The sequence below is a fragment of the Miscanthus floridulus genome, chromosome 9 (assembly GCF_019320115.1).
Source record: "Miscanthus floridulus cultivar M001 chromosome 9, ASM1932011v1, whole genome shotgun sequence".
Taxonomy (NCBI): Eukaryota; Viridiplantae; Streptophyta; class Magnoliopsida; order Poales; family Poaceae; genus Miscanthus; species Miscanthus floridulus.
Window position 1 is genome coordinate 87,862,761 of NC_089588.1, and position 72,089 is coordinate 87,934,849.

Genomic DNA, 72,089 nt, shown 5'->3' on the forward strand with positions numbered 1-72,089 from the left:
TAGGGTGTGTGTACCGTGCCGCGACCATGCGTGCCACTCCTAGAGGAGGGCCACATACGGCTAGACGGCTGAAACCTTAGCAGCTACGACTTGTTAGTGCGACTAGCTAAGGGTAATGTAGTGAAACCCTACCACACTTCCTAGGCTAGAGGTGTTGTGGGCTTTGCAAACCCCGACATTGGGAATCACGGCTTGGTGGGTAAAGATGTACAATTTCTGTAGAAATATTTGACATGTTATAACAGCCATGCTCATGGATATGAGCGGTCTGGATCCTTCATGATTAGTGGTTACTGTGGATGGCTGGGAATTGATATAAACTTGATTATACATTAATATAACTTGGGATTTGGGATTGTTCACTAAAGTAGTGATTCATGATGCTAAAACTTGATCAATTAAAATTGTGAACCGCAATCCAACCGTGTCTAGCCTTTGAGCCTCATAGATCCCTTTGATATACTTGCTAAGCATGGTGAGCTTACCCTTGCTTTACATTCAATGAAAATCCCGGATGGGTAACAGATAATGGGTATGAAGAGTTTTTGGAGGATGTCTAGGACTACTAGGGAGATGTTCACTAGTTGGAGTCCCTATGGCAGATTGGGTTTAGTTTTCCGCTGTGTGTAATAATGTTGCCAATGAGGAAACCATGTATTAACATTATGATGAGGTATGCGATGTAATAAGTACTTTACTTTGATATTTTTACAATTTGTGTTATATGTGTGTGTTTGGACATCCTGGGCGCACATATATGAGTACTTGGTTTTGCTATGCAAAATTGGGTGCGACACAGCGTCCAGTCACATGCCACCGGACACGTCCGGTCGCAATTTCACCGCTCTAGAACCTCTCTGTACTCGATCGGACGCTACAGTCCTACGTCCGGTCAATTTGCTACCAGCATCCGGTCAATACTAAATGTGTTGCCGGTGATGATGAACAGTACCATCGGTGCATCCAGTCACTTTATTGTTCAGCGTCCGGTCGCTGCTGCTGATGCTTCTGTTGCCGAGCCTCTTGATTGGAGCGTCCGGTCGCTATACACCAGCGTCCGATCCAGCGTTTGGTCACCTCTGTGAGCTCGTTTCTTCACAATCTTGTGTATGGCTTAGTTCTAATCTTTGTGCTTGGACTTTGCTTGATATGTTGTGTCTACTCTTGTGCTTCTTAGGGTCTTGCTTACGGTGTTGATCATCAGATCATCATGTCGCCTTCGTCCAAGTCATGTCTTGCACCCTATTGAACTACAAAACAATCACTTGCAAATTCATTAGTCCAATTTGATTGTGTTGGTCATCAAACACCAAAATCCAAAGTAAATGGGCCTAGAGTCCATTTTCCTTACACTTGCTTAAGATTGAAAGGTTACATAGCCCCTCTATTTATATAACTGGGGGACTAAACCCCTAAGTAATCTAAACTTGTCCTACAAGCTAGCTGATTCTATCCTCCCGGATTTGGATGTTGGCGGCGTGGCGGAAGGCCGCCCCACCACTGGTCGCACCCCCCTCCTGGTGGCGCATTCAACCAAGGCCTAGCCGGCCTGGGCCTCCTCCTAGGCCCTCTCCTGGGCCCTCCATTAGACGTATGACATCTCTTCCTCCTTCTCCTAGTAGTACGTCCTCGCGCTTCGGTTTTGCTTGATCGTTGATGGGGTTTGAGGAAGACGGCTGCTCCATAGGTTGCTGCCTCCATGCTGAAGATGATGCACCCTTCTTTGTTCTCATTGGAATAGAGCTGGAGGTTGTTGATGTAGCCGAAGGTGACTGTAGCCATGGTCGATGTTGGTGTTGTTGGCGACCTTGGTGCGAGTATTGCTGGTGTAGATATGAGAGCGTTGTGGAGATTTCCCCCGAAGGCAGTTTTAGATCTGCTATCGATTGAGGAAGCTACAAGGGGGCGTTGTTGGTGGTGGTGCTCCTCCTCTGTATGTGATCTCTAGAGTGGGGATCTTTTGTTGAGGTGGATCTGCTATTGGTGTAGTGAAGAACTTGTCAACCAGTTTCAACAATTGATCGGTGATGTTGTGGATGTCACAGATTGTGGGGGTATTAACCCCTATACCCTTACGGCTAGGCTTGGGCCGGCCCGGTTCAGTGGGTTCGGTCCACCAAAAGACGACGCGTGGCCCGGCCAACCTGTTCGGAGTCCCGTGTAAGGAGTCAAGACAGATTTGGCGATCAAGCAAGATCCTGGTCGGTTAGAATAGGAATCCTTATCCGGCCACATATGGCAATTGTAACTAGCTAGGATTAGTTTCCAGATCTGTAACCCTGCCCCTCGGACTATATAAGGCGGGAAGGGGACCCCTCTAAAAACATCTCTCATTGACATACAGCAATACAAATCAGACGCAGGACGTAGGTATTACGCCTTCTGGGCGGCCGAACCTGGATAAAACCTCGTGTCTGTCTTGCGTCACCGTCTTGTTTTGTGGCTTGTGCATCTATCTGCTGAGAATCTACTACCTTGGGCATACCCTAGGTAGACTGCCGACCATATTTCGTCGACAGTGGCGCGCCAGGTAGGGGGTGTGCGTGATGGGATCTGAAGATCAACCACGGCGGCAGCAATATGCCATCTCGCGATAGCTACCCAAGTCGACTCTCAAGCGGCATGAGACGATCAGGCGGCCAACGATTCCTGTCGTACAGCAGCACGGCCGAGTGTTGTAGCGGCGGGGGCATTAGATCCAACTCCCTGGACCTTGGTAAGACCAAAACCGACAAAGCCACAAGCAAACAAGGACTACGTGATTAGCATGGCTACGTACGCAAGCTAATTAGGCCTGCATGTATGTGCGTGAGCCGCATACACGCGTATGGCGGCATGCAAGCTAATTAAGTCTTGGCTTGTATACATGTGCACATGCATGGATGCATAACATGCATGCAACGCGTTGTCTCCCCACGCGATGGACTTCGTCAGGCTACGTCTCAGCTACGCATGTCCGTAGGGCCCTGGCCCTCGGTCCGACTACGACTACAACTCCGCGCACCGGTTCGACCATGTCCCGAGCGGCTCTGTCGAGCTCTGACCACGTCGACCACGGACTACGTCGCGATAATGATCGCCGCGAAGAACGGCGCTACGACAATCGCGACCACCGTCATGATGACAGATCCAATATAAGAAGCCTCGCATAGAAGCCAGCGGATCAATCAATCTACAGCTCTGTCATTGTTACAGAGACGCGAGCATGGCATCTTCACGAGAAAACAAGGACGTAGCTCAGACATGCAAGGGGATGGACTTGCATGTACATGCATCACTGCCTTCACGATCGCGCGCATGAGCTACTACTTGATGCCGATCAACATTGACGATGCAGCGGCTGTCAAACCAATTCAAGATCAATTCTTCTACTCGTCAAGTCAAGCCGTCCGACTCCATCTCCGATACAGCACCACATGAATTTCCAAGTCAAGGTTTTCACGTTCAAGGTGTTATTCCCTTATTACGAGCAAACAGGAAGCAAGCACAAGGCATATATGGATATATGCATGCATCGTATATGGGTATATGCATGCAAACGTCATGGCCATGCAAGCAATCAGGAGCTACACGTATTCATGTTCATGCATATACGTTGCATATTCGGCCGCGTCTCTTGCTCACTCGTGGCGATGCTCGGCAACCTCTCGCGCCCGTGAACTACGGCATCAGATCAACACAAGGCAAAGCAGGCAAGGACGTACGACAACATCACCATGAAGCCGACGCAAGCAAGCAAGGCCAAGTATGCATGCATATATGCGTGCCATGTAGCTCTTCGTCAATTTCCAAGAGCCAAGCTTGATCAACACACAAGCCAACGACGATGACGAGTACTCCAGCAGCGGCAAAGGCTACTCCTACTGCTCCTACACCATCGCCGACCACCGAACTGCTCGAGTAGCCACGTCGACCATGGACCACGTCGACCACGTCCAGAGCAGCTCCGCCGAGCTCCGACCACGTCGACCATGGACCACGTCGACCACGTCCAGAGCGACTCCGCCGAGCTCCGTCCATGTCGACCACGTCCCGAGCAGCTCCGCCGAGCTCCGACCACGTCGACCATGGACCACGTCGACCATGTCCCGAGCGGCTCCACCGAGCTCCGACCACATCGATCACCAGACCATGTCGCAATGATGATCGCCGCGAAGAACGGTGCTACGACAACCGCCACCACCGTCATGACGATAGGTCGGAAAGCTCGAGGACCGGATGACTTCATCACCGCCGACCAGATTTCTATCAAAGATAAGTACACTTCTAATATTTATATTTAACACAATTTTTATTACGACGTTTCTCCACAACGTCCTCGTCATGGTTATTCTTCAAATAACGTTTGTCCATGTATACAATCTTAAATATAACATCAACTATACTTAATGCAAATCCTTGACCAGTCATGTTGACGCTCGATGTCTCCAGAAAAGGCCCTGTCTCTGGCTCCTCCCTACACGTGCACGAGCGTCTGCCCTCTGCGTTATGGGTGGTCAGCAGCGGCTCCTTAGCGATGCTTTGTTCTTCCTACACGTGCACGGGCTCCGCACCCCGTGTTATGGTTAACGGGCTAACTAGGGCTGGAGACTCAGCTACATACTAACTGGTCGAGCGGTTTATACTAAGTATAAACACAAACTTCATGTTAACACTGATGTTTGCAAAGCACCAACTGCTTTATCACATCATGCTCATTTGCAAATGACTGCTGAGCGTTGTTTCTTCATCGCTGATTTTTCTCCATAATTTATTATTTTGTACATCATGTACTACCATTCTACATATTTATATTGCAGGAATTTTGAGCTATGCTCGGGGACTTCGTCGCTCGCTTCTTGACCTACGCTCGGGGACTCACCGCGAAATCTCCTTCAGCAGAAAGGACCAATGGGCCGCAATACCTGAGCCAGGACGTTTTCCCCTGGTCCTCGATCCTTGTATCAACAAGGTCCAGTTCGACAGAGTACTGATCGACGGTGGCAGCTCCATTGATATACTGTTCAAGAACAGTCTGCCCACCCTAAAGATAGCTCAGGCAGATCTCAAGCCGTACGAGGCATAGTTCTAGGGTGTTCTCCCCGGACAGAGCTCTACACCTCTCGGGCAGATCATGCTACCTGTGCAGTTTGGGACCCCAGACCACTTCCGCACCAACTACGTCAACTTTGTGGTCGCTGACTTCGACGGCACCTACCATGCTATTCTTGGTCGACCATCGCTCACCAAGTTCATGGCCATACCTCATTATAGGTATCTGGTGCTCAAGATGCCTACCAAGAAAGGAGTTCTAACCCTCCGAGGCAACGTGTACGCAGCTTATACCTGCGAGGACGACAGTTTCAAAATAGCAAAGGCTCACGACCTCTCTATTCGCATGGCCGAAACCATGCTCGACGCCAAGAAGACCTTGGCCGACCACCTGGAGATCCCAGAGCTCGAGGCTCCATGCAAGAACATCAAGTCCAAGGAGCACAAGGTGATCCAGCTGGTTGACGGTGATCCTAGCAGAACGGCCCTTATTGGGGCCAACCTGGATCCCAAATAGGAAGACGCGCTCATCAGGTTCCTGAGGAGCAATGTGGATGTGTTCGCATGGAAACCTGCTGACATGCCTGGTGTACCTCGGAACTTGATCGAGCACTACTTGAATGTCAATGGCAAGGCCAAACCTATCAAGCAGAAGCTACGACGTTTCGCTCGCGACAAAAAGGAGGCGATTAGGGTAGAAGTTACACGGCTTTTGGCAGCTGGATTTATCAAAGAAGTGTATCATCCGGAGTGGTTAGCCAACCCGGTTCTTGTACGCAAAAAGAATAATGAATGGAGAATGTGCGTTGATTACACTGATCTCAACAAACACTGCCCTAAGGACCCCTTTGGCTTACCTCGCATAGACGAGGTCGTAGATTCAACCGCCGGTTGCGAGCTCCTTTCCTTTCTCGATTGCTACTCTGGTTATCACCAGATCGCTCTCAAAAAGGATGACCAGATCAAGACATCTTTTATCACGCCTTTCGGCGCCTACTGCTACAAGACCATGTCGTTCGGGCTTAAGAACGCTGGGGCTACCTACCAATGCACTATACAAGCTTGCCTCAAAGACGAGATAAAAGACGACCTCGTCGAGGCTTATGTTGATGATATAGTTGTCAAAACCAAGGAAGCACATACCCTTGTTGACAACCTGGAACACACCTTTGCAGCCCTTAACACATTCCAGTGGAAATTAAACCCAAAGAAGTGCATCTTTGGTGTTCCTTCTGGCATACTACTTGGCAATGTCGTCAGTCACGACGGCATACGCCCTAACCCGGAGAAAGTCAAAGCTGTCTTGGACATGAAGCCGCCCAAAAAGGTGAAGGATATTCAGAAGCTTACCGGATGCATGGCCGCCCTCAGCCGTTTCATATCAAGATTAGGCGAAAAAGGATTACCGTTCTTCAAACTACTCAAAGCATCCGAAAAGTTTGAGTGGTCGGAGGAAGCAGACGCTGCCTTCACACAGCTAAAACAATACCTTACGTCACCTCCGGTCCTCACTGCTCCAAGAGAAGATGAAACACTCCTGCTTTACATTGCGGCTACTAATCGAGTAGTCTCCACGGCCATGGTGGTCGAGCGCGACGAGCCCGGCCACGTCTACAAGGTACAATGACCAATCTATTTCATCAGTGAGGTACTCAATGAGTCCAAGACTAGGTATCCACAGATTCAGAAGTTGATCTACGCAATACTGATAACATCCCGAAAGTTGAAACACTACTTCGATGGATATTGTGTGGTGGTCATGACTAAGTACCCTCTGCGAGACATCATTAGCAACAAGGATGCGAACGAGCGCATCGTCAAATGGGCAATGGAGCTATGCCCCTTCTCCTTGGAATTTGCAAGCCGCACTACAATCAAGTCTCAGGCACTCGTCGATTTCATCGTCGAGTGGACAGACTTAAGCACGCCTGCCTCTCCTAGATCCGATGAGTATTGGACGATGTACTTCGACGGCTCTCTCAACATTGATGGTGCGGGAGCAGGAGTCCTTTTTGTGTCACCATCCAAGGAGCAGCTCCGGTACATCCTCAGGATTTATTTCCCAGCATCTAATAATGCCGCCGAGTACGAAGCATGCCTACATGGTTTGCGCATTGCGGTTGAGCTTGGCGTTAAACGTCTCTATGTCTACGGAGACTTGGCTCTGGTCATCAACCAACTCAACAAGGACTAGGACACGACCAGCGAAAAGATGGATGCATACTGTAAATCGATCAGAAAGCTAGAAGGCAGGTTCTATGGCATCGAGTACATACACGTGGTCCGGGACAAAAATCAAGCAGCGGATGCGCTGTCAAAGCTAGGATCATCTCGAGCCAAAATCCCACATGGTGTATTCGTCCAAGACCTGCTCATGCCTTCCATCTAAGAGGAAGATTCCATGGCAGACAAGCCTCCAGACCAGCAATTGGTGGCTACAGTTCTGGCGTCAAGCACCGCCGAGCCGCCTCCGACCACTCATGAGCCCGACTAGAGAATACCTTTCATCAAGTACCTAACAGATGGCAGCGGTTACACTAATCGGACAGAAAACAAGCGCCTGATGCGTCACAGTAAGCAGTACCTGCTCGTCGATGGCAAGCTATGGCGCAAGAATGCAAAGGGGAAATCTTGATGAAGTGTATAACCCAGGAGGATGGCAAACATCTCCTGGACCAAATCCACTCTGGCTCCTACGGCAACCACGCGGCCTCAAGAACGCTGGTCGGTAAGGCTTTCCGAGCAAGGTTCAATTGGCCGTCAGCAGTAGCCGACGCAGAGAAGCTAGTCCACCACTGTGAGGGTTGTCAGTTCTTTGCCAAGAGAATCTACATACCAGCACATGAGATCCAAACAATACCAGCCTCTTTGGCCCTTCGCATGCTGGGGACTGGATATGATCGGGCCCTTCAAACCGGCTCTAGGGAAATTTACATGCATCTTTGTGCTGATCGACAAATTTTCTAAGTGGATAGAATACATGCCTTTGGTACAGGCATCCTCAGAAAAGGCTGTCACATTCCTCGACCAGGTCATCCACCGTTTCGGCATACGCAATAGCATCATCACTGATCTGGGTACTCAGTTCACCGGGAACGCTTTTTGGGACTTCTACGATGAAAGGAGCATAGTAGTAAAATACATCTCGGTGGCGCACCCTAGAGCTAATGGACAAGTCGAGCGAGCAAATGGCATGATCCTAGACACATTGAAGAAGAGGATGTATAGAGAAAATGACAAAGCTCCCAGAAAATGGCTCAAAGAGTTACCAGCAGTGGTCTGGGGCCTCAGGACTCAGCCTAGTCGTAATACCGGCGTCTCACCATACTTTATGGTTTACGGCACTGAGGCAGTCCTCCCAGTAGATATAGCTTTCAGATCAGCACGGGTAGAGAATTTTGATGAAGGCAAGGTCAATGAAGTATGGGAGCTAGAAGTGAATAGCGCAGAAGAGAAGCGGCTCATTCTTGTGTGCGTACGGCCAAATACCTTGCTGTTTTGCGCAGGAACTACAACAAGAACGTTAAAGAGCGGTTCTTTGTGGTCGGGGACCTGGTCCTGAAGTGGAAGACGAACCAGGCTGGTGTCCATAAACTCGCAACCCCTTGGGAGGGGCCCTTCATGATCAAGGAAGTCACGTGACCAACGTCTTACAGGTTAGCTCACCTGGATGGTACGGATGTACCAAACTCGTGGCACATCGACAAGCTTAGACGTTTCTATGCTTAACTACCGAGATATGTACTCCTCTTGTACTTTCGATTTACTTCAACAAAGCTATTATGATTTCTCCGACCACTCTAATGTGTCACTTCGAATTTTATGGTTATTCTAACCTAGCCAGTAAAAGCCGACCACCACTCCTTCTACGGTTTTTGGAGCAGGCCCTGTCTCTGGTTCCTCCCAACACATGCATGGGATCCGCTCTCTACGTTACGGGTGATCGGCAGGTCCCCCTTGGTTTGACTTGTCCGCGTCTACGTGTGCACAGGTCACGCACCTCACACTCCGACCACATGGCAAACTAGGGCCGCACAAACTTTTCAGGATGATGTGTCGAGCAGAATGGTACAACTAAACAGAACGTTAACATGTTCTCACTTAGTTACACCAACTTGAGTTTCAAGTTTAAATATGTTTTATACAAAGCAAACAAGCTTATGATGATATACAGTTATGTTATTACAAGCTTGCCTGAAGAGGCCCAAGTTTACAATAACACAACTATGTCCTCCTTCTATAGCTCTAAGCCTATTACATTGGCTGGTCGGGGCGCGCGGCACCTACTGCTCGCTGCTTCCGATATCCTACTCAAGTCTCGGGGACTCTTGTGCTGGTCAAGCTGAAGGGGATGGCCCCACGGATGCCTGGCTGGTCGAGACCGCAGGCTTCGTCGGTTGGCTTGCAACTGATGGCGTTCCCAGCTGACTTGTCGATGGCGTACCCTGTACAGGCGTTGTCCCGCCTCCACACAGGTTAATGTCGCCAATTATCTTTGATGACAGGTCCAGCTGGGCCATCCGAAGTTCCTCAGCCTTGTCTGGGTCTACCTCCTTCGGGTATCCACCCTCCAGGCGCTTGAGATCGATCAGGGGGTAGTGGGCACGCACCATGCTTAGCACATGTGCACCCGTGTACTCACCCGCCTCCTTCATGAACTCTTGGAACCATCCCCATGCTTTTTTGCATCTCTCGACCAGTCCGAGCTGGGGTGTCCTTGGCTCTTCCTCTGTGAGCGCCGGGTCGATAAGGTCGAGGACGGGCAAAATGCCAGTTGCCACTTCCTGGCACTGGTTCTTCCATGTGTCCCGATCCTCGGTGGCCTCTAGGCATCGTGCCTTCCAGCCGTCACGCTCTTTCATCACGGCTTCTAGATGTTTCTTGGCATTGACTTTTACAACTGCAAACTGTACCAGACATCAAATGTAATGGCACGACAAGATAAGGCGGGCAACAGAATGAGAAAGGTGGTCTGGAATACTTTCTTCTCAGTTCGTCCTTCATCTTGGTTGTGCGGTCCTAGAGTTGAGACTGGTTGCACGCCAGTTTCTCGTTGTCCTTCTTCAGGCGACCACACTCGGCGGTCACACGGCTATTCTCCTCTTGGAGGTGGGTTACTTCGGTTTCTAAGCCTACACTACAGCTGTTACTACCAACAATGCAACAACATGTGTCATGCACTTGCTATGATAAAATGAAAACTTACTTGTTTTTTCCTGCTCTTTGTTATTGAGCTGGCCGACCAGGTTCTGGTTCTGTGCCTCTTGCTCTGTCCTCTCCTAGTCGACGGCTTCAAGTTGGCGGCGCAAGCGTTCCACCTCGGCCGCCAGTTCTCTATTGTTGGCCGTGATTCCCTCAATCTGGTCGAAGCACCTCTTGCGGTACTTTGTGGTCTTCATCAAGTCCTGCATATAAACAAGCTAAGTCAGACAATTTGACTACATAGCAGGGTCAAGTGGTCAAGCCAAACATACCTGGACTTCTGTCACCAGACATTTTGCCGCTCATTCAACTTTTAGGGTCTCTTCGACCTCTGGGATTTCCTCATGCATAACCCACTCGTCGTTCCACCAGCGTGACACATATACATATTGTCGCTTGTCTTGGAGACGGCCCAGGACCTCTTCTACTTCGTCCTCTTCGGCCTCTTGTTCAGGGGGCGGCACTGGTCTAGAGTCTGTAGTCTCTGCGACCACTATGGCTTTCCCACGAGCCGTAGCATCGGCAAGCGTGCTCTGTGCCACCCTCGGCTGCCGCTCCTTGGCTTGGTCTGTTTCCCTTGGCGCCAAGGTATCCACCTCAGCAGGGTTAGTGCTCGGAGCACTTGTACTTGGCTTGGCTCTCTTCTCGACCAGCTGCTCGGGGACTATCGTCTGGCCACTCATCTGCTACGGTTCCGGCGGAATTTCTTCTATAGGTTCCTCCACAGCCGGCTGCTGAGCAGTTCTTTCCGCCAGTACTGGCGAAGCCATGCCACACCCGGCTAGCTGGTCGGGATTTTCGGTGGACGCCGACCTAATATACCAGAGAAAAGTTCAGAAGACAATAGTATTCAATACAAATTACATCAAGGTTATAGATACTTACAACTTGGAAGCACGGAATGACATGGCAAAGGAGCGTCTTTTCAACCGCGCCTGCTCCACATGCTCGGCGGGTTCCACCGGGTCTTTTTCCACGACCAGTACTGGTGCCGGGGTTTGGTGCTCGACCCTTTCTCCGCTTGTCCTCTATGTTGCAGTGGTCGGTGATGCGATCCCTGCCGGCACAGAGGAGCCACCCTACTCCATCGACTCCATTTGTCTTCTCTTTCGGGGACGAGTCAGAAGATGTCCGCATCCTCTGTTTCATCGTCTGAAAGAGGGAAGATGGCCTGACGACGTTTGTTGGCCGCCGGCCACTTGCCAGCAGCCCTAGCCGTTGCCTCCTCCCCAACCTCAAATGCCGCCCAGTGGACGTCTTTGGTCCTGGCACTGGTCTGGGCGGTTGGGCTAGCAACTTGCGGCCAATCCACACCAAGGGGTGGAGACACGAACACTACTGCCCGGTCACGACCATTACTCTAGGAAACATATAGGCGACAACACAGTCAAATTTTGTTACAACATAACTCTACAGGTACAAGGAAGTATCATTTACCTTTGGGGGAGGTCGGGCCAGCTTGAAAGCGTGCTCGATGTCGCTTAACCTGACATAGTTGGGATCAGCTAAGTTGAATAGCTCCCCAATCCTAGCCTTGACTTCGATCTTGTCAAGCGCCTCTTTCCTGGTCCTCATTGGATCTGCGCTCCCCTGGTATTCGTACCCAGGATGTACCCTCTTCTGGCAGGGCTGGATCCTTTAGCTGATGAAGTTCCCGACCATGCTTGGACCGTCCAGCTTTCCCCATGGGATCATCCCGAGCAGTTCTGCGATCTGCTCCAAGTGCTCGGGCTTCTCCGACCAGCTGTTCTTCTTCTCCGGAATCAACCCCACGTCGCACAGGGTGATCGTGTTCGGCTCTTCGAGGATGTAGAACCACTTCTTGTACCATTCGTCCAGTGAGGTGTTCCAGGGGCAGTGCAAGTACTAGGCCTTCGTACCGTCACGCAGATTGAGGTATACGCCTCCGGCTATCTTCGAGCCACCGCTCCCTTTCTTTCGCAGACAGAACAGATGACGAAAGAGGTCGAAATGGGGCTGGAAGCCACCATAGGCTTCGCAAAGATGGATGAAGGTGGAGACAAGAAGAATCGAGTTGGGATGCAGATTGCAAATCCCAATCTCGTAATACAAGCAGAGCCCCTGAAGGAAAGGGTGCAATGGAACCCCAAAACCCCGCTTGAAGAAATCCTCGAAAACCATAATCTCACCTGGTTGTGGATCGGGGAAGCTTTCTCCTTCCGGCGCACGCCATCCCGCGAGTGCCTTGTTGTGGAGCACTCCCATAGTGACGAGGTCTTCGATGGTCTGCTCATTGCTCCTTGACTTCCACCACTCCTTCGCCATGATTCCGCCTTTCTTCTGGGCGTCTCTCTTCGCCATTAATCTGCCCTTGCTAAAGGGGGGGGGGATGCGGTGGAGGGGCGATTGGTGATGATTTTCGGAGGAATAGGGTTCAACAAGAGGAAGAAGAAGGTTGTGGCGGCGACTGACAATGGGGATCGGTAAAAAGTAACTTCCCAGTTCTATATTATAAATAACCAAGAGCTCCGTCGTTTCATCTGCCCGAGATTCTTGGGAGACGTGCGCACGTGCCGCAGACGGTTGTTTTCACAATCTCGAGATCTATGCCAATAAATGCGCCCCTTCATTACCAGTGTATGTGCCTCTTCGTTTATAATGTGAGAGGGCCCACACTGACGCACCTCCATATAGGTGCCAAGCAACTGTTTGCCAGAAAGACCAAGAAGACAGAGTGACGTGCTATACCCGTCTGCTTTTTTGACCAGACGTGTCAGATTGGACTTGACAGAGTAAGGAGATAAATAAATACACCAAATAATAATACAAGCGGCGTTCATTTTTTCACTGCATTTCTTGTGCTCGGGGACTGCCCAGACCACTGCCGTGCTCGGGGACTGCCCAGACCACTGTCGTGCTCGGAAAATGCTCCGACCACTGCCGTTCTCGGGGACTGCTCCGACTACTAATGTGCTCGGGGACTGTCCCGACCACTGCTCAGAGAATCGTTCTACTTGGCTACATGTGATTTGTACTCACATACAGTTGAGAGACATTTATTTAGACCTTGCTACAAGGCTCATACTTCGCCTTCCAGCAAGCTCGGGGACTACATCGGTACGATGCACCTGCCGGTGCATCTCGTTTTGCCTGTACGGCAATTGGGTTCTCAACTTAACTGGGAATTCTTTTTAGACCCTGGCACCACGTGCCTACGTCACCTACTACCAGGCTCGAGGACTAAGTGGGCACACTTCACCTTGCGGTGAATGTGTTTGTTTTTCGACCCCTACGCCTCTGACGTTCAAGGACGCTATGCTTCAAGACCACTTACATTTCTTTTCAGAAATACAAGTGGGCACACTTCCCAGGACGGAAATCTTTTTCTTTTTTCTTAAGAGCACCATACATTCTTTGGACAACCCATTTCTCCGGCGACAACGGTGGTCAGAGATGTCAAGGACTCGAGCCTTACTTGTCGGAGAAGGTTAAAATGGCGTGTCGCAGCATAATACATGGTGCTCGGGGACTAGCTGTGGGGGTATTAACCCCTATACCCTTACGGCTAGGCTTGGGCCGGCCCGGATCAGTGGGTTCGGTCCACCAAAAGATGACGTGCGGCCCGGCCAACCTGTTCGGAGTCCCGCGTAAGGAGTCAAGACAGATTTGGCGATCAAGCAAGATCCTGGTCGGTTAGAATAGGAATCCTTATCCGGCCACATATGGCAATTGTAACTGGCTAGGATTAGTTTTCAGATCTGTAACCCTGCCCCCCGGACTATATAAGGCGGGCAGGGGACCCCTCTAAAAAACATCTCTCATTGACATACAGCAATACAAATCAGACGCAGGACGTAGGTATTACGCCTTCTGGGCGGCCGGACCTGGATAAAACCTCGTGTCTGTCTTGCGTCACCGTCTTGTTTTGTGGCTTGCGCATCTGTCTGCCGACAATCTACTACCTTGGGCATACCCCTAGGTAGACTGCCGATCATATTTCGTCGACACAGATTTTCTCCATGTCAACGATCTTGGTGGCGCGGCCGCTGCCTGGAAAGCTGGCGGTGGCACTGCTAGCTATATGGCCGCTGCAGGGTGCAGTAGACAGCGAGGGTACGGCGGCGTCGGGCAACAGCGGGCTGCTGCTGCTGTTCGTGGCGACGGAAGCTCTGAAGTTGTTGATCGAAGCATACCCGTTGTTGATGAGTTGGTAGAAGTCGTTCCCATGGGGAACGAACATGCTGTTGTGGACGTTGCTGCTGAATTTCTCCATGGCCGTGGTCGGAACATTGCCCGAAGGATCGATCTGGTCTCCGGATTCTAGTGTCAGGGACCTTTCCCGCGGGGCCCTAGGGATGGCTATGGCAAGGCATGGGGGAGAGGGTGGCACCTAGGGCAGGAGGGAAGATTGGTCGGTTGGTGTAGATGGCGCGGAGGGAGGGAGAGGCGGTGCTAGGGAGAGACACGGGAGAAGACCGAGGCTTAGAAGGGAGAGGAGGGGATAGAAGGCCCTTGGCCTGTTCTATTCTTGCTTAAGATTGAAAGATTACATAGCCCCTCTATTTATAGTCCTGGGAGGGTTAGCCCCTAAGTAATCTTAACTTGTCCTCCAAGCCAGCTGATCCTATCCTCCGGGATCTAGATGTCGGCAGCGTGGCGGGAGGCCGCCCCACCGCTGGTCGCCTCCCCCTCCTGGTGGCGCGGTCAGCCAAGGCCTAGCCGGCCTAGGCTCCCTCCTGGACCCTCCATTAGACGTATGATAATTCATCTCTGTGTGTTTGGTATCTTGGAGTTATAGACATGTATTTGAGTATTTGTGTTCATTTTGAATTGTCTGCCACGGAACCCTTTACCTAAATTTCAGGGCAATTGTTTTGGTTTTGCTCGTCCATGGAGTTACCTGAATTCCAGGGCGTATTGTGAACACAGAAGGGAGTTTGGAGTTCTCTGAATATTATGCACTGTGATCCTTTGAGCTAACGGAACTGATAAACTGATTGGGAGATCTAAAGCACCGGAACAAAAACATCCTAAACTTTTCGGTGAGTGAGTTGAGTAAGAGTATGTTTGGAAGCTCGGTATTTGCCCCAAAACCATTATAAATTATACGAACTAGATCTCTTTTTCTGACATAGGCCAGAAGTCACTCTTTAGATGTCCGGTGAGCCCATTAAATTTACATTCCAGTTTGGCCCAAAACAGTTAGAAAAAAAACTCGACCTGCAGCAGGTAAGACCACCCTTGACATTCTTGGACAAGAAGCTCCGTTGAAATCAGGCCGCTGCCCAACTCGTCCCCACTGGTCCACCGCTCTCCCCCAACCGACTGTGACCTCGAGACAGGGACTGATGGTGAGCCGCGAGCCCAACCGGCAAACCCTCGACCTGCCATACAACGATGGTCCAATTGGTGGGAGGTGGCGAGATAGAGATGCGGCTCAATTTGGCTTGGCTGGTGCAAAGGATACTGGCCTAGCTGAGGCCGGGACAATGGAGGAGAGCGACAAGGGTGTTGGGCTCACTGAGGCTGCTATCTGTGCAGCAGCTGAAGAGATGTGCTGTTAGCCCCTTGATCTCCGGCACAGGTGAGCCGATCACTCATCAGCGTTGCCGACCACAACTATCGTTGTCCGATCACACACTATGGTTAGAGGTAGAAGAAAGGAGGGAGAACTGAGCACACACACAGCAGAAGTACTAGCGTTGGCCGGAGCTCTGCAGAGGGGATGGCAAAACTGAACTTGCTCTCTTTACTGAGTTGCAGTGGCAAACTATATATACAACTCTACCCATCTAATCTAGTATACAGACATGTTAGGCCGCTATGCTACTACAGTGACTAGATGTGACAGTAGGGCTGACTTTGACGCCTGCCCCTACTGTGGCTACAGTGCGGTAGCAGAGCCGTTCGATGCCTGCCCCTACTGTGTCTACAGTACCACAACAGGGAACCTTTTTTGCACCGTCTTCCCCTGCTGTGTGTTCACATAAGAGAACAGCAGATTACTCAACATGCGCCACGGTAATGTCGCAGAGCCGAACCACTATGGGTCTGAGTAGGGGCTCAGGGCTAGAGCCTATACAGAAGAGTCTAAGCGACGTGCATACGCGAGGAATTTGATCGATGGGTGCTCATATTACTTGAATTTGCTCCAGATAGCTTGGTTGGGCGGCAATGGTGGCTACAGCTTGGTTTCTTTTTCCATGGCACGCCCTACCTTTGATGAAGTCCAGCAAGAAACTTTTCTGGAAGCTAGCAGGTGAGGCGGCGAAGCATCAGGAACTAGCAATAGCGTGACTGCGGCTCGATCGGATGTCAACGAATTTGGCAGGCGGCGAGCGAAGGTATGTCACTGTGCTTCAAAATGATATTCCACAAGCAGATGATTATTCATCAGTGTTCTTGTGCATTTTAGAATACAAGTGTAATCATTTTACAGGTGTATATGTTTTCATGAAAAAGGAGAGGACAATTTCAGAGTTGAGAATTCGTGCCCCGACCCAACCCAAGTTGTTTTTTTAATTATTTGAAAGGATAATAGGTATAGATATATATGCTAATGTCTGTATCTTGTACACGCAGAAATGGTAATTATATATATATATATATATATATATATATATATATATATATATATATATATATATATATATATATATATATTCTGCTTGGACATGATGTATAGCCGGCATGGCAGATCGAGCAACTAACTAGTTCATTATTCATGGCGCCGTCGGGTATGAACCGTATGATCCCGGGGGTAAATTAGTTCCAGGGTAGCCATGCAGCGCCGATGCCACCATAGCTGTTTGCTTCATCTTCCTGCCTGCACCTGCACCACCGATGGAACATGCATGTTTTCAGATCATAAGTACAGATGCAGCACCTTCTCGATTAATATAAAGCTGAGGGACAGTACCGTAGGCTTCTACCTGTTGCAGCTGCAACGAACGATGATGCCAGGAGGAGAGATGCCACAAGAAAGCATAGCAGCAGCGCCGCCGTCCCGAGTTTGCTCGCCGCCGCCGCCATCGCCATGTGATGTGTGCAGCTAGCGGAGGGCCGTCGTCGTCTCGGCCAATTCCTACAGTCGTTGGTGTATTGCACTGCACTCGGCACTCCCAAGTACGGTAAGTATATATAGTGGTCGATCTGTTGTTGTACGCATTGGTCCTGCGGAGGGCAACACTTATTTATATAAGCAAGCTAGCGTTCTTGTTTGTTTTGTTGAAAAGTCATTGCTAAAAGTACTATTTGCTGATTTATTATGAGAGAAAAACAATGTTTATTCGTCGAAATAGTACGACTTATAAGACAAGTGAACAGGGCCTCAACTTAACACCAATGCAAACGACGACCAAGCTATGGTCAAGTTCTGCGTGCTGACCATATTTTATGATGGGTACGTACTACGTAGCAGCCATATGTGCACTGTAAAGCGACTTGTGTAATTTTTCTCAAGTCATCAGTTATTACTATATGAATGTAAATACGATTAATTAGGAGAGCATATGCATGCCTTTCAGAGAGACGTGTACGCTGACTCTATGGCCATATTCACTTGAACTTATCAGACTGGTTTATCAGTTATGGAATAGTGTTTTTCTCATGCAACAAATCAATTTTAGAGGGTTTTTCGGCGGTAGAAACCATTACCCCTATATTAGGTACCAACGGACTACTAGCAGAGTCAGACCCACCTATCATTGGACCTTTTCAATGAGCCGATCGAGGACACGACATTTTCCTCCCCGAGACCCCGACTTCAGTAGCTCCTCACAACTAGGAAAATACGTACTTTATAACGAGAAGCAAAAGAGTATAGATGTAAGTAAACTCATCAGCTCGTATGTGAAATTGAATAGAACAAATCCTACAGGCTATCCTAGTCAACCAAGACGAGTCAGTCAAAATGTGTGCGTGTGCATCATGCTAATTGCTAGCTACAAGTGGTCTCAACTCTCTCAAACTATAGGTTTGTCAACCGTGTATTTTGGAACAAGTCAGTACTCCTCAGTAGTCAATGCCTGCAAGTGCAACATTCTATAATCTACACGCGTCGTCGTCCACAGCTGTATCTATCTTCGCTTCATCCGGTTCAGCCGTTCAGCCGTGCCGGCAAATTGGGAAGCTGAAATCGGCTGTCGACTCGTGAGTATCCAGCTGTATGGACCCAATCAGATCGATGCATCAGGGGACCGTACGTGTACCCGCCATGCCTTCTCTCGTTGCCGACCATCACGAATCACTAACCATTTTTTTAGAGGTGCGTAGAATGCATTTTAGAGACAGTTGCTTAGCCTATATATCTGTAGCCAAATGCCTCTGAAAACTAGTGGTTTCCAATGGCTACCAAGCAAAGTCTCAAGAAACGTTTTATATATAGTGACACTTCATTTTAGTCAACCGTCTTTAAAATAGTTTCTCAATTCAGTCAGATTTGAGTTAACCACTTCACAAACCGATTTCTGTAGGCGATTTCTTAAACCATCATTGGGAAACTGTTTCAAAAAAGTATTAAAAATATAAAAAGATCACAAAAAAACCATGTATTGGCTGGTCGAAAATAAGGGTATGGCCAGATTTAGAGAAGAGCCACATAAGTGCCTGTATCTAAAAATTCTATTTTATGAGGTGGTTGCTTATTGTAGAGACCCACTGGGTTACAGCATGTTCGTTTGGCTGTGGCTTATCGTAAACGATCGTAAATTTTCAGCCGGAACAATATTTTTCTCTCACACAAACCAGCCAGCAGTACTTCTTCACGAACCAGTAACGATACGAACTAGCCAACCGAACAGGCTGTTAATCCACCTAAATCAAGTGTGATCCTCTTGACCAACCCAATTAAGACAATTAACCTCGGTGATCCCAAGAAGATGTCACCCGCATCTCCACTACATCAAGACATAGGATCCCGGTCATTATCATAACAATGCAGTAGCCACAAATCAAGATTGCATAGGAGACATGTATTACAAATCTTGTCAAATTAATAAGTTAATTGTACAACATTAGAGAAGACAAGTACTAACTACTCTCTCCGTCCCAAAATAAATGCACTTCTACTATTCAAAATTTGTCCCAAAATAAATGTACTTTTAGGCCATGGACCACCTAGCACTACTAGCACTATGTCAGAATAGCACTTCACTGCCGATTCAAAATACCCCATCACTGCTGGATTTTGAACCGGCACAACCATACCGGCAATGATGAGGGTAAGCTATCACTGTCAGTTCCTACAAACCGGTAGTGTTCTTCAACTTCACTGCCGGTTCTTTACATAACCATCAGAGTTCAGTTCCACCAACACTGTCAGTTCATAAGACCACCCGGTAGAGTTCAGTTCCACCAATACTGTCGGTTTATGTTTCAACCGACAGTGTTGTCGTAAGAATCACTGCCGATTTGTGACAAGAACCGGCAGTGATGGCTAAGCCAACGCTGTCGGTTTGTGGCTCCAGCCGGCAGTGCCATCACTGCTGGTTTGTTGCTAACCGACAGTGATGTTTACGACAACACTACCGGTTTTCTGCTAAGCGGCAGTGATGTCACGTTCGCATTTTATTGTTTTATAATTTATTTTAATTTATATTTTTTTATGGAATCGGGTTTCGCTTTATATACGCTACGTAGACGACAGGTCCATCAATATTAAACATTACAAATGTTATGGTTACAGTTCAAATGTTCTTATCAAGATCTCGATCCCTCAAAATAAAAAAGAAATGTTCTCGGACTTCACAGATTGTGCAATGCTTCTCGGACTTCTTACAATAATCTAGCGAGCCGCTCTAGACCATACTGGTCCTTGAACTTCACGGATTGTGCAATGGAAAATACTCCATCTTTTTCCAATACCTCGGCTCAGATGAATTTTGCCAGCTCCGATTGCAGCGCGACGATCTCTATGTCTAACAGCCTTTCGTAGTTATATTTCTTGCGCTGTCGTTCAAAAAAGATGATATCCAAAGAGGAATCAGTAAATCATTTTGTTGAATGATTAACAGACATAAATAAAATAGGAATTATACACACCAACTTATCGGCTTCTTCTAATTTCCCACCGATGTAGCGAAGCATTGCCCACATTACATAAAACCCGCATTCATTGTTTCCCGCCGGCTGTTTTAAGTACTTCCCCTCCATTTCGACAACCTTGAATGGGACATGCGTCCTACTGTTATGTCTTCTTCGTACACTGAGCAACATTAAAAGGAGAAACATTAGAAAGCGGTATGTGTGATTAGAAAATAATATGTTATTAGGATCGCTTACTAATTCAGCACTGTCACTAGTGCATCCAAATGATGAAATAGTTTTTTCTTTTAGTCCCACACCTCGATCAGATTTTTGGCAAGATTAACACAAACAAAGATGAAATGGTTGCTGCAATCACAGAATCCTAATTATCGAATAATCTTAATGAAAAAAGCATAAAATTAAAAGCCGAGAACACATACTCACAGTTATAGGCTAGAAGTATGTGGGTTTTGTTCTTCATCTTGAATTTGTCGAAAACAGCAATCAATCACTGTTTCAGGTCTTCTACGTCACATCCATGGAGGCCTAGACATGTCTTCTCATTTACTCACAAGGGGTCCAAGAAGCCTATGTTATCCCATTTGCTTTTTAGAATGCAAAATTTTGCTATACACCTACATAAAATCATGGGAAGTGCTCAAAAGTTAACAATTTATGTCCCGAGAGAGTAGTTAATTGTAATATCGTGCGTGTAGGGTACTTACATAGTCCACAATGTCAACATTTTTGTATCGAGAGAGCGTTTCTGGTATAGCTGGAACAAGCACTCCCACTCGACATTGAACTTCTCTTCTTCAGGATAATAAAAAACATGTGGCTAACGGATAATAACCTCAAAACCAAAGCCCTCCGTTTCTGTTGCTTGAGCCATGTAATATACATGCAACTGGCACATATATGTTGCCAAATTTTTATACTCGTGATCGGGAACCAAAAGATTGCCCCTTTCATGCTTCATTGCTGGTGTTTCCGTCCCTTGTACATCATAATAGATGTTCGCGGCCTCTTCCATGGTTAATTCGGGGTTGCCTTCGACATACTTCTGTATCTTCCTTAAATCTTCATTGTGTATTTCATCGGCTCTTGTTGTAGCGTACTGATTCTGTGTTTGCCTTTTAAATTCGGACTTCAACAAAAACAGAGGTAGTGAGGCACAGAGATTGAAGAAACTAATACAATCTTCCTTCGAGATGTGTGCTATAAATTTTCCTTCCATCAAGTTTGTAACGCTGCCACTGAACGACCTTTTTCTTTTTTGTTGGTCCACTTTGAGAGCATTAAAGACCAAATCCAAGGACCTTTTCTGCGACTGCGAGGATGCCTTTGATCTTGTTTTGGGCTGAGGTGGAGGAGGAGGAGGATGACGACGAGAATTCTGTTCTCCCGGGGTTGATGAAGATGGAGGAGGAGGAGGAGGAGTCTTCTCTTTTCTCGGGGCTGATGAAGATGGAGTCGAATGAGGAGGAATACAAGGAGACCTCTATCTTCTCGGGGGTGATGGCAAGGGATGAGGAGGGGAGTGATCTCTGTTGGGAGATGGTGAGTGATCATCGTGAGTGGGCGAAGACTCGCAATCGTCTTCATCATCAGAGGACAATTGGTGGTCAAGCTTAATGAAGCACTTGAGCCAAGCCACTTGAGAGCCCTTGTTATGACCAAGTTTCGGCCTGTCTTCTGCTACGGGGTACTCAATGTGTATCTTGTTATACTTCTTATCAAGTATTCTGTCAATGGTGACGCGAGCGTACCCCTGTGGAATTGGGCAGCCATTAATGGTCCCGTCTCCCACAGGCCAGGCCTGGCCGAGCGCCACCTTGTCCTTTGTCCATTCCTGATGGATGTACAACTTGACATTGATGGGTTCAGTGATGTCGTCCACCGGATGAGGCACATTTGCATCTTCTTCGTCGAGCGGGGTCGATCCACAACTGCTGCGACCCCTAAACTGTGGGCTAAAGGCAGTAGGAGTAGGGTTTTGTGGTACTCCTGACCCCTTGTATAGCAAAATATGCTAGACTCATGCTTCAATAGTCGTCTCAATCCATACGTCCATTCTTTCTTCCATCTCTTTTAGTCGCCTCAAATACTCTGCCTCCTGATCCGCACTACCCCTCGAGCGGCTCCGGTAAGTGTTAGATTCTTGGGGGAATGCTAGTTTCCAAGGAACAACACCGGTTCCTCTAGTGCGACCAGGGTGCTCCTTGGTTCCGAGTGCTTGGGTGAGCACATCTTTCTCCCTATTAGAAGTGCGAGTCCCTTGCCTCACCTCCTCAGTTACCTGGGAGATCCTCTGGATGAGTTCGCTCATGGGTTGATTTGTGGAGCTAAAGCTCCCATCCTCTGCGTGGCGTACATTCTGCCCCATACAGTATATTACCGATCTTGACTCCCAATCGGCAGTCTCAACTTGAACGCCTTCCTCAGCAAGGCGGTCCATCTTTTCAAGTTCTGCTTCAAATTCTAGCATCTTTTTGGCGTAGCCACGAGAGCCGAGATGATGAGGATTCGTCGCTTTCTATGAGTTCTCCTTATTCTTCCTGCTTAGTTCTAAGTACTCCTCGAATAACCTGTATTCCTTGAAATCCTGCCAGAAGTCCTTCTGCTTGCTAAACTGTCCACCATCGAAATCTGGCTCTTTATTTTGGAGGACAAAATTCTTGTACAATGTCCCTTAAAATTCTTGAAGCATGTCCCCATGATTTCTTTTGCTTTTTTCTTGACTAACTCCTTGTCATACTCCATTGGGAAAGTAAAATACTCTGGGATCTTGATATCCCATATGTAATCCTTCTCACTTTCGGGAACCCTCCACGGGTCATCATCTTTCCCAATCCACTTTCTGTACCTAATCGGGATGAAGTCCCTAACAAGTAACTCGAGGATGGTCTTGTATTTGGTAAAAGCTATAGGCGGTGAGAGTGGATCCCCGAATTTATCAAACTCAGTAATGTGCCAGGGTGCATTCCTACCAACAGGAATCTTTGACACGCCTCGCTTGGATCTAGTCTTCCTGCTACTCGAACCCTCTGGCTCCTCAGGTGGCGGAGTCTCCTGCTAGAGACACCAAGTAAGCTATGACCCTTTCAATTGATTAGCGTGTGTGGCTACATAGTTACATGATACCAAAGTTACCTAGCCATCTTGGTCATTTTAACCCAGATCGAGCAGGCCGGACGGGGTCCATGGCTGCTCGTTCTCACCGTCCTAATTGACACCATCACCGTTTGTCGGATCATGTGGCTCTCCCATCCCAGCGATATTAGCCGCTTCTTGTTGCCGATCTGTTCTTTGGAGATGGGGTAACAGGCGACGATGAGTCATGGCTGTGACACAATCGTGGTTAGTTTTGGCTACGAACAACTACTAATAGCATATGTTCATATTATATATATATATATAATATGTTTAATGCAAAGTCTAATAATAAGTCCACATACAACAAAGTCCACCTATTGTTCTACGAAACTAAGCCTACATCAACTTCCAAATAAGAAAAGCAATGACCATAGCCATAAATAAAAGCATGACATCTTTCCAAGACCAAGGAGCAATTCTCCTAATCTTCACATCTCCAGCGGGTGGCTTCTCTTCAATCTCTAGTGCCAGCGGATGGCCATGATTTGCATTCATTGGACCATAGTAGGCCGGTTGCCCATGGTTTGCAAGGTAGGCCAGATTACTATAGTAGGCCCTCAAAGCTTCAGCTTCTGTGTTGTATTTTTTGTGCAAATTACCAGGATAGCGATTGAATTGAGTATAGCAATTTTCTAGGTTCTATAAATCCCAGGCATGTGACCAACATGCACTACATACCATGCCATGGTTGCCTATACATTTAAGTAAATTAGGCATGTGGTAAGTGGTAATGGTAACTCATTGAACAAGAGTTATTATTCAAGTTATATGGCCAAACTAAATCTATTTAATGTTCTTTATCCTTGACATGATAAAACATTGCCTCAATAATGGGACTGTTTATGATTCGGAGATCAATGTGGTTTAGTAATCATACTTGCTAGCATGCAGCATCATATGTCATTACTTTTTTACTGTGCACAAAGATTAAATAGATTGACTGCAGAGAACACAGGGAAGAGGAAGGAACTGTCTTGAGCACAGCAATTTTGGTGATTATAGCGAACACTAAAACAAAGCTGGAACAACATTATGTATATACTGAATTCTAGAGCCCTGCCATGCATGACCTCGAGAGCGAGACTCAGTCCACCTTTGCTACTGCTGCTGAGCCAATTTTAAATGTTGTTTTTAACTTTTTTCTAGAACAAACATCTATAGATGCCTTTTTAAGCATGCTATACATTCCATCAAATTGCACATCAAATTGGAACAAACATCTATAGAATTTATACTCTGTTCAAATGTTTAGACTACACACACCAAACATGTAGAAGCATATATGACATAATTTGGCCGAGCTGCCTGTACATGTGTGCTTGCAGGTTTGCAAAAGCAAACTATGTCTTATAATTTAGCCAAGCAGCATGTAAATCAATCGAATAGGAATCGACTGCTACTGGGAAGACAACAACCTAATAAATCATAAATCATAAATGTACATGCACCAGAATTAGGCCGGCTGCTTACTTGCTAAAAACTATTGGACAAAAAATAACTTTTCCTCTGACAATAGTCCTTTTGTTCCTAAAAAAACTTTGAACCATGGATTCTGATATATCCACATCTCCATATAAACCATACATACTAATTCAAGTAAGCAGCAACACCTCTACTGATTCAAGTAAGCAGCAACACCATGGGGCATTTCATCAAACACATAGTGGGTAGTGAGCCACGCACTCACTATGGGGGTGGGAAAGCAGCTGTCCGCGTGCTCCTAAAGGCCTCGGCGGGTGGGAGTGCAGGCGTGGAGGAGGTGGGGCATGGTCGGCGTCGTGGACGAGGAACGAGGGCATGGATGGTGCGGTGCTCTGGCTTGGGGAGGTGGACGGCGTGGGGCGGTGCTCCGGCGTGGGGCGGTGCTCCGACGTGGGGTGGCGCATGGGCGTTGGCATCAAAGAAGAGGAGCGCGGGGCTAGGAACGGCGGTGCGAGGGGCGGTGGACGGGTGCGCGAGGAACGGTGGTGCCCGTCGACGCGGGGTGGTGCTCCGGTGGCGCGGGGGGAGGGGTTGGCGTAGGGTTGAAATGAATTTGGATAATTTCAACCCGTGCCTCTTTTATACCAGTAGCTCATCACTATCGGTTCTAATTATAAACCGACAGTGATGGGGGTACATCACTGCCAGGTCATTCCCCAAACTGGCAGTGATGTGGTGTAGCAGTTAGGTGTTAAGTAGGATAACTTTTCATTTTCTTTCGAATTCCTCCGACTGGCTCAACGGTTAAGACCCCTCAACTTAGCCCCCGAGACCCGTGTTCGAGTCCTAGGCGGCCCAAATTTTTTTGTTCAATTTTATAAATTATTAAATGACTTTGGAAAATGGCTCATCACTGTCGGTTGTAAGTCTAAACCGACAGTGATGAAGAAATATCACTGCCGGGCCATTCTTTAAACCGGTAGTGATTGCGGTGTAGCGGTTACAGCGTAAGTAAGTTATCTTTTCCATTTCTTTCGAATATCTCCGACTGGCTCAACGGTTAAGACCCCGTAACTTAGCCCCCGAGCCCTGTGTTCGAATCCCAGACGACCCAATTTTGTTGGTTTAATTTTACAATTTATTAAGCGGCCTAAAGGTCAAAAAAACCTTGGCACACATCCTATACTAGCGTAGCAGTTAAGTCTCTGAACTCCGCAGCCCGAGACCCAAGCTCGAACCCGAGGGCTAGCATAATTTTTTTTAATTTTTTATATATCACTGCCAGTTTTCAAACTAAACCAACAGTGATAACCAGCATCACTATTGGTTTCTTCTTATCAATGCCAGTTTTTTGAAACCGACAGTAATGTTTATATATATTAAATTTTTTTTATATACTGAATAAATAGAAGCATATGTATTCCTACGTCGAAATGACTTAAAATTTTTTTGGCATGCTTGTACACCCAAATTAAGACCCCAAACAGGATCTTAGGTTTTTCTGATCAATTTTTCATTTATTATATTTTTTGTGTGCTGAATGAGACAAAAGAGGGTGAATTTCATCTTGGACCCAATATATTTTTTCATCCACCTCCATAAAATTCTTATCCCTAGGGAACATTAGAGCCTATGTAAAAGTTTGGCACCATTCCGGATCTTTTTGTGGGTAGACTCAGTTCAACCTATAATTAATTTGTGTCGTCGCGCGAAAATTTAATTAAACCTTAGAAAGTATCAAACTGTCTTCGGAAAATCTCAAACTAGGTGTTTCCTTCACACATGGCTCGTGCAAGCCTAAAAAAAAGTTTGAGACCAATACGACACCGGAATGCGTATGAACCATAGAAACCTTGATAACCTATATGTATAATCTTGGTTCGATGAAATGGCACATGTACCTCTATGAAGTATGTATACTCCGCCTATGTCGAAATGGCTTGAATTTTTTTGGGAAGCATGTACACCCAAATTAAGACCCCACACATGATCTGAGTTTTTTCTGATCAGTTTTTTTATTTATTATATTTTTCTCTGTGCTGAATGAGACAAACGAGGGTGAATTTCATCTTGGACCCAATAGATTTTTTCATCCACCTCCATAAATTTCTTATCCCTAGGGCACATTAGAGCCTATGTAAAAGTTTGGCACCATTCTGAATCTTTTCATGGATAGACTCAGTTCAACCTATAATTAATCTGTGTCGTCGCGTGGAAATTCAATTAAACCTTAGAAAGTAGCAAACCATCTCCAGAAAATCCCATACTAGGTGTTTCCTTCACACGTGGCACGTGCAAGCTTAAGAAAAAGTTTGAGACCAATACGACACCGGAATGCGTATGAACCATAGAAACCTTGATAACCTACGTGTATAGTCATAGTTCGATGATAGGGCACATGTACCTCTATGAAGCATGTATACTCCGCCTATGTCGAAATGACTTGAATTTTTTTGGCAACCATATACACCCAAATTAAGACCGCACACAGGATCTGAGGTTTTTCTGATCAATTTTTTTATTTGTTATATTTTTCTCTGTGCCGAATGAGATAAAAGAGGGTGAATTTCATCTTGGACCCAATAGATTTTTTCATCGACCTCCATAAAATTCTTATCCCTAGGGAACATTAGATCTTATGTAAAAGTTTGGCACCATTCCGGATCTTTTCTTGGGTAGACCCAGTTCAACCTATAATTAAACGGTGTCATCGCGCGGAAATTCAATTAAACCTTAGAAAGTAGCAAACCATCTCCGGAAAATCCCAAATTAGGTGTTTCCTTCACACGTGGCACGTGCAAGCCAAAGGAAAAGTTTGAGATGAATACGACACCGGAATGTATATTTTTAGTTGCCCATCAAATGTTACACGAATTACATGCATGATAATAATTAAACACACAAAGCCGTACAAATTAAAATTAGAACCCAATTAAACTACGACCTTGAAAACCTAGCTAAATAAACATTAATTACTATCAGAATCACTGCCGGGTTCGATCGGGCCACGCACACTAACATGCATCTATAGCCATATATGGTAATTGATGTCACAAATTATGTATTCGCTTGTATCGATGAAGTCCAATGCCCGTATGAGTGCACTGTCTCGTGCCTCACAATATCGAAAGAATGGTCGGCCATAGATGTAACCTACTAAACGACCACTGCCCCTGTTAGTAATCATTATACAGTACTGGCGTCCTTCTACAGTGAGCTGGCCGAGGTTACCATTGCAGAAGTCCCAATCGTACCAGAGTTGCTCCGTAGCTTGGTCTAGATCGGTCCATAAGCCACACGCAGCATAGGTAAGGTCATGGAGCGCAATCTACATGCAGAGAAAAAGAAAAAAAAATTGGAGAATGTTATTACAATAATAAACAACAAATAACCACGACTCAGGTATAAGTGACCATTTTACCACATCCACATGGTTGTAGCTCGTAAACCATTCGTTTGCTTGTGGGACGAGGATATCACCAGCATTCAAAGCAAGTGCCTTGAAGTGCGAGAAATCAGGCACATCATAGCAAACACGTTGAAGTGCCTCTAAACAGGTGTGCACAACACTAAATTGGGCGCTTATCATGTCCGGGCTCTGTCTTCCCGTCTCGTGGATATGGTTCCGATGATTTGCACCCCTCAAAGGGATGGAAAAACTGAGTTCACACAACCATAACCGACCACTTACCTTAGATGCCGTGTTCTCGACGATGTCCGAGATAAAGAACCAGCTAAGTGTTGTTCACAGCCAATCTATTAGGAATATAGTCTGTGACATATATGTATGCAACAATGATATTAAACTAATTACACTTATTTGTTAGCATAAAAAACAAAAGATGTTGGAAAATATTTCATACAATAGCTGGAATAGGGAACCGTGGAATGGCCACATTAGGAACGAATGGCTCATCGCCAGGGTGGAAACCTAGTTCTTGTGGTGGGGGAGGTCTGTTGTTCATACCACCTGATCGATAAAATTCCAAAAAAATATGAACATAAAATATATGCACAAAAAATTCTTCCAAGTAAAATGTGGCAACATAATTAAATATAGATCGAATACAAGGAATAAGAATATATATAAATGTATAATGCAAAGAAACATGAATATAAATATAAATCAAATGAATATAGATAGAATATTGGAGAAGACAACATATCAATACCATTGAAAAATGCAGAGCCATGATCAAATCATGTAGAGAGAGTGGATTTTTTTGAGAAGTGAGAGTGAAATGTGAGAAATAAGACTGTGAGAGTTCGTGGGTGGGTGGGATCGATGTATGTGGCCGGCGGTTTGTTTTATATAGGGGGGCATGGACATCACTGCTGGTTTTTAAGTAGAACCGACAATGAAAGTTAATATCACTGCTGGTTTTTGAATAGAACCGACAGTGAAAGTTAATATCACTGCCGGTTTGCAAGTAGAACCGACAGTGAAGGTGCATATTTATAAAGGATATATTTACTTAGATAGTACAATGGGAAGTTTTAACAACAACGATATATTTATTTAGATAGTAATGAAATACATCAAAAATAACAAAAATATTAGAAATAAATTACATATACGATAACAAAGACCTTACACTAAAATTTCATATACGATAACAAAGACCTATTTGCGTACAGGTCAATGTTACAATTAATGTGTATTAACACATTATAATGTAACCACCTCAGTAGCATTCTTCTAGCACCAACTAGGGTCAAACAACAGCACTGAGGTGGTCTATGAGCTATACCGATTAGAGATGACAAGGTGGCATCGATGAATCTGCCTTGTCTGTACATGGCCTTTTTCTAGATGTGCACCGCAGCGGATGGCTCTGTAAACCTCGTGGCATCTCCAATCTTTGGCGTTGCTCTATCTTTAGTAGCATTCTTCTAGTACCTCTTTGTGTGCACCATTTTGGTGGACTACGACGCATAACGATATCGGTGGTTTGTTGTGAGATGAAAACATTGTATCATGGCTGATAAGGCCTGGCTAAAACCAACATGCATGGAGAGACTAGCTCCTGGCCGAGGGCCATTTTATAGGGGCTAGCAGTCGTGGTACATTTTTATTTCTGAACTAAAGTTATCGGGGTAGGTGGGAGCAGTGTTCCAACTGTTGTGGTCAGTGGGAGCACTGTTGGCATGTGAGGAGCATCTACACATCACTGTCGGTTTTAGTTTAAAAACAGACAGTGAATGGAGCCTTCTGTGTTGGTTCGAGCAACCGACTGTGATAGAAGCTATCACTGTCGGTTTTAAAACCAAAACCGGTAGTGAAGGGGTTAAGTAGTATAACTTTTCCCTTCCTTTCGAATTCCTCCGACTGCCTCAACGGTTAAGACTCCGCAATTTAGCCCCTGAGACCCGTGTTCGAGTCCCAGGTGGCCCAAATTTTTTGTTTCAATTTTATAAATTACTTTGGGAAATTGTTCATCACTACCAGTTCTAATAATAAACTAACAGTGATGAGGAACCATCACTGCTGGGCCATTCCTCAAACCGGCAGTGATGGGGTTGTACCAGTTAGGGGTTAAGTAGTATAACTTTTCCCTTCCTTTTGAATTCCTCCGACTGCCTCAATGGTTAAGACTCCGCAATTTAGCCCCCGAGACCCATGTTCGAGTCCTAGGCGGCCCAAATTTTTTGTTTCAATTTTATAAATTATTAAATGAATTTTCTCTGTGCATCTTCTTTCTCCGTGGCCTTCTTAGCGTTCCTCTTCATCTCGGCCTGATCTGGAGACTAGAACAGTACACGCATCAAGTAAATGGATCACTCGACAGTCAATACACAAGCCACAAGCATTCCCATTCACATCTCCAGCAGCACATACATCAATGATCAATGAAGGTTGGAGGAGGAATGGAGCTACTACACCTTTGCTCAATGCCGACTGTGGGTTGGGCTACTTCGAGTATTGCGAACGGGACTACAAACTGGTTGGGGACCAGTGGCGCCATGGAGCTGTGGATCCCTCACTACTAGTAGTAGCTCGGAAGAGAATGGCCGCCCCAATAACTTTCATTCTCATTAATTGCTATGATACATCGGCATATTTACTGAGTTGGCAGAGTATTAACGAGGATAAGAGAGGAGATGAGAGTTTCATCAGGATCAAACATCCTTCACGGTTATGTGCATAATGATTACATAGTTAACAATAATCTAACTATCTTTACGTGCATCAACAATGAGGGCCTCATTGTGATCAAGCCGTACGTAAGTAGGTTCGTCACCCTCTTGAAGGATAGGTAGGGGTACGTTCACCTTGAATGGAAGCATTTCCTGAAAGCCCCTATAGTCTTCTTCATCCGTCACTCCATCGACACCGACAATCTTCCTTTTCCCTTCTAGGACTACTTTTAGCCTTCCTTTTGTCTTGTTGTCCCTAGCATAGAAGACTTGCATAACATCTCTTGTAAGGACGAAGGGGTCGTCTCTGTATGCGGTCTTAGTGAGATCAACGGTAGCGAACCCTTCGCTGTCAGTGTTGATTTCCTCGAGCCGGACCCATTGGCAGTGAAAAAGAGCTGCCTTCAATGGACCATAGGCTAGCTCCCATATCTCCTCTATAAAACCATAGTATGTTGCCATTTTTGTCATGAGCATCAAAACGAACACCACAATTTTGGTATGTGCTTTTTCCATCTTGCTTTTTTGTGTAAAATGTGAATCCATTAATCTCATACCCTTGGTACTTAAGATATGTACTCAAAGGTCCCTTGGCTAAGGCATCCGGTTGATTACCCAACTTTATTCCAACCAAGCGACGTCGCAACCAGTTGACAAATTCCTCCTTATGTTTTTTATCCAGCCAAGCCTGTGACCTGCTAAGATACAAAGTTTGCAGCGATTGCCTATGCTCGTCAATATATGGCATCACACCCTCAGCTTGCTAGAGAACAGGGAACTATGCCTGTCTAAAAGAAATAGGGTCGTCTAATGTAACAGATTTCTCCCCGATCGTTCTTTTACCACGTAGTCTTCCCTTGTGATGAGATTCTAGAACTTCGACCCTTTTGATGTCCAGTTAATATGTGCAGAACTCAATGGCCTCCTCCATTGACCATCCTTCAACCATGCCCCCTTCTGGCCTGAATCTGTTCCTAACATACCTCCTAAAAAATTTCATCAATCTTTCGAAAGGGAACATTTGATGCAGGTACATTGGGCCAAGGGCTCTAATTTGGTCAACAAGATGAATGAGCAGATGCAATGAGATATCAAAGTAAGTCGGTGAGAAATGCATCTCAAGCCTAACGAGATTTTAGGCTATGTCCCGCTGGAGCTGCTCTACTGTGGACACATTGTTAACACTGGATTTTGGTCGACTCTGGAGGATGACAGGTGGACCCGCATGCGGGAAGAAGGATATTCGGCAAACAAAATGAGCGGTCGGCTAAATGCTTGTGCAGTCGGTTACTTCAGAAGGTGGTGACTCCATTCGGGAAAGCAGAAGATGGCAGGCAAAGCCGATCGAAAAGATGAAAGTTGTAATAATAAAGGACTCTGAGAGTTTAGGGCAAGGAATCATAGTTTCCAAGTTTATTTAAGAGTTCCTTTGTAAATCGTAGTCTTTTAGGACTCGGGTTTTGTCTAGGGTATAAATATTGACCCTCGACCATTGTAATAGGTGTTCACAACCAAATCAACACAACCGGCCCCGTGCCAACTTTCGAGTCCTTTTGTCGTGTCGTCGAGTTCTTCGAGAGGAGTCATCGATCCGTCGACCTCCATAAGTTCCGACAACCTTGTTATCATGTTTAGTATCATGCGGTGGATTTAGACGTGATGCAAGTAGTCTTGTTTGTTTTCAATGATCATGCGGCGGATCTTTGCTTGACAATCAAGAAGTCTTTGCTTATGCTTTGTTTATGAGTAGATACCGTGCGGCAGGCATTTGCTCAATATGCTTAGTGAAAGCAAGACAGTTATCGGCTCTATTAGATACGGCAAAATCTAAATAGATTCATTAAGTTATCCTATGTTGCATGTTTTAAATATTTTATATATTTGTAACACACTTCTGCCCAATCTAGATTGATATTGTTCGGCCCTCTCTTATGGTTTTATTCGTGCTTCAATGATCATTGCTTTTCATATTACCTTTGCAAATAGATAACATGCTCATAATGGCTGAATTATTTTAATCTAGATTGTCACATGTTGTGGGTTCATGCATGTTAATTACGTTTAAGCTTTAACGAAACTAGGTGTCGTGCGGCAAATGCAGGTTTTAGATTAGTTTAGTCGTGTTTATTTGCATGTTCCTTCTTCATGGACCCCAACTCGGCTGGATTGCTGAGCTTGGTTATGCATTAACTCATAATTAATGTCACTTGTTCAAACATGTCTTCCCATGCACATGCATTCGGCAATCGGATCTTTACGTGTGTTCATCTTACGATTAGCTGAATGGTTTATAAACTTGTTGGCAGACAACTTCCTATAGCTGTATGTCGTTGTAAGTGGCTTCAGGGCCGTATATATGGAACTGTCTGGTCTCACCCGACATGTTCCGATTTGGCATTTAACTATTTTATCCCTTGTTAGTTTTTTTTCAGGTCAAATTGACTGGCATGTTTCCGGATCACGAAGCACCCGGGGACCCGATTGAAGCCACGCTTTCCGGCTTGCTGTGTGTGAGGCACAGTGTGTCACATTTTGTGTCAACACACTTTTTGGCACGCTCGGTGGGACCATCTGTTAGTTCAAGATGGCGTCTGAGATCAACAATGATCATGTTCTGGATGTGAGCATGGCAGAATTGCCAGATAATTACAGGGATTTAGTGCTACAAGCATGTGAGCAATACCAATGGAAGTGTTTGATGTCTTTTTCCAAAAACAAGAGCAACAAAGTGTTTCAAAAGCAGTCAATGCCAAGGGTTCTTCTTCCACATCAAACTGATTACACTGAAGAGGAGGATGCTCAGAAGATGGCAGCCCTGGTTTATAAAGCTATGGGAGAAACCATGACAAACCATCACACAACTTTTCTGAATACCTTTCGGGCAATCATGATCAGTACTTTTGGTCCAATGGTTGATAAATACTTTGAAGAAAATGTTGGCCCACTCAGTGGACCGACACTTTTCAATGTTCCAAAGCATCAAGAGAAGCCTGTTGGAAAAGAAGTAGCGTCGACTTCAAATATAGGTGGATTGACTCACACTGAAAAGCAATCACATCCCACCTATGGCTAGGTGACATTCGGTACCACAGGAGAAGTGCCACCTTCAGCTTATAGAGTTTCTCCAGCATCAAACAGATTGCAGAAGAATATGTATGGAGATGGGTATCAAGAATTTACTAATTACAATGCTATCAATGCTGTGCCAAATCCAGGGTATAGGAGTGTTTCAGGATTGCCTTCTGGAGTGCAAGTACAAGGAAATCAGGATTCAGGCATTGATGTTTTGATGCACAGGATGGCTGATATGATGCAAAATCAGTTTAGCTTGAAGCCAAAAAATCAATCCTATTCATACAAGTCTCCTTATCCAGAGTGGTACAACAGAGTGGCGTTACCTCCAAGGGTGAAGCCTCCAATAGATTTGACCAAGTTTTCTGGTCAAGATGATACTAGTACCATAGAGCACGTCAGTCGGTACTTAATGCAGCTTGGAGAAGCTGCTTCAGATGAAGCTTGGAGGATTCGATATTTTCCTTTGTCTCTTACAGGACCAGCTTTCACGTGGTTCACGTCTTTACTAGCTCATTCCATTGGTACGTGGGCAGAGCTAGAGCAGAAGTTTCATTCATATTTCTACACGGGTACTAATGAGAAGAAGTTGGTCGATCTCATGAGTCTGAGGATGAGAACAAATGAGACACCATTGGAATATCTTCGCAGATTTAGGGAGACCAAGAATATGTGTTATTCTCTGAATTTACCAGATGATCAACTACCTGGAATAGCTATAGCAGGAATGTTGCCGAATATCAGGGAGAAGTTGTTCGGTATGGAGTTTGATGATCTTGGCCAACTTGCACAGCGTTTAGCAGCTATGAGTAATCAGGCCCAATGATTCAGGAGAGATAATCGCTTTCAGAAGAACAATGCCACTAATGAGGTGTATCAAGGTTTTCTGGAGAAAGCGACTGAGTATATTGATGAAGATGAGATAGCTGCAGCTGAGTTGAATTGGGCAAAGGAGCCTACTCAAATTAGTCAACGCTGGTTGAAACAACAAAAGAGAACCTATGATTTTGATGTTACTAAGGCAGACATGCTTTTTGCATTATTGATGAAGGAAGGATGCATCAAGCTGCCGGAAGGACATCCCATGCTACGTCCTGAAGGAGTGAAAGACAAAAAGTATTGTGGCTTCCATAACACTAATTCTCACTCTATCAATGATTGCCGAGTGTTCAAAATACGAATCCAGAAAGCTATCCAAGAGGGACATTTGAAGTTTGATGGCAAGATGAGAATTGATGATCAGCCTTTTCCACAAAATATGATTTCTTTCTCTGTGAATATGGTCTCTGCCAATGATCTCAAAGGTAAAGGCAAGATGAAGGTGTTGACTTCTGATAGAGCAAAGAAAAGTGGTGCTGTTGACCCGAATTGGCAAATCACCAGTAGAGAGCTGCAGCAACGAGTTCGGTTTCAGAATAGCCGAACCGAGAAAGGTCAAACTTCCAAACCCAGAGTTACATCACGTATTTTGCTAAACAAGTGGCAGAGAGAGCAAGAGAAGGAATACTATAAGAAGCAATGGCTTATGCAAGAATTTGAAGGAAAAGAAAGAGTCATAGCTTATCTTAGCCGAAAGCTGCTAGACCCGGAAACAAGGTATTCGGCTACAGAAAAACTTTGCTTGTGTGTGTATTACTCATGTACCAAATTTTGGCACTATTTGTTGAATGCCGAATGCATGGTAGTTTCTAGTTTTGATGTAATCAAACATATGCTATCAATGCCAATTTTGAATGGAAGAATTGGCAAATGGATTTTAGCATTGTCAGAATTTAATTTAAGGTACGAATCGGCAAAGGCGGTAAAGGGTCAAATTATTGCCGATTTTATTACCCAACATCGGGATCTTTCTGTTGAGGCGATAAGCATTGTGCCTTGGGCCTTGTTCTTCGATGGATCATCTTGTAACAAAGGTGGTGGTGCTGGTATTCTCTTGATTTCCCCACAAGGAAAAACTTTTGAGTATGCGGTTCCTATTGAATTTCATGTTACTAATAATCAGGCAGAGTATGAAGCGTTGCTTAGAGGGCTTCAGCTTCTTATAGAAGTAAAGGCCGTTGCTGTTGAAATCTTTGGGGATTCTGAGTTGGTGATTAATCAACTGAGTGGTCAGTATGAATGCAAGAACAATGTGTTAAGAGAATATTATGAGGAGTGTAGAGAACTTTTGAAGAATTTTCTGGTAGTAACCTTGCATCATATCCCTAGAGAGTACAATGAAGAAGCAAATAAGTTAGCTCAAGCTGCTTCTGGATATCGAGAGAGTCGGGAAGTTTTTGCTATAGAAGAAGGTGTTTTAAATATTGATCAAGTAGATGGTGATTGGAGATACGAAATTACCAATTATCTGAAAGGTCCATCTCAAAAAGTTTCCCGAAAACTTAGGTATAAAGCTCTCAAATTTGTGTTCCTTGATGATCAGTTATATTACAAGTCCATCGATGGAGTATTGCTCAAATGTTTAAGTCAAGAAGAGGCCAAGAAAGTGATGTATGAGGTTCACGAAGGATTGTGTGGTGCACACCAGTCAGCTTATCGGATGAAGTGGATAATTAGGAGAACTGGTTATTTTTGGCCGACTATGTTGGAGGATTGTTTTGAATATTACAAAGGGTGTCACAATTGTCAAAGATTCGGCAATATTCAAAAAGTTCCAGCATCTGCTATGAATCCCATAATCAAGCCTTGGCCGTTCAGAGGATGGGGTATAGATTTAATTGGTCAGATCAATCCTCCTTCTAGTAAGGGACACAAATTTGTACTCTTGGCCACGGATTATTTCACCAAGTGGGTTGAAGCTATCCCTTTGAAGAAGGTAACGTCAGAAAATATGATCAGTTTTGTTAAGGAACATATAATTCACAGATTCGGGATTCCTCAAACTATAACAACTGATCAAGGAACTCAGTTTACTTCTTCAGAATTCTGTGATTTTGCCAAAGATATGGGGATTAAGTTGTATAATTCTTCTCCTTACTATGCACAAGCTAATGGTCAGGCAGAAGCATCAAATAAGATTATGATTAAAATCATCCAGAAGAAGATTGATGAAAAACCAAGGAGATGGCACTTGGTTCTTAATGAAGCATTGTGGGCTTACCGAATGGCTTGTCATGGGTCCACTCAAACGTCTCCCTATGAACTGGTTTATGGGCATCATGCTGTATTACCATGGGAATTACGGTCAGGTTCAAGGCGAGTTGTGTTACAGAAAGAATTGGTAGAAGAAGATTATAAGAATCTGATGATGGATGAATTAGAAGATTTACATTTGATTCGTCTCAAGGCATTGGAAAATATTGAGAAAAATAAAATACGCGTTGCCAAGTATTATAACAAAAGGGTTAGGCTGAAGCAATTCGCAGAAGGAGACTTGGTTTGGAAAACTATATTGCCAGTTGGAACAAAGGATAGAGCGTTCGGCAAATGGTCTCCAAATTGGGAAGGTCCTTTCCGAATAGTAGAATGTGTACCTGGCAATGCATACATATTGAAGACTTTATTTGGGGAGGAGTTTACCAGAGCTATCAATGGAAGATTTCTTAAGAAATATTACCCCAGTGTTGAGGTTGGTTCATGAATGTAGATCAGAAAAGCCGATAAAGGGAAAATCGCCTTTAGCCTAAAAAAAATAAGACTGAGAATAGCTGATATTGTTCATATCGCCTTTAGCACAAAATAGCCGATGCAGTTTGCATCGCCTCTAGCACAAGAATGTTTATGCAAGACCGGGGTGTTTTCAGCATTTTTCTAACAGTCGTAGGCAGAATTTTACCGAAAAGAATCAAAGAAATAAGTATTCTTCCAAAAGACAAGTTTATTTATAGAAGTCCATCCTAATACAAACTACTCCTCAAATAACTTGTTGAGGACGGACTGGGGATTTGTGGACTCGGCAAGGGCGACGGCATGATCATCGTAGACCTCCAGACGCTCATCGATGTCGTCGATCTCGTCCGAGCGTCCTCCAGCGAAGCCGACTGGCTGGAAGGAGTAGTCTTCGTTGGTTCGGGAGGTCATTGCCGCCAGCCCGAGAGAAACACCAAGGTGCACACCTTGGATGACGGCCTGATCAATACGGCCGTCCACAGCATCAAGGCGTGCCTCGGATGTCTCCCCCTGGGCATTCACCTTGTCGGCAACCTTGTTCGCCGCCGCCTTCAGGCGATCGTTCTCCGCAGAAAGAGCTGGGCAGAAAAGAAAAAAAAATGGGTCAGCAAGCGGGGGAAGCCAGAATGATGAAACCAAATGAATATATCAAACCGGTGATGGCGTCGCAGAGTTGCTTCCGCTGGTCCTCCCATTCGGCTTGCTCGATGCCGAATTTCTTGGAGACGTCGCCTAGCTCCTCCTGGGCCTCGTCCCTCTCCTAGCGAAACTTGAGCGCTTCCTCGTGAGAGTATGGATGGTGTGCATCTGCTGGTTCCGCCGGGCCCCAAGGATTGGGATGATAGGAGCTTGAAGAGCTAGAGGATCCGGAGGAGCCGGATGATGGAGTTCCTGGTTGAGCTGCTGTCGCCGGAGGAAGGAGATGATATTGGCTGGAGCTGATGACCCTTATCCTGATGAATGAGGAAGAAAAAATTGAAACTAAGAGATGAACAAGAAAATCGCAAGGGGGCAAAAAGCTGATTCGTACCCACGGTGCCAGCAGCGCGATGCTCTGCTTCCTTCAGCTTCTCTGTCGGCAGGTTGCTTGCCACGGTCGCCACTGTTCGCCATTTGCTTTGGTGGAGGTTAGGGTTTTCTTTTGGAATGAATCGAACAAAGGAAGTGGAGGAGACATATGTGAGAACGCTAAAACAGAGATAGCGATGAAGGCTAACGGAAGGGTCTATTTATAAGCCGAAGCGAAGAATCGTGGCGAATTCCATGGAGTCATGGGGCGAGAATGCCGAACGATGGAGTAGGGTTTTTCCCTTTTAGCTGGGCCGCTACTAGGCTGGGCTAGGCATGGATTAAGTCGGGCATCGTTCGACTATCTCCCTAATTTGTTGGAGCCAGCATTGTTCGGCTATACCCTCACAACATTTAAATTAGGATTCGTTCGGCTATTGGAAGAATGGAGACAATCGGCTACATTCTAATCGAGTAATTTAAGAGAAAATGGCCGATTGCTTTTTCAAACGAATAAAAATATGTAAACATAAAGTTGATTGATCAAGGGACAGAGGATATCACACTTAAGTTTATTACAAGCCCAATGTCTACTTGTTCAGAAGCTGATTGATTGCCTCTATGGCTTCAGTCCTGATTCGGCTAACATTATCTAGCACTTTCTGATCCTCATCTTCAGAACTCTGGATGCTGGATAACTTAGTTTTGATTTGCTTATCTTCTTTGATGGTCAAAGTTATCTTTAGTGAAGCTGCTTCTATGTTCTTCGGCAAATTAGCTATATGGGCCCTGTGAGACTGAATTGTGGCATTCAGTTCGGCTAGTTGAGCTTCTAGTCTACTTTTTTCATCCTCCATGGCTTTCAGTTCAGGCTCCAAGGTTGTCAAGGAATTTCTTGTAGTCTGGATATGAGAGTGAAGATCTTTAATCTCCAGCTTCTTCAAAGATCTATCCTTCTGCAAAGCAGCCCTCGAAGATATGTTCTTGGTTGCCCTTCTCACCATGGCAAAGTGGTCATCAAGATGGGCTGCAGATTCTAGGGGGCCCTTGAGAGCAGAAGGGATATCTTGATCAATGAGTTCAAGGAGGTCTCTTATCTGATCTGCATCCTGAACCAGACTAATGGTATCCTTGTTCAGCAGGATGATCACCTCTTTTAGCCGAGCCTGATTTTCTAGAGATAAGGTTTGTTGAGAAGTAATCTCTTCACCTTTCTCAATGATGTAGTCCTCAATAGAGAAGGAGTAGCTGGTGGTCGGTTTAGTGATGTTCTTCTAAAAGAAAAGAGAAGAAAGGAGGTGTTAGCCGATTGGGTGAATTTGCTAAAATATAGTGTAAGACAAGGCATTACCTGCTGAACTGATTGATCATCAGGATGGGTTATACCCTGGCTTGCTGGAGGACTTGGCTGAATGTTCAGAAGGGACGGGTTTGGAGCTTCATCAGGAGAAGTTTCCCTTACCAGTTCATCTAAGATTTCATCTATTCTCAATAAAGTAAATGATAATGAGCATAAGGGATAGATGTTATTTAAAAAAGAAAAAAAAGAGAAAAAGAGAATTGGTTGAACGATGTTACCTATAGTCTCATCAGATTTATGAGCCTTTGAACCTTCAGCTTCATGAGTCTCTGAAGCTTCACTGTCATGGATTTCTTCATTTTCGGTAGAAACTTCAGGGGTTGGTTTTACAGGTGCTGAGGTATTGCCTAGTCTGGGAATTTCGACTTGTGGCTGCAATGGAAGTAATGAATGTAGAGGTGGTCAGGTTTACTGCTAAGTGGGGTTGTTAACCTGATAGAGAATAAAAGGTTCATACCTTAAGAGATAATTTGGCTTTCTTGGTCCTTGGTTTCTTGGGTAAGAGAAAACTTTTAGGTGTTTTCCTTTTGCTTTTTCCTCTTGAAGATGTAGTAGCTGAAGTAGCAGGAGTTCTCATGAGTGCCTTTAAAGGTACTGAATCCAAAGTTGCAGGAATTTTCATGAATTCCTTTAATTTTGGGGCATCAAACCCCAGAGCAGGCTTGGGACCAGCCGAATAGTACTGGATTGCTTTGGCTAGGGGAGTAGACTCAAGATTCTGTGCATAACCAGATGTTAAAATAAGAAGTGAATTCAAGAACAGGAAATGATGAGCATAATGAAATTACCTCACTATCAGAAGTAAAATCGGGCTGCAAGTTTTTGCATAAAGGATGAACTGATATATTGAAGATATGAGCATGCCATTCTTGCCACCAAGAGACAAAGAAGGGATGAGCAACATCTATTAGCCCAAATGGAGATGGTTCGTATGTTGGCAATTCCCATCCTAATTCAAAGATTTTCTTGGCTTCCATTCTTTCTGTTATTACTTCCCTTGACTTTATGATTGTTGAGAAGAGGAATCTTGGGGGCAGCTGGCCACATCCTAATTGTTTGGCCACCATATTTGGATAGTAGAATTCATAGGTGGACTGCACTAACCTCCCATGATGAAATTCGGCTGGCAGAGTACAAGGTTTGATAAAGGAGTTGAAGATCTCCGTGGATTCTTGACCTGAACAACCAGTTTCATAGCTAAACTTGCAGGGCAAAGTAAAATTTTCATTTTCTCTGTAAGGAAACCAGAGCACATTGCTGAATCCTTTGAAAAACAGCTTGAAGAAATGACCGATGTCTATGTCAATGCTGATAGATGATGCTGCTTCCCCATAAGTCTAACAAGCCTTAACCTTTGCTGTACTACCTTCAGCATAGTTAACTGAAGGAAAACTTAGATTGAAGAGGCTCACAGAGGTTATCTGATGCATGTATAGCTGGAGCCACATTTGAATTAGCCACCAGGGACCATTCACACAAGAGATTTCTCCACCTTGGCGCATCTGAAGAGTAATCTGATGCATCATATGATAAACAGACCCTAAGAGATATTTGCCTAGTGGGATCTGAGTGCCTGCAGCTAAGTCTTCAGCCATCACCATGTGATTCAGGGTTGGTTCATTGGATTTTCCACAGAAGATGAATCTGCATAGCCACATATTCATGAAGGCTTTCAACTCTTTGTCAGAGATGGTGCTAGATGCATTCATGTAGTTCTGGATGTATTTGACCCATCCACATCTAGAGCTGACGGCTCTTTGATTACTTTTGCTCTTGTACTTATAAGGGTATACTGGTAGTGACACGTTCAAGCCAGTCATCATGAACACATCGGCTAGAGTGATGGTCATCATACCATGGCCGAAAATGAAGGCATTAATGGTGTCAGACCAAAAATGGGAAGCTGCTATCAAAAGGGAATCATTTCTGGGTGTTTCTGCTAAGGATAATTCTAGACAATGACTGATGTCTTGACTTTCCCAGTGGCTATTGCTTTTCTCTAGCATTCTCCTGTACCAATTCTGCCATCCAGCGATTGGGGGAAATGGCCAATTCTTGAACGTGTTTGGCCATCGGTTTGGCAAGGTGATCCCAGATTTGAAAGGGATTTTTTGGGTTTCCTTCTCGATAATTTCAAAAGGGTCAGGATTTCCCATTGGACCAAGGAAATAGGAATCGGGGTTGGCAGCATAGGGGATCAAAATCTGATTCTTGTATTCCTTTAAAGGGTGATTGAAATCAAAGAGAAATAAGCCAAAAGAAGAACGGGAAGATCAAGTGGAAATTGCTGAATATAAGTGAAGTTTACCTCTGGAATTTCATCCTGGGTCGCCATTGAAGATTCAAAGTGGGTCCGAGGTTGCGCTGAAAGCTTGAATTTTTGGACAACGGCTGCGGTGTTGAACGGTGCTGACCTAGGAGGAAGAAGGAGCTTGTGGTCAATTTCAGAATAAAACAACTTTTATCCCGAAATTGAGGGGGCATGTGTTAACACTGGATTTTGGTCGACTCTGGAGGATGATAGGTGGACCCGCATGCGGGAAGAAGGATATTCGGCAAACAAAACGAGCGGTCGGCTAAATGCTTGTGCAGTCGGTTACTTCAGAAGGTGGTGACTCCATTCGGGAAAGCAGAAGATGGTAGGCAAAGCCGATCGAAAAGATGAAAGTTGTAATAATAAAGGACTCTGAGAGTTTAGGGCAAGGAATCATAGTTTCCAAGTTTATTTAAGAGTTCCTTTGTAAATCGTAGTCTTTTAGGACTCGGGTTTTGTCTAGGGTATAAATATTGACCCTCGACCATTGTAATAGGTGTTCACAACCAAATCAACACAATCGGCCCCGTGCCAACTTTCGAGTCCTTTTGTCGTGTCGTCGAGTTCTTCGAGAGGAGTCATCGATCCGTCGACCTCCGTAAGTTCCGACAACCTTGTTATCATGTTTAGTATCATGCGGTGGATTTAGACATGATGCAAGTAGTCTTGTTTGTTTTCAATGATCGTGCGGCGGATCTTTGCTTGACAATCAAGAAGTCTTTGCTTATGCTTTGTTTATGAGTAGATACCATGCGGCAGGCGTTTGCTCAATATGCTTAGTGAAAGCAAGACAGTTATCGGCTCTATTAGATACGGTAAAATCTAAATAGATTCATTAAGTTATCCTGTGTTGCATGTTTTAAATATTTTATATATTTGTAACACACTTCTGCCCCAATCTAGATTGATATTGTTCGGCCCTCTCTTATGGTTTTATTCGTGCTTCAATGATCATTGCTTTTCATATTACCTTTGCAAATAGATAACATGCTCATAATGGCTGAATTATTTTAATCTAGATTGTCACATGTCGTGGGTTCATGCATGTTAATTACGTTTAAGCTTTAACGAAACTAGGTGTCGTGCGGCAAATGCAGGTTTTAGATTAGTTTAGTCGTGTTTATTTGCATGTTCCTTCTTCATGGACCCCAACTCGGCTGGATTGCTGAGCTTGGTTATGCATTAACTCATAATTAATGTCACTTGTTCAAACATGTCTTCCCATGCACATGCATTCGGCAATCGGATCTTTACGTGTGTTCATCTTACGATTAGCTGAATGGTTTATAAACTTGTTGGCAGACAGCTTCCTATAGCTGTATGTCGTTGTAAGTGGCTTCAGGGCCGTATATATGGAACTGTCTGGTCTCACCCGACATGTTCCGATTTGGCATTTAACTGTTTTATCCCTTGTTAGTTTTTTTCAGGTCAAACTGACTGGCACGTTTCCGGATCACGAAGCACCCGGGGACCCGATTGAAGCCACGCTTTCCGGCTTGCTGTGTGTGAGGCACAGTGTGTCACATTTTGTGTCAACACACATCAATGACCTTTTTTGAGATCGCGTTGAAGAACGAGCAAAGCTTTATGATTGGGGCGCGAACCTTTGGGGGGAGGATACCACGCAGGGCAATAGGGAGGAGCTAAGTCATAATGACATGATAGTCATGGGCCTTCATAGGGCCATAGTTGAACTTGAGGTCTCTCTTGTTCACTAGCCTCTTCGGGTCCGCATAGTAGTCCATCGGGAGTTTGAGTTCATTGAAGAAAGAAATAAGCGTTCTCCAATGTCCATGATGCAATCGGAAGTTCGAACTGGCCATTCTCAAGCTCCACGGGATGCAGCTCCTTCCTAATTCCCAAGTGTTGCATGTCTAGGTGTGTGGCTAGTGAATCCTTTGATGTCCCCCCAGTGTCCATCAAGGTGTTAAGAGTGTTAGCGCACACGTTTTTAGTATGTGCATGGGATCAAGACAGTGGCGTACACTCAGTCAAATGGCCAGTAAGGTAATTTCTAGAAAACCAATTTTTTCTTCCAAACGCTCCCATCAGGCGCTACTACTGCATTGTTCCCCTTCCCAAGGACAACCTCTAGTTTGTTGAGTTCTAAAAGTATCGCAGGCCCATCTCGATATTTTGGAGCTAAGCGTTTCTCAATAGTACCGTTGAAATCTTTTCTGTTCCTGCAGTAAGGGTGATCCTTAGGTAGGAACCTACGGTGTCCCATATAAACTATCTTTGAGTTATTTGGCAGATTTACCGCATCGGTGTCGTCCAAGCACTCGACACATCTAGTATAGCCTTTTGTCTTCTCTCCGGACAAAGAACCTTGACCTGGCAGGTCGGTGATTGTAGCGATAAGTACTCCCTTGATCATGACGTGTTCCTTTTTGTACTCGTCCCAAACATTTGGCACACCCTTTTCAAACATCTCTACTAGTTCATCAATCACTGGTTCTAGAAACACATCGATGTCATTCCCAGGTTGTCTTGGCCCTTGAATCAGTAGTGGCATCTGGATGTACGACCGCTTCATACAGACCCAAGGTGGAAGGTTGTATATATAGAGCGTCACTGGCCAGGTGCTATGATTGCTTCTAACCTGGTCAAAAGGATTCATCCCATCTGTGCTCAAAGCAAACCAAAGGTGCCTTACCTCTCCACCGATGTCCTTATAGAACATAGTATTGACAGTCCTCCAGTCATGCCCATCGGCAGGGTGCCTCATTATTATATCTTTCTTACGCTCTTTGCCATGCTAGCGCAATAGCTTGGCTGACTTTGCACATGCAAACAACCTATGCATCCGAGGAGCTATAGGGAAATACCAAACAACCTTTACGGGACCTCCTCTAGTCTTGGTACCCTCATCTGATGGCCCTTCCTTGTACCATGGAGCTTCACACTTGGGGCACTTGTCCAAGTCTTTATATTTTTCTCCATGGTATAATATGCAATCATTGGAACACGCATGGATTTTTTCAACCTCGAGGCCGATGGGGCATATCATTTGCTTGGCCAAGTATGTCTTTTCTGGCAACTCATTTTTTCTGGGAGCATTTTCCTTATTATACCTAACAACTGATCGAAGCCTTTATCGCTCAATCCGTTTGTCGATTTGAACTCTAACAGCATGATGTCGGCTTCCAGTTTGCTCATTGGACAATCCTTATACAATGGTGTTTTGCCATCTTGTCTCATTTTCTCTAGCTTTCTCAGCTATCTTTCACTAAGACATCTAGTCTCTACATTACGTAGCAGCTGAGAAATGCCATTGTTATCCTCGGTGTCGTCAGCTAGCATGTTCCTAAACACATTATTAACTGTGGCCATAGGTTCCATGTTGACACTGGGTTCCTTGTTAGCATAGTGGATGGCTACGTGAGGCATGTCCACATCATCATCGTTTTCCTACAGAACATTCACACCAACCTCGCCATGCATAGTCCATATCGTATAGTTTGGCATGAACCCCCTGGTAATCAAGTGTGATCGTATAGACTCAATTTGATGAAAGTTCCTTTGATTCTTGCAATATTTGCATGGGCAGAAGATAGGGTTCCCATTCCTAGCATGGGCTTTGGCATCGGTGATAAACTGGCTGTCGACATGCATGTACTGCTTGTCCGTTCGGTACAGATGCATCCACTCTCGATCCATCTCTGCACAAAAAATACTAAGATGGTAATTACAAAGAATTAATAAGAAATCGAGCTTCATGAACAACAATTGTAGCTCAAAAGTACCATTTTTGGAAAACATTATTGTACACTAATTATTGGAAAATTGAAATTGGTAGCCCCGGCCCTGTAAATTGAAAATCGTAGTAAAAAACAATTATTGCACAATATTGAAGAACAACTATTCTACTCTACTTCTAAGAACTAATTGTAGCATCACATACTAACAATGATGATCTTGACCACCATGGAATAATTAGCTAGGAATTTAAATGTGTTCATAGACACCAACCATTTGGATGATGGATTCACCACAATTTGAGCCTTGCACAAATGTCCAATTGGAAAAGTGCTCTCTAGAATGGAGAAAGAACTAGAATGAGAATCAAGCAATATAGCCATCAAAACGAAGCTAATTAAGCAATAAAATCAAAGGAGTGGATGTTTGTTACTAACCTTAAAGCAAAAAGATCAAGCCATTCTTCAAAATCCAAGCACTAGCTTCATGGTGAAGAGCAGCCGCAACAATGGAGGGAAGGGCCCAAACGCGCGCCTCTGTTCTCGGGATGGAAGAGAGAAGGAAGATCCAATTCACTGCCGGTTTGTGGCTTGAACCAGCAGTGATAAGTGGCCGCAAAAACACTGACGGTTCAAGCCACAAACCGGTAGTGATATGGTGCTTCACTGCCGGTTTTAGTCCAGCCCCAATCATTTTGTCATTTTCAAGCTCATAACCAGCAGTGAAGGTACATCACTGTCGGTTCTCACAAATCCGGCAGTGATGTCCAAATTTGGCGTAGTGTAGTTTTTACTACTTTCATCATTTTCAAGGTGCAATTATGACATGTTCCTATAACTTTTGATAGGGTTATATATATAATTTTATAGTGACAGTGGTTTTCCCACCCTCCTAGAAGTGCACTTAATTTGGGAAGGATCGGAGATAGACTACTACAGAAAATCTATTCACCGCCAGGACCTTCACCAATGGTTTTGAGATAACCGGTGGTGATATGTATCACCGTCGGCTTGTGGCCTGTGGGGACCCTCCTGGCCGAATAACCGGCGGTGATGAATGCTTTTGCCGCCGGCTCAGCGTATAATCCGGCAGTGAACAAAATGCAAGGCCTCACTGTCGTGTCATCCAGCGAACCGACAGTAAAAGGGTTTTCACCACCGGTTGCTCATTCTTTGTCCGATGCTAGAGAAACTGGCAGAGGTAATAGTTTTTTTCACCACCGATGCCAACATGGACGTGTGTGCTACAGTAGGATCCGACGGTGAAGTAAGTTATCACTATCGGTTTACCGTATGATCCGGTGGTGAAGCAACCATTGTTTGAATGGACGCGTTGGTGATCCGAAGTCAACATCAGTGCGTTACGGTGGTGGTTGATGCTCAAAATCTATGCCGCCACCTCCCACACGACTGACCTATTGTTCCTCTCTCGCTATTTGTGTGCACGCCTCATGTCGTGCCACCACTAGATAGGCATGGTATGCTTTTGCACTTCAATAATAGATCTTTGTCGGATTATTTTCCTTTTTAAGCCTTACTTGGATGTTGTCTGATTCATCTCCATCCACATGTGTTAAGGTGGATTGCTGTAAAATTTAGCTCAAGATCCACTTCAATCCACCCTAACACATGTGGATTGATCCAAACAAGATGTTAGTGATCTCATTAGTAAGGAAGCTCTCATCCTACTGCACACTGACGATCGTAGGCTCTATGAAATGGAGGAGGCCCCCAGCAAGAGGAACACACTGGCTAGCAACATAGAGGATGTTGTTCTCGAGATCCTCCGCCACCTCCACGTCCACTCCTTGTTCTGCTGCAAATATGTTTGTCGCTCCTAGAACATCGTCATTTCCAACAACCATAAGGTGCTGCCCAAACTGTGGTTGTCTTCTTCTACGACATCGAGAACGCAATCAAAACTTCACCACCATCACTGGTGAATGCCCTAACATGTCCTTCTTGCCCTTCTGCATTAACAATGTAGCTTTCTCAGATTGCTGCAATGGCCTCATCATATGCTGGTGCCTTGGGGCTACTACTAGATACCGCTATGTCGTCTGTAATCCGGTAACCTAGAAGTTTAAGGTACTGCCACCTAGCATCCATAAGTTTTGTGAGGCTCGCTTGGCATTCGATTCAACAGCCTCCTCGAACTTCCATGTCATTCAATATGTGGAGGAGGAGGGTGAGTGCGTAGGTGTGGAGATCTACTCATATCAAACTACAGCATGGAACAATAAGCAATCTCAATGACGCCAGGGTACTCATGTGACATGTTTTAGATCAGCAAGTGTGTTTCTTAAAGGTTTTCTGCACATTATGGGTTACTTAGATGGATACTCTCAGATGCTTGTTGTGGATATGGAGGGAAACACATGGAGGAGAATTCGTAGGCCTAGTGGTGCTAATCCCTCCATCCATCAAGCTCAGGGTCACTTGTGTGTATGTACTATTGGTGCTCGCGATAGGTCCTAGCTTTCAATCTAGATCCTTGAAGACTATGGTATGAATGAATGGACATTGAAGCATATTGTTAGCAAGCTGATTGTGTTTTCATGGACTGATATTGAATTTGGTTTCCTAGATTGTGATGTGGACTACACAGCGATTGTAGTTCACCTAGAATGGAATATGATTTTCTTTGTTGGTGAACAAAGAACCATCATCGCATATGACTTTGACCCTAGAAAAGTTCATGTCATCACTGCCCTTGTCATTTTGTATCGTAGATGTAGGGTCATGAAAGAGGACATGAGCAGACCATACTATATTCCTTATGTTCCCTTGTTCTTGGATTCATTAGCAGAGGAGTAAATAAAGCTGCATTTGATGCATCTCTCTATCACGGCATGTTCAAATGGACCAATGTTGTTTGATTGTCTATGGACATGTTAATTTCCTCTAGGATGGATGTTGTCATTGTTACAGCTAAACTAGTGTGCCATCTTAGTTGTGTTTGTGAATTGGTTTCACCTATCTGGACTACACCAATGCAAACGATGACCAAGCTATGGTCAAGGTCTACGTGCAGATCAGATGTTGTGTTCGTTTCTGGTTAGGTCAATTAGACCTAGAGCATGCTTCGGTAGAGAGTGATAGAGAGAGAGAGAGATGTAGGAAATCTCTGACCATTGGGCTTGGAGGAGGATGATCCGTTCATAGCCATTTCGTTGATGTAGGGCATCGGGAAGGAGAAGTAAGGAAGTTCAGCGATGACGGTGGACTTCCCGTTGCTTGCAGCACCCCTCTCAATTGGTCTAGGGTTGGGATAGAGGTGGGGCGTCTGGCGGCTCAGGGGAACCTCATACCTTGTGCCCCGGCCCCCACCTCCCTTTTATGGTGCTATGCGATGGGGGCCCACCAACCATGGAGCGGTTGGGCGCCCCCAATCAGGGCATGGATCCAAGGGCCCAATTGGCCGTTGGGCCAATTGGTGGAGATCAAACTAACATTCTCCCCTTTGATCTCACCTTATGACATAAACTTAACTTACTTTATCTTGTTCCCATTCCATCACAGATCAGTGCATAGAGCATGCCTCATCGTCATGGTCTGTTGCCATTAGATTAAATAGCTACAATGCACCTCTCTGTTTTGAAACAGATACTCAACTAGGCCCTTAGTATCTAGAAATCATAGGCTTTCCCATAAACCCATGTCAACTGTGTGTTCTCTGAACGCACTGGATGGTTAGCCTTTTGTAAGCGGATCCACAAGTACTTACTCGGGACTTATATGCTCAATGCTTTTAGAATGATTCTAGATTTTCTCCTTTACAACATATAACTTAGTGTCAATGTGTCTGGCAGCCCACTTGACCTGTTGTCTTAGGAGTTAACTTACTTTAAACGGTTATTGCTGTTGTCTACCATTGTTAAATCTGGGTACAAAGTCCCTTAGCCTCCTTTTGCCTGTTCCTTAAGCCTCACATCAAGCTATACTATGGTATGCATCACTGATGACACCACAACTGTTTTTTTGGAGCTTTTCCATAATAATACTCCAACTACGAGTGTTGGCAACTGCTATGGATTTCACTACACATCTCGCCAAGACTTAACATTTGTATCCTCAACTATTTGAGAGTACTTATTCTTTCTTACTCAGCATGAGGCCTATGATACTTTACAAAATTGCAAGACATTCTCAACTCCATTCCAATGATCTATATTTTGACTGGACTTCTGCCAAAATATCTCGGATACGTAAACTATGTTAAGGTAAGTTATTACTTGTACTTGTACACTCATCAAGCTTCCAACAGCTGAAGCATATGGAACCATGTTCATTTGATCGATCTCATATCGGTTCCTAGAACACTTAAAGTTCCCAAATCTATTACCCTTGACTATAGGAGCAGGCGTAAGTTTACTCGCATGCATACTTTTACTTCTTTAGAATCTTTTCTAAGTATGCCTTTGTGATAGTCCTAATACCCTATTTTCTTCTATCTCAGTGAATTTTGATTCCTAGAACCAATGACGCTTCACCAAGATCATTCACATTGAAACTTGAGGACAGAACTTCTTCTTCTCCAATGACAGATTAACATCACTACTAATGAGTAGAATGTCATCTATTCATAGGATCTTGAAAATGAACTTTCCATTCTTGATCCTCGCATAAACATTATTGTCCTTCTCATTTTCATTAAAACTCAAACTTTCTTATCGTTTCATCAACTTCAAATACTATTGTCTAGAGACTTACTTTTAACCCATAAATGGATTTCTACAGGCGGCATCCCTTATGTTCTTTTCTTCCACGACAAAACCTTTTTGGGTTGTGCCATGTAATCGTTTTCATATGAACCCCCGTTGAGGAATGCCGTCTTTACATCCATCTGATGTAACTCTAAATCATAAAGTGCCATTAACACTATTATGATTCTAAAAGAATCCTTACATAAGACTGGAGAGAAAACTCTCATTGTAATCTATTCATTCTCTTTGCGTAAAGCATATTGCCACAAGTCGTGCTTTATATCTTTTTACATTCTCTTTGGAGTCACATTTTGTCTTGTAGATCCATTAACAGCCTACTATTTTGGCTCCATTAGGAATTTCTTCTAAGTCCCAAACATCGTTGGTATTCATCGAATTCATTTCAACTTTATATCTTTCTACATTCCCTTTGGAGTCACATTTTGTCTTGTAGACCCATTAACAGCCTACTGTTTTGGCTCCATTAGGAATTACTTCTAAGTCCCAAAATCGTTGGTATTCATCGAATTCATTTCAACTTCCATAGCTTCTTGCCATTTAAACGAGTAAACACTTCTCATGGCTTCTTCAAATGATGTGGGATCACCCTCCATTTGAATTTCTCTACTAACATAGACTTCATAGTCATTGGAAAAACTGGTTTACTAATTCTTTGAGACCTTTTGGGGCCTCAGCTACTGGCACTTTCATATGGAGCTATTTTTGCTCTTTATTGCCAAGAGGCAATTGATTCTACAGGCTCCTGTATTACAAGATCCTTGTTTACATTATTCTTCTTCTTCGAAAAGCCAACAATAGGTGTTGTATAAGTCATACAACATCAACAGGTATTGAGAAATTCATTATTTTGAATCAGTAAAGTGGGCATGCAGTCCTGCTTCTCTTCAAGTCTTAGGTCTCTACATACCTCTACATACAATGCTCCCCCAGATCTTCCCATCTTTTCTAAAGATAGTGTATCTTTAAATATCTTATTTTGGGTTTAATCTGTTAAAACTTTATATGGCGCTTTAAGCACTACCTTAACATCTTTGAGGCTGACTACGCTATCTACCTGTCGGAACTTTAAAAGGTCCAGGAATTTAGCTATTTCTCTACTTAGGGGTATCATTATCGTGACCGTTGTACTCCTCCGACGGTTGTATACATCTTAATTAATCTTTATCTCACTCTTAATGAAGAGTATCTTTCTTAATTAATCTTTATCTCACTCTTAATGAAGAGTATTTTTCTTAATTGATCTTAATATTCTCTCCCTCGAAATATGGCATGAACTTTACTGCCATAATTTCGAGAATCATTAAGAAAACCTGTGAGCGAGGAGACACATATAACTTACTTCATTCACATGATTATGTCATGTGAACATAGTTATTTAAGGATTCGTATAGGAGTACACTTTCCTTATTTCACTTCGAGAACTCATCAAGGTCTTTCATTAGCGGTGCTTTTGCAAGTCACACTTGCATCTTTTCTTATCTTTTGGTTAGTATTGACCATGACGATGCATTTCTATTCTGTCAAGGTCAATACTAGATAGCATAAGAGCTACCCAAACTTCTCTCGCTATGCGTTATACAAAACATGTGAATCATTAGAAAACTTCTCCTGCCATGCAGGATTGACTAGCATAAGTACTATGCCAAAACTTCTTCCCATGCGAGATACATCTATATGAAAACTTAGTCATGACGACTAAAACATTCACTTATACTTCATTTTCTAATTAAATCTTCCCGTTGGTTCTAATTTAATCAAAAAATTAGTAAACTAACAAAAAGTTGTCCTGAACTGGCTTGACTCAAGCCTTTCCATTCACATACCCCAGCATTGCAGCCCGTTGGCATATAACCGAGTGATCTCATTGGTTAAAATAAAACATACAATATGCTTCTGCATCAATTCTACATCACCGTTGGGCAGAAATTAGAATTAATGCATAAAACTCATAAATTAACTTGAAATCCATATAGCTGCTCTTCAAAATTAAATTCTCCCGTTGGTTCGAATTTAATTGGAAGATAATTAACATCATTGCAGCAGAAACTTGATAATGAAATACATTCTTTTAGTTCAGGAACATTTCTTGGTCCTTATCTACTCTTTAAAAAATTGACCATGTTGGTGTAAAATTTATCAGAGATTTAAACTTCAAACTTAAATTCATTATAATATTGTCATCATCAACGTTGGTTAGAAAATGACAATACCATAATCTTACTTAAACAAAAAATGAACTACTCCTCTAATTAAATTTTCCCCTTGGTTCTAATTTAATTAGAGGATAAGCATAATCATGATTTACTAAATATTACTGCTCTTTAAATTAAATTCTCTCATTGCTTCGAATTTAATTAGAAGATAATAAATATTAAACTTTACAGCGGAAATATGAAACAATTCTTTATCTATTTTTCAGAAGCATTTAACTTTTCTCATCTACTCTCAGAAAAAATTATCCCATTGGTTCAAATTTTGACAGAGATTTAAACTAGAAAAAAATCATCAAAAAATTACTTCTAAAAAAGAATAAAACATAAACTCAGAGTTCACTGTTCATTTGGCCTAGACTTGATGAAACAGTCGCGACCCACGTCCGGGCCACCGCGAAATCGGCCCACTACGCACGCGCGCGCAGCTCCTCCCCCGCGCCTAGGCCGCAACCTGGGCCTGGGCCAGGATTTCACTGCCCCGCCTGGGCCAAATCTGCCCCGTCCTCTGTCAGCCGTTGGATTCGAATCGGATGGTCGTCCGCGCACATCGGGTGAACAAAACGCGACGTGGCCAGTGTCCCCGAACCCTAACTCCATTTTCACCTCTCCCTTCTCTCTCTCGCGCCGCACAGGCGTCAGGGGCGGTGACCACGGTGGCTGTCGGCGCCGGTGACGAACACAGCCACCGGAGCAAGTCCGGCTCCCCTTCCTCCTCTTCCTTTCTCTTCCCTTTCCCCTTCTCTTCGTCAGCACCATAGTCAGAGACGACCACGACGCGATGGTAGCCCGTGGCGGCCAGAGAAAAAGAAGGTGGCGGCGCCGCTATGGGGCCCTTCACCGGCGCGCGCTCTCACCCAAGGCTGAGCGCGTCGCCATCGAGCGGCCTTGTGGCTGCGCCCTAGATTCTGAGCCCGCACGTCGGCGGCGAGTGGCGGCTCGGCTACCTGCGCGGTATCGGGGCTTTCTTCTCGCGCAGCGGGAGTGCGATGGCGGTGGAGAAGCCCTAGTAGGTCCTCCCCTTTCCGTCCTTGGTTTTCGAGGGTTAGGGTTCGGGTTTGGCTGGTTTGGGTTTGGTCGAAACCCACTGCTACTGCTTTTCTTCCCCGACTGGATCGTCGCGGGCTACGGTTAGGGTTCATTTTCGATCCCTCTTTCTTCTTTTCTTCACCCCGGCTAGGGTTAGGGTTCCAATCCTTTCCAGATCGAACCCTCTACTTCTCTATCTTTTCGATTACTTTTCAATTTTCTACCCCACACTCGATCTACACACCGGCAACCTGGCTTTGATACCATTGTTAGAATTTATGATCCATCTAGGTGCAGATCAGAGGGTGTGTTCCTTTCTGGTTAAGTCAATTAGACCTAGAGCATGCTTCGGTAGAGAGTGACAGTGTGAGAGAGAGATGTAGGGCATCTCTGACCGTTGGGCTTGGAGGAGGATGATCCGTTCATAGCCATGTCGGTGATGTAGGGTGTCGGGAAGGAGAAGCAAGGAAGTCTAGCATCGGCGGTGACTTTCCGTCGCTTGCAGCACCCCTCTCGATCGGTCTAGGGTTGGGATAGAGGTGGGGCGTCTGGCGGCTCAGGGGAACCTCGTACCTTGTGCCCTGGCCCCCACCTCCCTTTTATGGTGCTGTGCGACGGGGGGCCACCAATCATGGAGCGGTTGGGCGCCCCCGATCAGGGTGCGGATCCAAGGGTGAGCCAATTGGTGGAGATCAAACTAATAGTGTAATCATTTTACAGGTGTATATGTTTTCATGAAAAAGGAGAGGACAATTTCAGACTTGAGAATTGGTGCCCCGACCCAACCCAAGCTGTTTTTTAATTATTTGAAAGGATAATAGGTATAGATATATATGCTAATGTCTGTATCTTGTACACGCAGAAATGGTATATATATATATATATATATATAGCCGGCATGGCAGATCGAGCAACTAACTAGTTCATTATTCATGGCGCCGTCGGGTATGAACCGTATGATCCCGGGGGTAAATTAGTTCCAGGGTAGCCATGCAGCGCCGATACCACCATAGCTGTTTGCTTCATCTTCCTGCCTGCACCTGCACCACCGATGGGACATGCATCTTTTCAGATCATAAGAACAGAGATGCAGCACCTTCTCGATTAATATAAAGCTGAGGGACAGTACCGTAGGCTCCTACCTGTTGCAGCTGCAACGAACGATGATGCCAGGAGGAGAGATGCCACAAGAAAGCATAGCAGCAGCACCGCTGTCCCGAGTTTGCTCGCCGGCGCCGCCATCGCCATGTGATGTGTGCAGCTAGCGGAGGGCCGTCGTCGTCTCGGCCAATTCCTACAGTCGTTGGTGTATTGCACTGCACTCGGCACTCCCAAATACGGTAAGTATATATAGTGGTCGATCTGTTGTTGTACGCATTGGTCCTGCAGCGGGCAACACTTATTTATATAAGCAAGCTAGCATTCTTGTTCGCTTTGCTGAAAAGCGATGATTGAAAGTACTGTTCATTGATTTGTTGTGAAAAAAAATATTGTTCACTCACTGAAATAGTACGGCTCATGAGACAAACGAACCGCCTCAACTAGCTAGCTAACACCAATGCAAACGACGACCAGGCTATGGTCAAGCTCTGCGTGCTGACCATATTTTATTATGGGTACGTACTACGTAGCAGCCATATGTGCACTGTAAAGCGACTTGTCCAACTTTCCTCAAGTCATCAGTTATTAATATATGAATGTAAATACGATTAATTAGGAGAGCATATGCATGCCTTTCAGAGAGACGTGTACACTCACTCTATGGCCATGTTCACTTGAACTTATCAGACTGGTTTATTATTTATGAAATAGTATTTTTCTCTCGCAACAAATCAGTTTTAGCGGGCTTTTGGGCGGTAGAAACCATTACCCCTATATTAGGTACCAACGGACTACTAAGTAGAGTCAAACCCACTATCATTGGACCTGTTCAATGAGCCGATCGAGGACACGACATTTTCCTCCCCGAGACCCCGACTTCAGTAGCTCCTCACAACTAGGAAAATACGTACTTTATAACGAGAAGCAAAAGAGTACAGATGTAAGTAAACTCATCAGCTCGTTTGTGAAATTGAATAGAACAAATCCTACAGGCTATCCTAGTCAACCAAGACGAGTCAGTCAAAATGTGTGCGTGTGCATCATGCTAATTGCTAGCTACAAGTGGTCTCAACTCTCTCAAGCTATAGGTTTGTCAACCGTGTATTTTGGAACAAGTCAGTACTCCTCAGTAGTCAATGCCTGCAAGTGCAACATTCTATAATCTACACGCGTGGTCGTCCACAGCTGTATCTATCTTCGCTTCATCCGGTTCAGCCACATAAGTGCCCGTATCTAAAAATTCTATTTTATGAGGTGGTTGCTTATTGTAGAGACCCACTGGGTTAATCCACCTAAATCAAGTGTGATCCTCTTGACCAACCCGATTAAGACAATTAACCTCGGTGATCCCAAGAAGATGCCACCCGCATCTCCACTACATAAAGACATAGGATCCCGGTCATGTATCATACCAATGCAGTAGCCACAAATCAAGATTGCATAGGAGACATGTATTACAAATCTTGTCAAATTAATAAGTTAATTGTACAACATTAGAGAAGACACGTACTAACCTACTCCCTCCGTCCCAAAATAAATGCACTTCTAGTATTCAAAATTTGTCCCAAAATAAGTATACTTTTAGGCCATGGACCACCTAGCACTACTAGTTTTTACTACTTTCATCATTTTCAAGGTGCAATTATGACATGTTCCTATAACTTTTGATAGGGTTATATATATAATTTTATAGTGACATTGGTTTTCCCACCCTCCTGGAAGTGCACTTAATTTGGGAAGGATCGGAGATACACTACTACAGAAAGTCTATTCACCGCAGACCTTCATCAATGGTTTTGAGATAACCGGCGGTGATACATATCACCGCCGGCTTGTGACCTGTGGGGACCCTCCTGGCCGAATAACCGGCAGTGATGAACGCTTTCGCCGCTGGCTCGGCGTATAATCCGGCTGTGAACAAAATGTCGGGCATCGCTGCCGTGTCGTCCAGCGAACCGGCGGTAAAATGGTTTTTGCCGCCGGTTGCTCGTTCTATGTCCAATGCCGGAGAAACCGGCGGAGGTAATAGTTTTTTCACCGCCGATGCCAAGATAGACGTGTGTGCTACATTTGGATCTGACAGTGAAGTAAGTTATCACTGTCGGTTTACCGTATGATCTGGAGGTGAAGCAACCATTGTTTGAATGGACGCGTTGGTGATCCGAAGTCAACGTCAGTGCGTTACGGTGATGGTTGATGGTTGATGCTCGAAATCTGTGCCGCCACCTCCCGCACGGCCTACCCATTGTTCCTCTCTTGCTATTTGTGTGCGCGCCTCACGTCGCACCACCGCCAGATCCAAAGGCAAGGTATGCTTTCGCACTTCAATGATGGATCTTTGTCGGATTATTTTCCTTTTTAAGCCTTATTTGGATGTTGTCAGATTCATCTCGATCCACTTGTGTTAAGGCGGATTGCTATAAAATTTAGCTCAAGATCCACTTCAATCCACCCTAAAACATGTGAATTGATCCAAACAAGATGTTAGTGATCTCATTAGTAAGGAAGCTCTCATCCTACTACACACTGACGATCGCAGGCTCTACAAAATGGAGGAGGCCCCCAGCAAGAGGAACACACTAGCCAGCCTCACAGAGGATGTCGTTCTCGAGATCCTCCGCCGCCTCCCCGCCCGCCCCTTGTTCTGCTGCAAATGTGTCTGTCGCTCCTGGAACAGCCTCATCTTCAACAACCATAAGGTGCTGCCCCAAACTATGGCCTGTTTTTTCTACGACATCGAGAACGGCAATCAAAACCTCACCAGCATCACCGGTGAACGCCCCGACTTGTCCTTCTTGCCCTTTCACATTGACAATGTAGCTGTCTCAGATTGCTGCAACGTCCTCATCCTATGCTGGTGCCTTGGGGCTACTACTGGATACCACTATATCGTCTGTAATATGGTAACCCAGAAGTTTAAGGTACTGCCACCTAACATCCATAAGTTTTGTGAGGCTCGCTTAGCATTCGATTCAACAGCCTCCTCGCACTTCCATGTCATTCAATATGTGGAGGAGGAGGGTGAGTGCGTAGATGTGGAGATCTACTCATATCAAACTACAACATGAAACTATAAACAACCTCAATCGGGCCAGGGTACTCATGTGACATGTTTTAGATCAGCAAGTGTGTTTCTTAATGGTTTTCTGCACATTATGGGGTACTTAGATGGGTACTCTCAGATACTTGCTGTGGATATGGAGGGAAACACATGGAGGAGAATTCATAGGCCTAGTGGTGCTAATCCCTCCATCCATCAAGCTCAGGGTCACTTGTGTGTATGTACTATTGGTGCTCGCTATAGGTCCCAGCTTTCAATCTAGATCCTTGAAGACTATGGTACTAATGAATGGACATTGAAGCATACTGTTAGCAAGCTGATTGTGTTTTGATGGACTGATATTGAATTTGGTTTCCTAGATTGTGATGCGGACTACATAGCGATTGTAGTTCACCCTGAATGGAATATGATCTTCTTTGTTGGCGAACAAAGAACCATCATCGCATATGACCTTGACCATAGAAAAGTTCATGTCATCCCTGCCCTTGTCATTCGGTATCATAGATGTAGGGTTATGAAAGAGGACTTGAGCAGACCATAGTATATTCCTTATGTTCCCTTGTTCTCGGATTCATTAGTAGAGGAGTAAATAAAGCTGCATTTGATGTATCTCTCTGTCACGGCATGTTCAACTGGACCAATGTTGTTTGATTGTCTATGGACATGTTAATTTCCTCTAGGATGGATGTTGTCATTGTTGCAGCTAAACTAGTGTGCCATCTTTGTTGTGTTTGCGAATTGGTTTCACCTATCCGCCAGCGCTGCCGCCTGCACCGCCGACGTAGCCACGTTTAATCTCATCCGCCACCTTCAATCGCCTTCAATCGCCGCCTCCACCGAGCTAGTGTTCATCAAAGCAATTATATACGAGTACAATGATCCCTCATCTACACCGCTCTTATCAATACGAGTATCATACGGTGTACGTTGGCGTATCAACTCTGAGTTCCCATGTACGCATGCGCCCGTACATAAAAATTACGATAACAAAGACCTAACAATAAAATTACATATACAATAACAAAGACCTTTCTCCGAATAGGTCAATATTATAATCAAAGTGTACCAACACATTATAAAATAACCTCGATGTAAAAGCACTGTTGTAGCTACTCTGACTTCTGCCTCTTGGTCCTCTCCTCGGCTGACTCGACCCTCGGGCACTTCCCGTTCGCTATGGACCAATCTTGAGGGTGGAGCGGAGGGATGGGAGCTATAAATCGTGGTTATGTAACCTTGTTCGTTCTGCTTCTGCTTTTATAGAAGGATTTACAAAGAAGCGGTTATCTACGAGTACAATGATCCCTCATCTACACCGCTTGTATCAATACGCATTCATACAGTGTACGTGGGTGTAGCAACTTCGAGTTCCCATGTACGCATGCGTCCGTCACTTTGGTCCGTTAGATATTGCGCGTCATTAAGTTATAATAATGCCAGGGAATCTGAACCGCATCATATGGAATGCCGACTCAATAATGAATGTCCCAACTTCCAACACTGTCTCACCAGTTTTCCTAGGATCTGGTGTCTTCCATAGATCACATGGATCTAACTGCTCCTCTCTGCTTCTCCATCTTAAGGTTGGCCTATTTAAGCCGGGGTTGGATCCGCTTCTTGGCAATCCACACACTCCTTAATCCTAAGATACAGATACATATAGACGAAGCTCTTGAGCCAACCATCTATATTTTCTTCATCGCCATGGCTCTCCTTCTCCAACTCTTCCAGCGGCAGCAGCGGCGTTGGGAGAAGGCCTTTAAGATTGGGTACTACCAACATCTAGGCGCAACGGGGGCTGCTCGATCTAGGTTCTAGTGGAAGTTTTGCGATTGAGGAGGTTAGCTTATTTGGGCAAGCCCAGGGGTACTCAATGCAGTTTGGAATTTCTTGTACTACTGATTCACCATCCCGGCACCCTAGTGATCCTCCTTCCTCTAGAGCAATGCGGCACTTTTCTTCCACGCCTCCGCTTCTTGCCTCTATCTCTCTCACGCTCGTGACCGTGAGAGGTGCAGCAGGGAAGGTAAAGCACCTCATTGAGATGCTGGTGGAAGTTTTGCGAGGTGCTGCCTCGTCCTTAGCTTGCATTGCCTGTCTCTAGACTCAACTATGGGATGTACCTATACTCCATAGGTCTTTGCTATTGTACACCTAGTAGTATTCGATAGGTCTTTGTTATTGTACAACTGTGGAATATAACTTAAGTTATCAATGAAATTGTTATGATGATTGTTACTATGTTGTTTATATATAGTTTTTGCCTTACAAAACAATTAATAACTGAATGGCTGTGATGTGAGCGGTTTACTTAAATTGTTGTATCATACAGTGTACTTCTGCGCTATTAGATCAAACGTCACTGCTTCTCATAGTAACTAATGGTGATTTGATTTGAACAATAGGTGTATCAAAAGTTGTACATGTGCGAGGGTATTCTGATTATACCCCCAAACACTCTGACTTCCCATGTACGCATGTGCGTGTCCTTTGGTCCACTAGATATTGCTCATCATTAAGTACTGTTATAGATGAGGATGAAATGTGGCAAGGAATCAAATTTGATAGGGAATCAAATGTGACTGGGAAAGGTGGCATCGTGTTCACCACTCCGTCACCCATGACTCGTGTGGCTGGCCACGGATGTCACAGACCTTGACTATTGCCTTCCCCGCACGCATCTTGAGATGGGGCTATTTAAGCCAAGGTAAGGGGAGCCTATCTGGCAAACTCCAATCCTTATTCCTAACTTAGCATCAGAAAAACCAGAGAAAAAATTGAGTTGCACGTAGTCTCCCATCTCCATGGCCTCCCTCGTCCTGCATCGACTCCAGCACCGCTAGGAGAAGGCCTTCAAGATCAGCTTCTATCAACACCTATGCGCGGCTATATGTCCGCTTGTTTCCTCGGTGTTAGTGGAAGTTTTGTGAAGATAGGGAGGAAAGCATGCTTCCATGGAGCTTCGTCACATTACTGATGCGAACATCATCATGTAGCCTACTTGGGAGTGGGGTGGTGGCTTTGTCCACATCGCAGATGCAGATGCGACAGTGCAAGGGAGCGATTGAAGATGCGATGGTGCAAGGGAATGCTTGTTTTCCTTCCTTCTCTTTCACTTGGTTTCCTATGCGGGTGGTCTCCTCATAGGGCTCCTTCTCCACACTAGAATTCATCGGGTACGTGACAAAGAGCGCTTGAAGGGGTTCTGGTGTCCGCTTGGTACAAGTGACTAGTTTCTCGTGCACAAGCATAAGCCACAGTCGGGTATGGGTGAGCCCATACTTGTTAGGTCTTTGCTATTGTACATCTCTTGTTTGATATTGTAAACCTGTTTAATGTAATGGACTTTATCAATAAAGAGTTGCTTGCATCACTTTATTATTGTGTAATGTTCGCCTCGTTCGAGTCTTTTAGGAGGATGATACGGTATGCATGTGCGCTATTCCATAAAGCGGCAAGGGTTCCCAATGTAAATAAAGGTGATCTGTTTAGTACCATAGGCGCATCATGCGGTATACATGTGCGCAATTAGTATAGTGCTACTTGGATGGCTTGAATAATTTTCTCTCTTGTGTATTCACGTGCTGCCATGTACCCATGTCCGTCCTGCTTCCGCTTTTATAGAAGGATTTACGAAGAAACGGTTATCTATGAGTACAATGATCCCTCATCTACACCGCTCTTATCAATACTTATTTATATGGTGTACCTTGGCATATCAAATTCAAGTTCCCATGTACGCATGCACCCATCCCTTTTTTTAAGATCTCTGCAACTCCCTTTGGTCTGCCAGATATTGCGCGTCATTAAGTTATAATGCTAGGGAATCTGAACCGCATCGTATGGAACGCCGACTTAGTGTGTGAGTAATGAATGTCCCAACTTCCAACACCGTGTCACCACTTTCCTGAGAACTGGTGTCTTCCTTGATGCGTATGCCTAGATCACACATCTTAACTGCTCCTCTCCGCTTCTCCATCTTCAAGGGTGGCCTATTTAAGCCGGGGCTGGATGCGCTTCTTGGCAATCCACACACTCCTTCCTCCTTAGATATAGATAGATACAAAGCTCTTGAGCCAACCTTCTATATTTTATTCATCGCCATGGCGCTCCTTCTCCAACTCCTCCGACAGTAGCAGTGGTGTTGGGAGAAGGCCTTCAAGATTGGATACTACCAGCATCTAGGCACAGCGGGGCTGCTCGATCTAGGTGCTAGTAGAAGTTTTGCGATTATGGGGGTTCGCTTAGAGACCGGCTGTAAGGATCTTTGTAGCCTTCTCTCAACCTACCCATATAGTAGTTAGCTCTTCACTATTAATACATGGCCCACTTATCTCTCTCACAAGTTTCTCGATTCCTGTGTCTAAGCCAGCTGTAAGCTTATAGCCTGCTTCTCTTCTCTCTCGTGTGGAGTAATCGGCTGAGGGAATAGGTGTCCTATGTAGTCGGGCATGGGTAAACCCCATACTTGAAAGGTCTTTATTATTGTACATCTGGAAGTATTCGATAGGTCTTTGTTATTGTACACCTATCGAAAGTAATGGATTTTATCAATAAAATATTCATTTACCAACTTTATTGTTGTATGTTCCACTCCGTTAGATCGGATGACACTAGTTTCCGAAGTAACTAACGGTGATCAGTTTATGTAAACAGCCGTATCAAACGGTGGACATGTGTGCTATTAGATCAAACAAAACTAGTTCTCTTATTAGTAAGTAATGGTAATATGTGCAAGGGAATCTAAACCGCATCATACGGTATACATGTGCACAATTAGATTAGTGGTACTTGAATGCCCTCCTGCTGGTGCTCCACCGTATGCGCCATGTTGGCGACCATACGCCTTCTATATTTCTTATATTGATATTAATTACTTGTGTTTATTAGTGGCAATGACTTGAATAACTTTTTTTAAGAAATTGGAAACATGTGCAAGGGAATCTAAGCCGCATCATACGAGAAGAAAGGTAACTATAACGAGTTTAGAAAGAAATCGTACTTGTGTATCATTGTATTAAGAAGAATGAAGAGTTTAACATACAAATCCCCGTCATCCAGATATATACATATCAACATTGATCTAACCAGAATCTACCACATACTTCTGAAGAACCTATCACACTCATTGCGGATCTTACATTCCTCGCTACAGAACATAGCCCACTCCTCCCAACTTTCCCATCCTGCATGATCACCACAGCCTCCGCCTCTGCACTGATGTCCGTCCTGGAGACGCATCGGCATGGCTAGAAGAGGCAGAGGACTCGACTGACCTGGCGCTAGCCGCACCACCAAGTCCTGCAACACCCCCATGGCCTGTTGGAGGCACCGTGTACATTTCTCGTTCTTCCATGTCACATTCGCCACCGGGCCCGCTTCATCACCTTCAACCTTCCTCAACAACCACCAGGCAATGCTGTCATTGCTGGCACAACTATTGGACATGTGGAGAACAAGGGAGAGAACAAATGCAGCAACATCATGGCCTGCCATGGCAGAGCGCTCCAGCATGTCAGCCACGGCGTGAGCGCGCCGCGGTCTTCCATGAAGACGGTGTGCATCCCAGCGTAGAAGCAGGCCTCTGGGTTGCCGATGCTAGCATGCCTGGTCATGAGGTTGGCGCGGTACTCATGGTCATAGAATCACTTCTAGGTCCCACGCTCCATCGCACGTAGCAGAACCTGTGCCCAGTGGTATGCTCTGTCCCACTATGGCGTCGCCGCACACCCTGCCCATCTGTGAATAGGTTGCACGTAGGCTGCCAAGATCTTCTATGGGATCCACTGCAGCCGCAGCGACATGGCTAGCAATCAGAATAGACCCCTCCATCGGGAGCTCCTCCATCGATGACCATGATGTCCTCAGAGCACGATGATGCCAAGAATCGAAGCGCGGCGTGGCCACCTCCGTCGGGAGCTTCTCCATGGAACGAGGGCACATGCGGTGGTGGCAAAAGACGGATCCTCGGATCGAGGAGCGATGTCATGGCACAGTGGAGCATTGGGGAGGGGGGTCAGAGCGGAGCAAGGTGAGTTCCGAAAAAACCCTCTTGGGATTTTATGAGCGCTCCGTTCTTGAAGGTTCCACGATGCGGGGATGTCAAACATCTCAGGGAAGTCAATCATCTTCCTCCAAACTGTGTGAAACATGTAAAACATGTATGAAAATATGATCGTGCCCACCCACTTGTACGAGTGGACGCACCGCCACGCCTGCTCGCTTGTTGCACGCTTTGGTGGCTGAGGAATAGTGCTAGGGGCATGTCCGGTCGCACCCCAAGCCAGCGTCCGACCGCCGCTCGCCTCGGTGCCAACCTATCACTACTGCTGGGAATTCACATATTGGTAACACTGGCTATATGTATGAGTAAATATCACTATTCGCCTAAACAACTGTTGAGCCCATTTAAACCCCTGTAAACGCTACATAGTGGTATGTCATTTCCATTTAATCATCTGTCTAGCCCGTTTAATTGACCGTTTAGCCCGTTTAATGGACCGTTTAGCCCGAACAATGGCTAAACAGTATGCGACTGTTTACCATTTAGCGTTTAGGAAAACACTGGTAAATATATTTGCATTTCTTTGCACCTGGGGCCAAAAAATGTGTCACATAATGCAAAAACCCAAGGATGAAATCCTATCCCTTAAAACGAAAATTAGACTTTCTAAAATGCCTTGAAAACATGGCAATTAGGTCTCAGCGTTTGATACGGTCGTTCCCCTCCAACACCGACGTTATACAGTAGTAGTTGTTTCCAGTTTGTCTGTGATCTCGTGCTGGTATAGTGATTGGTATAGTGATCCGGTGCGGGTGTAGTGGGAGGCGTATCATCTGGCCATGAATTGCACTATGGCACTTGATCTTGGATGTTGCACATGATCTAGACGGCTTAGCCCAAAACAATGCGGTTTGGTTCCCAAGGTGACCCACGCCGAGGACACACCAGCCGGTTGTGGTTCCCGAGGCACCGCTCCAATGCTCCCCGTCATTTCACATTGAAGTGGAGGGCCGCTCCCGTTAGTAAAATGCCAGTACCGTTTTCTCCACCTGCACACGCTAGGACTGGTGAGAAACCCCATTCTACTCACCCTCTACTACAACTCCACCACCCATGCCCTCCCTAATCCCCATCGCGTTGCCATGTCGACCTCCCGCTCCTGTTCTCGTTCGCCTCCAAACCATTCACACTATTCTCCGACGCCTCTGTCGCCCTCCTGCTCTCCCTGCTCGCAGCTCCCTCCGTCACCCTCCCACATGCTTTGCGGTTCTCCAGCATCTCCGGCACCATCGACCTCACCAGCACCAGTGGTCCTAGCATGCTCCTGTTCACCCTCGCTAGCACTGATGGTCCCGTCATGCTCCCATTCACAGTCACCGGTCCCGGTGCCCTCCCGTTCACCCTCACCGGAGCGCTGCCCCTTCCCGTAGTTGCCATTTCTACACTCCCCAGGCTACGTTAGCATAGACTCCAAGGAGGACCGCCTCCATGGGTACGTGAAGCCCGTCATAAGGGGTCACTAGCTATGCATCATCAACATCGACAGGCAGCTGAGGTGCCCCATCTGCCCCAATCTGGCGAACCAGAAGTGGACCTGGGACGCGATGAAAAATCACATCCTGGGGATCGTGAACCCCAATTCTGAAAGGTCCTAATATGGCTAGAGGGGGGTCAATAGCCTTTTAAAAATCTACAAGATCACTAGAGCAATTTGATTAGTATGACAAATAGTGAAATACAAACTTTCTCTAACTCTACAAGGGTTGCAAGCCACCTATCCAATAATTCTAGTCGCTATAATCACTAGGCACATAATTGGCTAAGTCACTTGTCACTAAGAGCTCTCACACTTGCTACACTAAAGAGCTCCACTAGATGAACTTAAGCAACAAAGCAAGCTCTCAATTCTAGATACACTAAAGAGCTTGCTTCAACTAGTTTGCGGGAAAGTAAATGAGTGAGTAGGGTGATTATACCGCCATGTAGAGGAATGAACCAATCACAGTGTGGAGAAATCCAATCACACAAGAGACACAAGATTTTTCTCCCAAGATTCACGTGCTTGCCGGCATGCTAGTCCCCGTTGTGTCGACCAACACTTGGTGGTTCGGCAGCTAAGAGGTGTTGCACGAACCTCGTCCACACAATTGGACACCGCAAGAACCAACCCACAAGTGAGGTAGCTCAATGACACAAGCAATGTACAAGAGTTGCCTTTGGCGCTCCACCGGGGAAGGCACGAAACCCCTCACAAGCAACCGATCGAGGCCGGAGACAATCACCGACTCCGCTCAATGATCCTACAATCATTGGGTCATCTAGGTGTCAGCAAACACCAAGAGTAACAAGCTCACAACCAGCCCAAATCACCCAACTAGTGCCACAAGATGATGCAACTCAATGCAATGCACTAAAGGCTCTCCAATCTCATTCAAGATGACGAAATCAAGTGAATAAGTGAGTGGAGTGTGTTCCTTAGCTTCCAAAGGGTGTGCACAAGTGTATGAGGTCCCAAGAGAGTGGTCAAGGCTGGCCACACCCTCTATTTATAGCCACACAAGCAAAATAGAGCCATTACCCCTTGGAGCTGCTTTCTACGAGGGCACCGGATAGGGTGGTGCGGTCACTGGATAGGGGGTGATGGTGCTCCAATGGTCGACCAATGGCTAGTTGGTCACCAGATAGGGGCGACGGTGGCACCGGATAGGGGTGGCAGTGACACCCTAGCCGAGTCCCCAAAAATACATCTCTCTAGATAATTAGGGTAGTGCACCGCCACACCCATGGCAGTGACCATGCCGGTGCCCCCCTTGGCTATAAATCCAACTTGCTACCCTCGGGTGAAACAGGGCGGTGGCATTGGACAGGCAGTGATGGTGCACAGACGTGCCCATGGCGGTGAACACCGCCGTGTCCGGTGACCACCCCACAGCGGCCCTTCTCTATCAGGTCCTGGTGGGCACCGCCATAGGGGTGATGGTGCACTGGACAAGGGGTGGCGGTGCCACTTAGGCACCACCACTAGCCCTCCGAGTTACAAACTTTGTCGCATTTTGATCCATGTCAACTCGAGCTATTCCCTGCAAGCGATGCTAACTTTCAAAGTGTTTTCTCAAAACATATTAGAGCCAAGTTAGGATTTCTCAAAATATTTTCGATAAATATTTTTGCTTGCTCTCCGATGTGCACTAGGCCTAAATGCAATGCATGAAGTCCAACACCTAGTGGCACTAGATGACTAAATTGTCTAGTTAAGAACCCCTCTTAATAGTATGGCCATCTATCCTAAATGTGATCACACTCTCTATAGTGTCTTGATCACTAAAACAAAATCCCTAATTATACCTTTCCCTTGATCTCCATAGGGTTTTGTTTTTCTCTTTCTTCTTTTCCAAGTTGAGCACTTGATCATCATCACATGTGGCCATCTCATCATTTCATGTGATCAACATCACCATTTAAGTGCCACCATGCTCCTCACTTGGATTACACCAACCTAGCTCATATCATCACTCATGACAAAGGTTAGTGCTTAGGTTTCATCAATTATTCAAAACCAAACTAGGTCTTTCAATCTCTCCCTTTTTGGTAATTGATGACAACCTATTTACAAAGATATTTAATGAAATCTTTTTGGATTCATGTTGCTTGCCCAAGCATATTACCATGTGTAAAGATTATGGACAAGTTTCATAAACCTAAAATTGGTAGTATTAGCTCCCCCTACATATATGCTAAGGGTTTTGATTTGAATTCTGGCACATATGCATGGATTAGAGGTTTGGGAGAGTAATAGCTACCAAATGATGCTAAGGTGTAAAGAATGGATGTTTGAAGCGTGATACCAATCAGAGTTGCCAATATACACCATCCTTAGCACCATTAGTAACTAGACATTCACAAAAACCAGAAAACCCCATGAGATCAACATTATACGAAAGGGTCTAGTTTTTACATGATAAGCACAAGTCTAGTTACTCTTCCTATGCATGTTAGTTTTCATTTCATCAATCATTTTCTATGATCTAGCATACACCACATAAGCATGGATAGAGAATTTAAAACTTGTGCCATGCAAGCAAACATATGTAAATGCACATACAAATGCAACATACAAGTTTATGAGCTTGCTCCCCCTACTTGTGTGCTTCAAATTTTAATTGATCCCCTTACAATGTCAATTCATTTCTCATTTCATTTGTTTGCTCCCCCTATCTTTACTATCTTTGTTTCTCTCCCCCTTTGTCACCAATTAGCACAAAAGGTGAGCCCAAATTTTAGATAGGTTGGGGTGAAACCATGTGAAGTGAGAATCATTTTCCCAATTTGGTTCAATCTAGATCACTTGCAAAAGATCTTTAACTTGGTTTGATCCAAAGGCAAGCTTCTTCACACCTCCAAATAAGGGGGCTCATGCACCATGTTGAGTTAAACACTTATAGGTCATTTTCTAGATTAAACACTAGGTTCACAAGCCCACAAACATGTCATATGCTACCACTAGATCATTTCAAGCATACAAGCAATAGTGGTACCATAGAAGCATCAAATTCATTTGATTTTCATGAATGAGCCTAAGACATGTGAGGAATGACTAGATGCACTAAATAAGTCCTTAGCAATGGATGAATGACATGTCAATCAACTTTACCTTGCTTTTGCTCGAAGGAGAGGCATGTCATATAATGGGGGTGCATCAACACATATTTGAGAAGTCAAGTATGTTCAATTCATTCCTTAGCTTGCAAAACCTCTTCTCATCAAGTGGCTTCGCGAATATGTTGGCAAGTTGATCTTCGGTGCCCACACTCTCAATGCAAATGTCCACTTTTTGTTGATGATCTCTTATAAAAAGATGGCGGACATCAATGTACTTTGTTCTTGCATGTTGAACCAGGTTGTTGGTGAGCTTGATTGCACTCTCATTGTCACATAGCAATGGCACTTGTTTGAACTTTATTCCAAAGTCACACAAAGTAGCCTTCATCCAAAGTAATTGTGCACAACAACTACTGGCCAAAATGTAATCCGTTTCAGCGGTTGAAAGTGCTACACTATTTTGCTTATTTGATGACTAAGACATAAGTGATCTTCCCAATAGTTGGCATATGCCCGATGTGCTCTTTCTGTCAACTTTGCATCCTGCATAATTGAAGTTCGAATATCCAATCAACTCAAATATTGCTCCTTTGGGATGCCACAATCCAACATTTTGTATATGCTTCAAGTACCCCAATATTCTCTTGGTTGCCTTCAAATGACTCTCTCCTGGTAAGGCTTGAAATCTAGCACACATGCATACACTAAATATCACATTCGGCCTTGATGCGGTCACATAGAGTAGGCTTCCAATCATAAACCGATACATCTTTTGATCCAGCATGTTGCCACTAGCATCACTATCCAAGTTTCCATTTGTCCCCATAGGTGTACTAATAGTTTTAGCATCATCCATTCCAAATTTCTTGAGCATGTCTTTGATGTACTTGCCTTGACTCACAAATGTGCCATTCTTCATTTGTTTGATTTGAAGACCAAGGAAGTAATTAAGCTCTGTAATCATGGACATCTCAAACTCATTAACCATCATCTTTCCAAACTCTTCACAAAAATCTTGATTGGTTGATCCAAATATGATGTCATCAACATATATTTGCAACACAAACAAGTCATTGCCTATCTTTTTGGTGAAGAGAGTGGTGTCAACCTTACCCATCTTGAACCCTTTAGAGAGCAAGAAATCTCTCAATCTCTCATACCATGCTCTAGGTGCTTGCTTGAAACCATACAAAGCTTTTCTTAGCTTGTAAACATGGTTGGGCTTCTTCTCATCTTCAAAACTAGAAGGTTGCTCAACATAGACTAACTCATTGATATATCCATTTAAGAAAGCACTTTTCACATCTATTTGATATAGCTTGATGTTGTGGGTGCAAGCATAGGCTAACAAGATCCTAATTGCTTGTAATCTTGCAACCAGGGCATATGTTTGTCCAAAGTCAAGACCTTAAACTTGAGTGTAACCTTGAGCCACCAATCTTGTTTTGTTCCTTGCAACTATCCCATCTTGATCTTGCTTGTTCCGAAAGACCCACTTTGTTCCAATCACATTATGGTCCTTAGGCCTCTCAACTAACTCCCATACTTGATTTCTTGTGAAGTTGTTTAGCTCTTCATGCATACCATTGACCCAATCAATATCCTTCAAAGCTTCCTCTATCTTCTTTGGTTCAATGGATGACACAAATGAGAAGTGTTCACAAAATGATGCCAATCTTGATCTTGTTTTCACACCTCTTGAGATATCACCAATAATAGAGTCCAAAGGATGATCTCTTGCAACATTAGTAGGTTGGAGCACTTGTACTTGATTGCTTGCATTTGATTGATCATTTGGTTGAGATGATGAACTAGCCACTTGTTGTTGATCTTGCACTTTGTCATCACTTGCCCTTGCTTGATTTTGATCATGAGAACCACTAGCTTGCACATTTGAGTTAGAGAGCACTTGATTCTTGTCATCTTCAACTTCAATCACTTCATTAGGCCTTATGTCACCAACATTCATCTTCTTCATTGCATTGGCCAATTGAGTACCTCTCACATCATCTAGATTCTCATCTTCCTCTTGGGAACCATTGGTTTCATCAAATTCCACATCATGAACCTCCTCAAGAGTACCACTAGCCAAATTCCAAACTCTATAAGCCTTGCTAGTAGTGGAGTAACCAAGCAAGAAACCTTCATCACATTTCTTCTCAAACTTGATCAATCTTGTGCTGTTCTTCAATATGTAGCATTTGCAACCAAAAACCCAAAAGTATGTAATATTGGGCTTTCTTCCATTCAAGAGCTCATAAGGTGTCTTCTCCATCATAGGGTGATAATAGAGTCGGTTGCTATAGTAGCAAGCTATGTTGATTGCTTTGGCCCAAAATGAATGACTTATATTGTACTCACTCAACATTGATCTTGCCATGTCAATCAAGGTTCTATTCTTTCTCTTAACTAGGCCAATTGATTGAGGTGTGTACTTTGCCGAAAATTGATGCCTAATCCCCAATTCATCACACAAATCATCAACTCTTGTGTTCTTGAACTCACTTCCATTGTCACTTCTCACATTCTTTATGGTGATCTCAAACTCATTGTGAATTCTCTTGATGAATGTCTTGAAGATTGCAAACACATCACTCTTATCAACAAGAAAGAACACCCATGTATATCTAGTGAAATCATCCACAATCACCAATCCATATTTGTTGCCACCAATACTAGTGTATGTGGTTGGTCCAAACAAGTCCATGTGTAACAACTCAAAAGCTTTGGATGTGCTCATCATGCTCTTCTTAGGATGTGTGTTGCCAACTTGTTTTCCGGTTTGACATGGACTACAAAGCTTATCCTTCTCAAATGTGACATCTTTTGAGCCTCTAACTAGATCATATTTAATAAACTTGTTTAATCGTTTTATTCCTACATGACCAAGCCTTCTATGTCATAACCAACCCATGCTAGATTTAGTGAGCAAACATGTTGACAATTGAGCTTCTCTAGCATTGAAATCAACCAAGTATAGATTCTCATATCTAAATCCTTTGAATATCAAGTTAGAGCCATCTACACTGATGATCTCTACATCATTCACACCAAATATGCACTTGAAACCAAGATCACACAATTGAGCTACCGACAATAGGTTGAAGTTCAAGCTCTCTACTAGTAGCACATTGGAAATGCTCAAGTCATTGGATATTGCAATCTTACCAAACCCTTTGACCTTGCCTTTGCCATTGTCACCAAATGTGATACTATCAATCCCGTTGCTCTCATTCTCATTGATTGAATTAAACATTCTTGAATCACCAGTCATGTGTTGTCTGCACCCACTATCAAACACCTAATGCCTTCATCTGGCTTTATAATTGACCTACAAAATAAGATCAATTCTTTTTAGGTA